General features: G+C 43.2%; 2 protein-coding genes across 2 annotated transcripts; one reads left to right on the top strand and one right to left on the bottom strand.

Moving 5' to 3' along the window:
- The first annotated feature begins 14,740 nt into the window (after nt 1-14,740).
- dph3 (diphthamide biosynthesis 3) lies at nt 14,741-17,894 on the top strand. Its single transcript, XM_079263731.1, has 3 exons — nt 14,741-14,868; nt 16,956-17,030; nt 17,312-17,894. Exons 1-3 carry the CDS (start codon nt 14,761-14,763, stop codon nt 17,384-17,386), a joined length of 258 nt encoding a protein of 85 aa, XP_079119857.1. The 5' UTR covers nt 14,741-14,760; the 3' UTR covers nt 17,387-17,894.
- Nucleotides 17,895-40,777: 22,883 nt separating this feature from the next.
- LOC306773801 (NLR family CARD domain-containing protein 3-like) lies at nt 40,778-59,409 on the bottom strand. Its single transcript, XM_079263714.1, has 11 exons — nt 59,347-59,409; nt 59,129-59,263; nt 58,900-59,019; nt 58,203-58,316; nt 52,832-52,910; nt 52,460-52,685; nt 50,549-52,337; nt 47,347-47,520; nt 45,623-45,784; nt 44,565-44,611; nt 40,778-41,920 (listed from the first exon to the last, which is right to left on the bottom strand). The coding sequence occupies exons 2-11, from the start codon at nt 59,185-59,187 to the stop codon at nt 41,376-41,378; spliced, it is 3,315 nt and encodes a 1,104-aa protein (XP_079119840.1). The 5' UTR covers nt 59,188-59,263; nt 59,347-59,409; the 3' UTR covers nt 40,778-41,375.
- Between the last annotated feature and the right edge of the window lie 12,680 nt (nt 59,410-72,089).

The raw sequence follows: 72,089 nt of genomic DNA, 5'->3' as shown, positions 1-72,089 counted from the left end.
TGTCAGGATGTAACTTCACCAGTATGTCAGGATGTAACTCCACCAGTATAATATGTCAGGATGTAACTCCACCAGTATAATATGTCAGGATGTAACTCCACCAGTATGTCAGGATGTAACTCCACCAGTATAATATGTCAGGATGTAACTCCACCAGTATGTCAGGATGTAACTCCACCAGTATAATATGTCAGGATGTAACTCCACCAGCATAATATGTCAGGATGTAACTACACCAGTATGTCAGGATGTAACTCCACCAGTATAATATGTCAGGATGTAACTCCACCAGTATAATATGTCAGGATGTAACTCCACCAGCATAATATGTCAGGATGTAACTCCACCAGTATAATATGTCAGGATGTAACTCCACCAGTATGTCAGGATGTAACTCCACCAGTATAATATGTCAGGATGTAACTCCACCAGTATAATATGTCAGGATGTAACTCCACCAGTATAATATGTCAGATGTAACTCCACCAGTATAATATGTCAGGATGTAACTCCACCAGAATAATATGTCAGGATGTAACTCCACCAGTATAATATGTCAGGATGTAACTCCACCAGTATAACATGTCAGGATGTAACTCCACCAGTATAATATGTCAGGATGTAACTCCACCAGTATAATATGTCAGGATGTAACTTCACCAGTATGTCAGGATGTAACTCCACCAGTATAATATGTCAGGATGTAACTCCACCAGTATAATATGTCAGGATGTAACTCCACCAGTATAATATGTCAGGATGTAACTCCACCAGTTTAATATGTCAGGATGTAACTCCACCAGTATAATATGTCAGGATGTAACTCCACCAGTATAATATGTCAGGATGTAAATCCACCAGGATAATATGTCAGGATGTAACTCCACCAGTATAAAATGTCAGGATGTAACTCCACCAGTATAATATGTCAGGATGTAACTCCACCAGTATAATGTGTAAGGATGTAACTCCACCAGTATAATATGTCAGGATGTAACTCCACCAGTATAATATGTCAGGATGTAACTCCACCCGTATAATATGTCAGGATGTAACTCCACCAGTATGTCAGGATGTAACTCCACCAGTATAATATGTCAGGATGTAACTCCACCAGTATAAGATGTCAGGATGTAACTCCACCAGTATAACATGTCAGGATGTAATTCCACCAGTTTAATATGTCAGGATGTAACTCCACCAGTATAATATGTCAGGATGTAACTCCACCAGTATAATATGTCAGGATGTAACTCCACCAGTATAATATGTCAGGATGTAACTCCACCAGTATGTCAGGATGTAACTCCACCAGTATAATATGTCAGGATGTAACTCCACCAGCATAATATGTCAGGATGTAACTACACCAGTATGTCAGGATGTAACTCCACCAGTATAATATGTCAGGATGTAACTCCACCAGTATAATATGTCAGGATGTAACTCCACCAGCATAATATGTCAGGATGTAACTCCACCAGTATAATATGTCAGGATGTAACTCCACCAGTATGTCAGGATGTAACTCCACCAGTATAATATGTCAGGATGTAACTCCACCAGTATAATATGTCAGGATGTAACTCCACCAGTATAATATGTCAGATGTAACTCCACCAGTATAATATGTCAGGATGTAACTCCACCAGAATAATATGTCAGGATGTAACTCCACCAGTATAATATGTCAGGATGTAACTCCACCAGTATAACATGTCAGGATGTAACTCCACCAGTATAATATGTCAGGATGTAACTCCACCAGTATAATATGTCAGGATGTAACTTCACCAGTATGTCAGGATGTAACTCCACCAGTATAATATGTCAGGATGTAACTCCACCAGTATAATATGTCAGGATGTAACTCCACCAGTATAATATGTCAGGATGTAACTCCACCAGTTTAATATGTCAGGATGTAACTCCACCAGTATAATATGTCAGGATGTAACTCCACCAGTATAATATGTCAGGATGTAAATCCACCAGGATAATATGTCAGGATGTAACTCCACCAGTATAAAATGTCAGGATGTAACTCCACCAGTATAATATGTCAGGATGTAACTCCACCAGTATAATGTGTAAGGATGTAACTCCACCAGTATAATATGTCAGGATGTAACTCCACCAGTATAATATGTCAGGATGTAACTCCACCCGTATAATATGTCAGGATGTAACTCCACCAGTATGTCAGGATGTAACTCCACCAGTATAATATGTCAGGATGTAACTCCACCAGTATAAGATGTCAGGATGTAACTCCACCAGTATAATATGTCAGGATGTAATTCCACCAGTTTAATATGTCAGGATGTAACTCCACCAGTATAATATGTCAGGATGTAACTCCACCAGTATAATATGTCAGGATGTAACTCCACCAGTATAATATGTCAGGATGTAACTCCACCAGTATAGTATGTCAGGATGTAACTCCACCAGTATAATGTGTCAGGATGTAACTCCACCAGTATAACATGTCAGGATGTAACTCCACCAGCATAATATGTCAGGATGTAACTCCACCAGTATATGTCAGGATGTAACTCCACCAGTATAATATGTCAGGATGTAACTCCACCAGTATAATATGTCAGGATGTAACTTCACCAGTATGTCAGGATGTAACTCCACCAGTATAATATGTCAGGATGTAACTCCACCAGTATAATATGTCAGGATGTAACTCCACCAGTATGTCAGGATGTAACTCCACCAGTATAATATGTCAGGATGTAACTCCACCAGTATAATATGTCAGGATGTAACTCCACCAGTATAATATGTCAGGATGTAACTTCACCAGTATGTCAGGATGTAACTCCACCAGTATAATATGTCAGGATGTAACTCCACCAGTATAATATGTCAGGATGTAACTCCACCAGTTTAATATGTCAGGATGTAACTCCACCAGTATAATATGTCAGGATGTAACTCCACCAGTATAATATGTCAGGATGTAAATCCACCAGGATAATATGTCAGGATGTAACTCCACCAGTATAAAATGTCAGGATGTAACTCCACCAGTATAATATGTCAGGATGTAACTCCACCAGTATAATGTGTCAGGATGTAACTCCACCAGTATAATATGTCAGGATGTAACTCCACCAGTATAATATGTCAGGATGTAACTCCACCAGTATAATATGTCAGGATGTAACTCCACCAGTATGTCAGGATGTAACTCCACCAGTATAATATGTCAGGATGTAACTCCACCAGTATAAGATGTCAGGATGTAACTCCACCAGTATAATATGTCAGGATGTAACTCCACCAGTTTAATATGTCAGGATGTAACTCCACCAGTATAATATGTCAGGATGTAACTCCACCAGTATAATATGTCAGGATGTAACTCCACCAGTATAATATGTCAGGATGTAACTCCACCAGTATAGTATGTCAGGATGTAACTCCACCAGTATAATGTGTCAGGATGTAACTCCACCAGTATAACATGTCAGGATGTAACTCCACCAGCATAATATGTCAGGATGTAACTCCACCAGTATATGTCAGGATGTAACTCCACCAGTATAATATGTCAGGATGTAACTCCACCAGTATGTCAGGATGTAACTCCACCAGTATAATATGTCAGGATGTAACTCCACCAGTATAATATGTCAAGATGTAAATCCACCAGTATGTCAGGATGTAACTCCACCAGTATAATATGTCAGGATGTAACTCCACCAGTATGTCAGGATGTGACTCCACCAGTATAATATGTCAGGATGTAACTTCACCAGTATGTCAGGATGTAACTCCACCAGTATAATATGTCAGGATGTAACTCCACCAGTATAATATGTCAGGATGTAACTCCACCAGTGTGTCAGGATGTAACTCCACCAGTATAATATGTCAGGATGTAACTCCACCAGTGTGTCAGGATGTAACTCCACCAGTATGTCAGGATGTAACTCCACCAGTATAATATGTCAGGATGTAACTCCACCAGTATAATATGTCAGGATGTAACTCCACCAGTATAATATGTCAGGATGTAACTCCACCAGTATAATATGTCAGGATGTAACTCCACCAGTATGTCAGGATGTAACTCCACCAGTATAATATGTCAGGATGTAACTCCACCAGTATAATATGTCAGGATGTAACTCCAGCAGTATGTCAGGATGTAACTCCACCAGTATAATGTGTCAGGATGTAACTCCACCAGTATAATATGTCAGGATGTAACTCCACCAGTATGATATGTCAGGATGTAACTCCACCAGTATGTCAGGATGTAACTCCACTAGTATAACATGTCAGGATGTAACTCCACCAGTATGTCAGGATGTAACTCCACCAGTATAATATGTCAGGATGTAACTCCACCAGAATAATATGTCAGGATGTAACTCGAACAGTATAATATGTCAGGTTGTAACTCCACCAGTATAATATGTCAGGATGTAACTCCACCAGTATAATATGTCAGGATGTAACTCCACCAGTATAATATGTCAGGATGTAACTCCACCAGTATAATATGTCAGGATGTAACTCCACCAGTATAATATGTCAGGATGTAACTTCACCAGTATGTCAGGATGTAACTCCACCAGTATAATATGTCAGGATGTAACTCCACCAGTATGTCAGGATGTAACTCCACCAGTATAATATGTCAGGATGTAACTCCACCAGTATGTCAGGATGTAACTCCACCAATATGTCAGGATGTAACTCCACCAGTATAATATGTCAGGATGTAACTCCACCAGTATAATATGTCAGGATGTAACTTCACCAGTATGTCAGGATGTAACTCCACCAGTATAATATGTCAGGATGTAACTCCACCAGTATAATATGTCAGGATGTAACTCCACCAGTATGTCAGGATGTAACTCCACCAGTATAATATGTCAGGATGTAACTCCACCAGTATAATATGTCAGGAAGTAACTCCACCACTATAATATGTCAGGATGTAACTCCACCACTATAATATGTCAGGATGTAACTCCACCAGTATAATATGTCAGAATGTAACTCCACCAGTATAAGATGTCAAGATGTAATTCCACCAGTATAATGTGTCAGGATGTAACTCCACCAGTATAATGTGTCAGGATGTAACTCCACCAGTATGTCAGGATGTAACTCCACCAGTATAATATGTCAGGATGTAACTCCACCAGTATAATATGTCAGGATGTAACTCCACCAGTATAATATGTCAGGATGTAACTCCACAAGTATAATATGTCAGGATGTAACTCCACCAGTATAATATGTCAGGATGTAACTCCACCAGTATGTCAGGATGTAACTCCACCAGTATAATATGTCAGGATGTAACTCCACCAGTATAATATGTCAGGATGTAACTCCACCAGTATAATATGTCAGGATGTAACTCCACCAGAATAATATGTCAGGATGTAACTCCACCAGTATAATATGTCAGGATGTAACTCCACCAGTATAACATGTCAGGATATAACTCCACCAGTATAATATGTCAGGATGTAACTCCACCAGTATAATATGTCAGGATGTAACTTCACCAGTATGTCAGGATGTAACTCCACCAGTATAATATGTCAGGATGTAACTCCACCAGTATGTCAGGATGTAACTCCACCAGTATGTCAGGATGTAACTCCACCAGTATAATATGTCAGGATGTAACTCCACCAGTATAATATGTCAGGATGTAACTCCACCAGTTTAATATGCCAGGATGTAACTCCACCAGTATAATATGTCAGGATGTAACTCCACCAGTATAATATGTCAGGATTTAAATCCACCAGGATAATATGTCAGGATGTAACTCCACCAGTATAAAATGTCAGGATGTAACTCCACCAGTATAATATGTCAGGATGTAACTCCACCAGTATAATGTGTCAGGATGTAACTCCACCAGTATAATATGTCAGGATGTAACTCCACCAGTATAATATGTCAGGATGTAACTCCACCAGTATAACATGTCAGGATGTAACTCCACCAGTATGTCAGGACGTAACTCCACCAGTATAATATGTCAGGATGTAACTCCACCAGTATAAGATGTCAGGATGTAACTCCACCAGTATAATGTGTCAGGATGTAACTCCACCAGTATAACATGTCAGGATGTAACTCCACCAGCATAATATGTCAGGATGTAACTCCACCAGTATATGTCAGGATGTAACTCCACCAGTATAATATGTCAGGATGTAACTCCACCAGTATAATATGTCAGGATGTAACTTCACCAGTATGTCAGGATGTAACTCCACCAGTATAATATGTCAGGATGTAACTCCACCAGTATAATATGTCAGGATGTAACTCCACCAGTATGTCAGGATGTAACTCCACCAGTATAATATGTCAGGATGTAACTCCACCAGTATAATATGTCAGGATGTAACTCCACCAGTATAATATGTCAGGATGTAACTTCACCAGTATGTCAGGATGTAACTCCACCAGTATAATATGTCAGGATGTAACTCCACCAGTATAATATGTCAGGATGTAACTCCACCAGTATAATGTGTCAGGATGTAACTCCACCAGTATAATATGTCAGGATGTAACTCCACCAGTATAATATGTCAGGAAGTAACTCCACCAGTATATGTCAGGATGTAACTCCACCAGTATGTCAGGATGTAACTCCACCAGTATAATATGTCAGGATGTAACTCCACCAGTATAAGATGTCAGGATGTAACTCCACCAGTATAATATGTCAGGATGTAACTCCACCAGTTTAATATGTCAGGATGTAACTCCACCAGTATAATATGTCAGGATGTAACTCCACCAGTATAATATGTCAGGATGTAACTCCACCAGTATAATATGTCAGGATGTAACTCCACCAGTATAGTATGTCAGGATGTAACTCCACCAGTATAATGTGTCAGGATGTAACTCCACCAGTATAACATGTCAGGATGTAACTCCACCAGCATAATATGTCAGGATGTAACTCCACCAGTATATGTCAGGATGTAACTCCACCAGTATAATATGTCAGGATGTAACTCCACCAGTATGTCAGGATGAAACTCCACCAGTATAATATGTCAGGATGTAACTCCACCAGTATAATATGTCAAGATGTAAATCCACCAGTATGTCAGGATGTAACTCCACCAGTATAATATGTCAGGATGTAACTCCACCAGTATGTCAGGATGTAACTCCACCAGTATAATATGTCAGGATGTAACTTCACCAGTATGTCAGGATGTAACTCCACCAGTATAATATGTCAGGATGTAACTCCACCAGTATAATATGTCAGGATGTAACTCCACCAGTGTGTCAAGATGTAACTCCACCAGTATAATATGTCAGGATGTAACTCCACCAGTGTGTCAGGATGTAACTCCACCAGTATGTCAGGATGTAACTCCACCAGTATAATATGTCAGGATGTAACTCCACCAGTATAATATGTCAGGATGTAACTCCACCAGTATGTCAGGATGTAACTCCACCAGTATAATATGTCAGGATGTAACTCCACCAGTATAATATGTCAGGATGTAACTCCACCAGTATGTCAGGATGTAACTCCACCAGTATAATATGTCAGGATGTAACTCCACCAGTATAATATGTCAGGATGTAACTCCAGCAGTATGTCAGGATGTAACTCCACCAGTATAATGTGTCAGGATGTAACTCCACCAGTATAATATGTCAGGATGTAACTCCACCAGAATAATATGTCAGGATGTAACTCCACCAGTAAGTCAGGATGTAACTCCACCAGTATAATATGTCAGGATGTAACTCCACCAGTATGATATGTCAGGATGTAACTCCACCAGTATGTCAGGATGTAACTCCACTAGTATAACATGTCAGGATGTAACTCCACCAGTATGTCAGGATGTAACTCCACCAGTATAATATGTCAGGATGTAACTCCACCAGAATAATATGTCAGGATGTAACTCCACCAGTATAATATGTCAGGATGTAACTCCACCAGTATAATATGTCAGGATGTAACTCCACCAGCATAATATGTCAGGATGTAACTCCACCAATATAATATGTCAGGATGTAACTCCACCAGTATAATATGTCAGGATGTAACTCCACCAGTATAATATGTCAGGATGTAACTTCACCAGTATGTCAGGATGTAACTCCACCAGTATAATATGTCAGGATGTAACTCCACCAGTATGTCAGGATGTAACTCCACCAGTATAATATGTCAGGATGTAACTCCACCAGTATAATATGTCAGGATGTAACTCCACCAGTATGTCAGGATGTAACTCCACCAATATGTCAGGATGTAACTCCACCAGTATAATATGTCAGGATGTAACTCCACCAGTATAATATGTCAGGATGTAACTTCACCAGTATGTCAGGATGTAACTCCACCAGTATAATATGTCAGGATGTAACTCCACCAGTATAATATGTCAGGATGTAACTCCACCAGTATGTCAGGATGTAACTCCACCAGTATAATATGTCAGGATGTAACTCCACCAGTATAATATGTCAGGAAGTAACTCCACCACTATAACATGTCAGGATGTAACTCCACCACTATAATATGTCAGGATGTAACTCCACCAGTATAATATGTCAGGATGTAACTCCACCAGTATAATATGTCAAGATGTAATTCCACCAGTATAATGTGTCAGGATGTAACTCCACCAGTATAATGTGTCAGGATGTAACTCCACCAGTATGTCAGGATGTAACTCCACCAGTATAATATGTCAGGATGTAACTCCACCAGTATAATATGTCAGGATGTAACTCCACCAGTATAATATGTCAGGATGTAACTCCACAAGTATAATATGTCAGGATGTAACTCCACCAGTATAATATGTCAGGATGTAACTCCACCAGTATAATATGTCAGGATGTAACTCCACCAGTATAATATGTCAGGATGTAACTCCACCAGTATAATATGTCAGGATGTAACTCCACCAGAATAATATGTCAGGATGTAACTCCACCAGTATAATATGTCAGGATGTAACTCCACCAGTATAACATGTCAGGATGTAACTCCACCAGTATAATATGTCAGGATGTAACTCCACCAGTATAATATGTCAGGATGTAACTTCACCAGTATGTCAGGATGTAACTCCACCAGTATAATATGTCAGGATGTAACTCCACCAGTATGTCAGGATGTAACTCCACCAGTATGTCAGGATGTAACTCCACCAGTATAATATGTCAGGATGTAACTCCACCAGTATAATATGTCAGGATGTAACTCCACCAGTTTAATATGTCAGGATGTAACTCCACCAGTATAATATGTCAGGATGTAACTCCACCAGTATAATATGTCAGGATTTAAATCCACCAGGATAATATGTCAGGATGTAACTCCACCAGTATAAAATGTCAGGATGTAACTCCACCAGTATAATATGTCAGGATGTAACTCCACCAGTATAATGTGTCAGGATGTAACTCCACCAGTATAATATGTCAGGATGTAACTCCACCAGTATAATATGTCAGGATGTAACTCCACCAGTATAACATGTCAGGATGTAACTCCACCAGTATGTCAGGATGTAACTCCACCAGTATAATATGTCAGGATGTAACTCCACCAGTATAAGATGTCAGGATGTAACTCCACCAGTATAATGTGTCAGGATGTAACTCCACCAGTATAACATGTCAGGATGTAACTCCACCAGCATAATATGTCAGGATGTAACTCCACCAGTATATGTCAGGATGTAACTCCACCAGTATAATATGTCAGGATGTAACTCCACCAGTATAATATGTCAGGATGTAACTTTACCAGTATGTCAGGATGTAACTCCACCAGTATAATATGTCAGGATGTAACTCCACCAGTATAATATGTCAGGATGTAACTCCACCAGTATGTCAGGATGTAACTCCACCAGTATAATATGTCAGGATGTAACTCCACCAGTATAGTATGTCAGGATGTAACTCCACCAGTATAATATGTCAGGATGTAACTTCACCAGTATGTCAGGATGTAACTCCACCAGTATAATATGTCAGGATGTAACTCCACCAGTATAATATGTCAGGATGTAACTCCACCAGTTTAATATGTCAGGATGTAACTCCACCAGTATAATATGTCAGGATGTAACTCCACCAGTATAATATGTCAGGATGTAAATCCACCAGGATAATATGTCAGGATGTAACTCCACCAGTATAAAATGTCAGGATGTAACTCCACCAGTATAATATGTCAGGATGTAACTCCACCAGTATAATATGTCAGGATGTAACTCCACCAGTATATTATGTCAGGATGTAACTCCACCAGTATAATGTGTCAGGATGTAACTCCACCAGCATAATATGTCAGGATGTAACTCCACCAGTATAATGTGTCAGGATGTAACTCCACCAGTATAATATGTCAGGATGTAACTCCACCAGTATAATATGTCAGGATGTAACTCCACCAGTATAATATGTCAGGATGTAACTCCACCAGTATGTCAGGATGTAACTCCACCAGTATAATATGTCAGGATGTAACTCCACCAGTATAAGATGTCAGGATGTAACTCCACCAGTATAATATGTCAGGATGTAACTCCACCAGTTTAATATGTCAGGATGTAACTCCACCAGTATAATATGTCAGGATGTAACTCCACCAGTATAATATGTCAGGATGTAACTCCACCAGTATAATATGTCAGGATGTAACTCCACCAGTATAGTATGTCAGGATGTAACTCCACCAGTATAATGTGTCAGGATGTAACTCCACCAGTATAACATGTCAGGATGTAACTCCACCAGCATAATATGTCAGGATGTAACTCCACCAGTATATGTCAGGATGTAACTCCACCAGTATAATATGTCAGGATGTAACTCCACCAGTATGTCAGGATGAAACTCCACCAGTATAATATGTCAGGATGTAACTCCACCAGTATAATATGTCAAGATGTAAATCCACCAGTATGTCAGGATGTAACTCCACCAGTATAATATGTCAGGATGTAACTCCACCAGTATGTCAGGATGTAACTCCACCAGTATAATATGTCAGGATGTAACTTCACCAGTATGTCAGGATGTAACTCCACCAGTATAATATGTCAGGATGTAACTCCACCAGTATAATATGTCAGGATGTAACTCCACCAGTGTGTCAGGATGTAACTCCACCAGTATAATATGTCAGGATGTAACTCCACCAGTGTGTCAGGATGTAACTCCACCAGTATGTCAGGATGTAACTCCACCAGTATAATATGTCAGGATGTAACTCCACCACTATAATATGTCAGGATGTAACTCCACCAGTATAATATGTCAGGATGTAACTCCACCAGTATAATATGTCAGGATGTAACTCCACCAGTATGTCAGGATGTAACTCCACCAGTATAATATGTCAGGATGTAACTCCACCAGTATAATATGTCAGGATGTAACTCCACCAGTATGTCAGGATGTAACTCCACCAGTATAATATGTCAGGATGTAACTCCACCAGTATAATATGTCAGGATGTAACTCCACCAGTTTAATATGTCAGGATGTAACTCCACCAGTATAATATGTCAGGATGTAACTCCACCAGTATAATATGTCAGGATTTAAATCCACCAGGATAATATGTCAGGATGTAACTCCACCAGTATAAAATGTCAGGATGTAACTCCACCAGTATAATATGTCAGGATGTAACTCCACCAGTATAATGTGTCAGGATGTAACTCCACCAGTATAATATGTCAGGATGTAACTCCACCAGTATAATATGTCAGGATGTAACTCCACCAGTATAACATGTCAGGATGTAACTCCACCAGTATGTCAGGATGTAACTCCACCAGTATAATATGTCAGGATGTAACTCCACCAGTATAAGATGTCAGGATGTAACTCCACCAGTATAATGTGTCAGGATGTAACTCCACCAGTATAACATGTCAGGATGTAACTCCACCAGCATAATATGTCAGGATGTAACTCCACCAGTATATGTCAGGATGTAACTCCACCAGTATAATATGTCAGGATGTAACTCCACCAGTATAATATGTCAGGATGTAACTTCACCAGTATGTCAGGATGTAACTCCACCAGTATAATATGTCAGGATGTAACTCCACCAGTATAATATGTCAGGATGTAACTCCACCAGTATGTCAGGATGTAACTCCACCAGTATAATATGTCAGGATGTAACTCCACCAGTATAATATGTCAGGATGTAACTCCACCAGTATAATGTGTCAGGATGTAACTCCACCAGTATAATATGTCAGGATGTAACTCCACCAGTATAACATGTCAGGATGTAACTCCACCAGTATGTCAGGATGTAACTCCACCAGTATAATATGTCAGGATGTAACTCCACCAGTATAATATGTCAGGATGTAACTCCACCAGTATAATATGTCAGGATGTAACTCCACCAGTATAATATGTCAGGATGTAATTCCACCAGTATAATATGTCAGGATGTAACTCCACCAGTATAATATGTCAGGATGTAACTCCACCAGTATGTCAGGATGTAACTCCACCAGTATAATATGTCAGGATGTAACTCCACCAGTATAATATGTCAGGATGTAACTCCACCAGTATAATATGTCAGGATGTAACTTCACCAGTATGTCAGGATGTAACTCCACCAGTATGTCAGGATGTAACTCCACCAGTATAATATGTCAGGATGTAACTCCACCAGTATAATATGTCAGGATGTAACTCCACCAGTATAATATGTCAGGATGTAACTTCACCAGTATGTCAGGATGTAACTCCACCAGTATGTCAGGATGTAACTCCACCAGTATAATATGTCAGGATGTAACTCCACCAGTATAATATGTCAGGATGTAACTCCACCAGTATAATATGTCAGGATGTAACTCCACCAGTATAACATGTCAGGATGTAACTCCACCAGTATGTCAGGATGTAACTCCACCAGTATAATATGTCAGGATGTAACTCCACCAGTATAATATGTCAGGATGTAACTCCACCAGTATAATATGTCAGGATGTAACTCCACCAGTATAATATGTCAGGATGTAATTCCACCAGTATAATATGTCAGGATGTAACTCCACCAGTATAATATGTCAGGATGTAACTCCACCAGTATGTCAGGATGTAACTCCACCAGTATAATATGTCAGGATGTAACTCCACCAGTATAATATGTCAGGATGTAACTTCACCAGTATGTCAGGATGTAACTCCACCAGTATGTCAGGATGTAACTCCACCAGTATAATATGTCAGGATGTAACTCCACCAGTATAATATGTCAGGATGTAACTCCACCAGTATAATATGTCAGGATGTAACTTCACCAGTATGTCAGGATGTAACTCCACCAGTATGTCAGGATGTAACTCCACCAGTATAATATGTCAGGATGTAACTCCACCAGTATAATATGTCAGGATGTAACTCCACCAGTATAATATGTCAGGATGTAACTCCACCAGTATAATATGTCAGGATGTAACTCCACCAGTATAATATGTCAGGATGTAACTCCACCAGTATAATATGTCAGGATGTAATTCCACCAGTATAATATGTCAGGATGTAACTTCACCAGTATGTCAGGATGTAACTCCACCAGTATAATATGTCAGGATGTAACTCCACCAGTTTAATATGTCAGGATGTAACTCCACCAGTATGTCAGGATGTAACTCCACCAGTATAATATGTCAGGATGTAACTCCACCAGTATATTATGTCAGGATGTAACTCCACCAGTATAATATGTCAGGATGTAACTCCACCAGTATAATATGTCAGGATGTAACTCCACCAGTATATTATGTCAGGATGTAACTCCACCAGTATAATATGTCAGGATGTAACTCCACCAGTATAATATGTCAGGATGTAACTCCACCAGTATGTCAGGATGTAACTCCACCAGTATAATATGTCAGGATGTAACTCCACCAGTATAATATGTCAAGATGTAACGCCACCAGTATAATATGTCAGGATGTAATTCCACCAGTATAATATGTCAGGATGTAACTCCACCAGTTTAATATGTCAGGATGTAACTCCACCAGTATGTCAGGATGTAACTCCACCAGTATAATATGTCAGGATGTAACTCCACCAGTATAATATGTCAGGATGTAACTCCACCAGTATAATATGTCAGGATGTAACTCCACCAGTATAATATGTCAGGATGTAACTCCACCAGTATAATATGTCAGTATGTAACTCCACCAGTATAGTATGTCAGGATGTAACTTCACCAGTATGTCAGGATGTAACTCCACCAGTATAATATGTCAGTATGCAACACAAAATGTGCATCAACCAGAGCGGTTAACAATAATGACAGCTTCCCAGTCTTCCTCTCCAGTAAAACCAGAGTGACTGACTGACAGTGCACTTTTTCCTCAGCCCCACACCGATCCACATCCAGCTGATCCCAGTCCATATCACCATGACAACAATCCACGTGGCCCCAGTCCACATCACCATGACAACCATGTAACACCAACCATCCACCCAGTGATATTCCCCACATAAACTACAGTCATGGTTCCTAGACCACTGGACCATTTCACAGTTTCCAGCTTGCATCCCAGTACCGTCCCAGTCTGCGGCCTGCTGTCCACCAGCGCGCCACTGGGGGGCGCTGTGGCGGGCCTGGGGTGTTGCGTCATCAGTCCGCGTCCCCGCCTCTGCTCTGACGTCCACGCCGCGCGTGTCTCCGGGAAGATGTCGGTGTTTCACGACGAGGTGGAGATAGAAGACTTTGAGTACGACGAGGACACGGAGACATATTACTTCCCGTGTCCCTGCGGAGACCGCTTCGCCATCACGAAGGTGAAGCTAACGGCTAATGGCTAGCCCCGCGAGACAGCCCCACGCGAGACGGTGAAGCTGAAGTTGGCTTCCGATTCGTAATATGTCTAAATTTGTCTGGATTTATGTAAAACTGGACCACATTACACCTGGTCCTGACAAGAAGTTATAGGACTTAGACTCTTCAAACCTGGACTGAAATATTTTACATAATATGCAGATTCAATAAAACATAGTTTCTGGTTTGTTTTCTGATTTGATTAGCAAGTTTTAGGGCCTGTAAGACTGCGCAGATTATAATAATACCCAGGATAGTAACAGTATCAGTTAAATTACAGCATGATTTCTATATTTTCCTTGCAGAGGGATTTCTAGACAAAGAGCAGAGGAATTTTAATGAGACTGGTTTTGCTTTGGAGTTTGTTTTTCTTCAGGCAATGGTGTGACAATATGGTCACTTTTTCCTTTGTGACACTGTTTATGTTGTTATTTTATATTATTTACAAACTAAACTTCTTTCAAAAAAATTATTAAAAGGTTTCATTTGACAAAAATCTTATAGTACAATCCTGATCAACAATTAAAGGCAAAATTGGAAACATAAAGCATTCACAAATAGATGAAAGGTTTTCTAATCGGAAACTGCATTTTCTTGATTCTGGATAGTATGTAGAATATTTCAGTCCAGGTTTGAAGAGTCTAAGTCTTGTAGTTTTTTTTTATTTTATTTTTTTTTTATCAAGATCTGGTCTAACGTGGTCCAGATGCCAAAAATGTTATAAAATGAGCCTAATTTGCGTTTTCACAAATAGATGAAAGGTTTCCAAAACCAGAAACTATGTTTTAATGAATCTGCATAGTATGTAGGATATTTCAGTCCAGGTTGGAAGGGTCTAAGTCTTGTAGTTTTTTGTCAGGACCAGGTCTCATGTGGTCTAGTTTTCCAAAAATTCAGTGGAATTGCTTTTTACACATATTGTGTATTGGAAGCTAACTTCCACCTCGTGACCAGAGGGTTGTCGCTTCCACGAGACTCTTAAGATCAAGTGTCTTTTAACTTGTTGGTTGCTTCTCTGATGTTTCTGAGCTGTTTGTAAAGTTTTAGATGAAAGTTTCTTAGTAAACCAGACGATATAATTTCACTGAGCCGCAGAAACCCAAACCTGGATCTCTAGAAACCCTGATCCAGATCTCTAGAAACCCGAACCTGGATCTCTAGAAACCCTGATCCAGATCTCTAGAAACCCTGACCCGGATCTCTAGAAACCCTGATCCAGATCTCTAGAAACCCTGACCCGGATCTCTAGAAACCCGAACCTGGATCTCTAGAAACCCGAACCCGGATCTCTAAAGACCTGAACCCGGATGTTTAGAAACCCTGACCCGGATCTCTAGAAACCCGAACTCGGATCTCTAGAAACCCTGATCCAGATCTCTAGAAACCCGAACCTGGATCTCTCGAAACCCTGATCCAGATCTCTAGAAACCCGAACTCGGATCTCTAGAAACCCTGACCCGGATCTCTAAAGACCTGAACCCGGATGTCTAGAAACCCTGAACGGGATGTCTAGAAACCCTGACCCGGATCTCTAGAAACCTGAACCAGGATCTCTAGAAACCCTGACCCGGAATCTCTAGAAACCCGAACCCGGATCTCTAAAGACCTGAACCCGGATCTCTAGAAACCCGAACCCGGATCTCTAGAAACCCCGAACCGGATCTCTAGAAACCCGAACCCGGATCTCTAGAAACCCGAACCCGGATCTCTAGAAACCCTGGCCCGGATCTCTAGAAACCCTGGCCCGGATCTCTAGAAACCCGGACCCGGATCTCTAGAAACCCGGACCCGGATCTCTAGAAACCCTGGCCCGGATCTCTAGAGACCCTGGCCCGGATCTCTAGAGACCCTGACCCGGATCTCTAGAGACCCTGACCCGGATCTCTAGAGACCCTGACCCGGATCTCTAGAAACCCTGACCCGGATCTCTAGAAACCCTGACCCGGATCTCTAGAAACCCTGACCCGGATCTCTAGAAACCCTGGCCCAGATCTCTAGAAACCTGAACCCGGATCTCTTCCTGACTTTAAAGCGGCTCTTGTGTCTCCAGGAGGACCTGGAGAACGGGGAGGAGGTGGCGACGTGTCCCAGCTGCTCGCTCATTGTTAAAGTCATCTACGATAAGGTAACTGGTCCTACTGGTTCTGCACTGGGGAAGTGCTTCAGGCCAGCTCTGTAGACCAAACCCAGTAACATTTTTCCAGTCTGAGTTCTGGTTGTAGGAACTGTCGGCGTGTTTACAGATTATTTACAGCTCTGGGTGTTTAATGGGAATTAAAAGAAACATTTGAAGGATTATTGTTCATCCATGTGACGTAAACCTGTAGACAGCAGCCACTCGGTTGCCATGGAAACCTGCTTCACACCGCAGGCGGACTGATGTGTGTGTGTGTGTGTGTGTTTCAGGAGCTGTTTGTGTCCGGAGAAATCATCGAAGCTCCGTCCATGTCGGAGCAGAAACTGCAGACGGCTCAGTCCTGACAAGCTTCAGACGTTCTTCATCTCTCCCCTGACGACGACGACGATGATGATGGTGATGGTGGGAACCTACGTGTTCCCTGCCCGCCTGCCGGTTCCATGCTGAGCGACAGGCTGACGTCCACGCGGCGCTCTGACAGGAATCCGTGTCGGAAGGAAAACGCGGTTTCTGTTCTGAGTCGCTGAGAGAAGAGAAATGTGTGAAGACGCTTCAGACCTGCAGCGGAACGGAAACGCCGTTCCCAGCTGCAGGTCGCTCTGTTCTCCGTCTGCGCCGTGAAACAGAGACGTTCCTGCTACTTCCTGTCTGACTTCAGTTAAAACAATAAAACTGGTCGCATGGCCCTCCAGGCTGTTCATGAAGATAAAAACGTTTTACGTGTGAAAACGGATCCAGAATCAGCAAATCAAAACAAGCCAACATGTCGACATAAGTTTAGTTTGGACTACATCGCAGCTTCAGACTCACAGATTTTACCATGTTTACATGTTCAAATTAAAAATGCTTCTTTTAGACTAAAATAAAAACATTTCTATTTGGTTTTATTGGATTAATGTGTTTCTTTTAGTAGGAAAGAACTTTTTAAACTCCTTTCTACAGTTTATTCATGTTGCAGAATGTAGAGTTTATCGTTCGCCACATCAGTAAAATCAGTCGCATCCGTCTGGTCTCCATGGCAACGGGCTGACAGCATCATCAGACCGTCTGCATCGTGATGCTGCGTCGTTACGGATGACCATGTTCAGAAACAGATAACACGACTCGTTCTGTGTACATGTACTGATGTCTCACACACACACACACACACACAGAGCAGCTGTGGAAGAGGTGATGTTGGTATAAATGTGATCACGTGGATGGATCCGCTGCTTGTGGTGACAATGTGTCATCATGTAGAAACATGAGAATCATCAGAGAAAATGAAATAAAAACTGCTTTATTTCTTTTGTTTTTAAACGTGCAACAATACAAAACGACTTAAATAAGCTTTATTTCTTCATTCTGTATGAAAAGAAACAGGTTTGATCGTCTGCAGGTATAGTGGGAGTGGAAGCTTCGGCCACCTGTGTTTGACACATGATGACATGTTGACGTGTTTGGACCAGAACAGAGTAACTCTAGTTACCGACTTCATGTCAGTAACTGGAAGCATTTAATGGAAAATAACTGGAAAACCACTGAGAGCTCAGAGCTCCAGCTGATGTTCTGGTCCTGCAGCCGTTTTATATGGATGCACTGCTGGAACCACCGAGCGTTAATCCAGTCTGTCTCGGCTTGGATGACGAAGATTCCCATTTTCCTGTTCTGGACGGGAACAGCAAGGAATCCCATCCTGATCCGGATCACTTCCAACTTTAATGGAATCCAAGTTAAAACAGGACCAGTTCTCAGAAACATCATGAAGGAGTTTTTTCTTATTTTGTAGTTTTTCATCCATCCATCAATCATCCATTCATCAATCCATCCATCCATCCATCATCCATCTATCATCCATCCATCAATCCACCAATCATCCATCCATCCATCTATCATCCATCCATCAATCCACCAATCATCCATTCATCAATCCATCCATCCATCATCCATCCATCCACCTATCATCCATCCATCCACCTATCATCCACCTATCATCCATCCATCCACCTATCATCCATCCATCATCCATCCATCCACCTATCATCCATTAATCCACCGTCTATCTGTCCATTCATGCAGCCTCCATCAATCCACCCATCGTCCATCCATCCATCTATCATTCATCCATCATTCATCCATCCATCCGTCCGTCCGTCCATCCATCTATCATTCATCCATCATTCATCCATCCATCCATCCATCCATCCATCCCTCCGTCCATCCACCCATCCATCCATCCGTCCATCCATTCATCCATCCGTCCGTCCATCCACCCATCCATTCATCCATCCGTCCATCCATCCACCCATCCATTCATCCATCCGTCCGTCCATCCACCCATCCATCCGTCCATCCATCCATCCGTCCGTCCGTCCATCCACCCATCCATCTATCCATCCATCCATCCGTCCATCCATTCATCCGTCCGTCCATCCATCCATCCATCCATCCGTCCATCTATCCACCCATCCATCTATCCATCCATCCATCCGTCCATCCATTCATCCGTCCGTCCATCCATCCATCCATCCATCCGTCCATCTATCCACCCATCCATCTATCCATCCATCCATCCGTCCATCCATTCATCCGTCCGTCCATCCATCCATCAATCCATCCGTCCATCTATCCATCCATCCATCCATCCATCCATTCATCCGTCCGTCCATCCATCCATCCGTCCGTCCGTCCATCCATCCATCCATCCATCCATCACTGCTTTGTTCTATAAAGGCTTGCAGGGAGGTGGAGCGGATTCCAGTCATCATAAAAGTTCACCACAGCGTTGACACAAAGTTTAACTAAAAATGCTTTAAACAAGTATTTGTTGTTGTTCTTCTTCATGTCTTGTTATTTTTACCGTCCAACGGGCTCTGATTGGAAGGGATCATTCACACCAGAGTCTGTTTGCTTGGAAAGTCCTCTTAGTTTGTGGTATTGTGAATGAGCAAATAAATTCTGATCAAAGAAGAAGACTTTGTTGACAAACGCAGGTCTCAGTCCATTTCAAGGGGATCCAGTACAGAAGTGGACTCCATAACAAAGTGCATTGTGGGTTCAGTGCATGGCATCATGGGTAAACACAACCAACATGATAGGCGGCTCTATAACAAAAAACACCTGGTCAGACGTTCTATAAAAGTTCTGGTAGAAAGGAGATCACCTGAAGGCTCCGAGGATCGGATGCTGTTCCACGTTTAACTGTTATCCACAAGAAACCAAAGTCATCCTGCATTAACCAATAGATTAACCAGTTTTCTTCTTTGTTGGTATTCTCATCTTCTTCAGTAAGTCCTGCTGCAACGCCTCCTCTGGTGGAGACTGGAGCTTTTTATTAAAAAGGTCCAATTGGTTTGAGGAGTACCCCCCAACTGAACCGAGTCTCCAAGCAGACTATCCAGGTCTGACTCCGCCCTAAAGCCACATCATGGGGTACGGTGAAGACCTCCCAGCAGTCACGTCCCCAACGCTGCTGCGTGATTCCTCTCTGACATGCAGTTTGTCACGTGTGCAGACGACTAACTGCAGCTGACATGAACCGGAACACAAACACTAACATTCAGTGTGAAGTTCTGACTGGAAACAGACAGAAAAACAACATCCTGGAAGAATTACGACTTCCACCTTCAGAGACCTGAACAGGAAGAGGCTTTCCAGCCTCTGATGGAGCCATGAGTCCAAATGCAGGACGCAGAGGGAAGAATGTGGTGTGGGAGGTGTGGAGGTGGATCAGTCATGGATACTCTGTTAGCATCGCTGGGTCCTGGTGGGATGAGGTGTCGGACGCAGAGCGGATTCCAGGACTGATCATTTCCTCCAAACAGGTTTGGATTCTAATCGATTCCTCTGTGGCTCGTTGATAACTCAGGATAAACGGCTCTTCTCCACGTCGCCTCCTAACGGCGGCCCGTCAGAACATTCCCGCAGAACGATCAGCATCGTGGTGTTCGAGCTGAGCGTGACGGGAATCTGATGATGACGACCCAGCTGCAGCTATCGATCTGTAGATACGATGATGCTGACTGATGAGGGAGTGATAATGTCTGAATGTGATAAAGAAGCATACTTACGTTTCCTCAGACTTGGGTCAACCAGCAGGTTCTACCCTGAAAGGAGGAGGAGTGTCAGAGTCTCTTTCAACATGCAGACATGGACATCACACGGCCGTCATGTACACTGTCAAAAACACGATCTAACAATGGTTCCAGTTGGTCCTTTGGCTGCTCTGCCACTGCTTTTCATGACAGCTTGAGTTCCTCCCTGAAGGAAAAGCAGTGCTGCTCCATCAGGCTTGATGCTTTACTGAGACTTTCAGTAAAAGGTCACGACTCCAGGCGTTTGGTTGTTGGGTGACGTTCTTTCTGGGATCTCAGGTTTCATTTGTTTTACGAAGTGAAACCAGTCAGTTCAGACGTCAGGCCTGGGGTCAGCAGGAGTCTGATCCCTGATCTTATTATTGATTAATCCCAGGTTTAAATCTGAGGGAAAAAAAAAGTTAATATACGTTACATTTTGGTAGGACATTTTTCTCGAAGTTCCCCTCGTTCGTGACGTTTCCAGCCGGGCGGTAGTGTCCAACCACGAAGGCCTTGGTTCCATCACAGGCCATGCCCACACCTAGCTCTTTGGTGTCTTTCCACACCACCTGGCTGAAACTTCCTGCAGGAAGACACAGCATGAGACCAAATCTAACCAACACAGTCTTGTTCTGTGGTTTGACCAAAGCAGAAGGTCACTTTGCTCTTCTTACTGAGACTTTCTACACATCACTAGACGCATTGAAAAAAATGAGGTCCTACCTTCACAACAGTTTGCTTTAAACGAGATAACCCTGTCAAGTGTGAATGAAGCTGGTTTTCACTTGTTTTCTCACAGTTTAATCCAAACTGGTTACTTCTCCCATTGAATAATACCAAATTTATGTTCAACTATGTGTGACTGGGAAGCCTGAATAATCACCTTCTTATGGAGCTACAACCTATAAGGACTGTTTTCTGTGGAGTGGGCAATGCAGCTAAATGTGTGGGTAGTGTCCCCCATTTATCTCCTGTAATACTCTGTATTCACTCTGAGATTCAGGTGCTGCCAGGTATTGATAGATGGAAACATCGGTATGACATTCTGGAGTCAGACAAGTGGTGATCCCATATCCTTACAGTCTGGGACCACCTCCACTCTCCCCCACACAGCCAATATCATCACAGAGCCGCTCCAGAGTGCAGAGTCCAGACCTCAACCCAGCTTGATGGTGGCTCACGTCTCAGGATGACCAACACAAGCACAAGCTGACCAATCAGACTTTCCAACTATGTGTAATAAAACCATGGATATTATTGAAGGGGAGAAACATGAGACCAAACACAGGTTATGTACATGTTTCAGATGCATCTTCATTCTGCAAGGCTTTGGGAAGTGTTGTGTTTTACCAGATTTGCTTTGGTATCCCGGCTCATTAAAGTTGTAATTTTGGATCTTGTTGTACCAGGAATCAACAGCATCTCTACCTGAAACATGAGAAAGGTCGACTTAAACTCTGCATCTGATCAAGTTGGACCTGCGTTGTCTCATTTCTGAAGTTAGAAACAAAAACAAACAGTTGTAGTTGCAGAACTTGTGAGCTAACTGTGCATTTCTTTCATCTTTCCTGATCTTTTATGATTCTGAAAGGTTAAAAGTAGTCACCTGATGGTAGAAAGGATTGTGAGCTGTACTGATAGAAGGTGTTCTCTCCGTCTTTGGTGCCACTTTGAGCCAACTTTTTCTTTTCCAGCAGTTCATCGGCCCATTTCTGCGCGGCGTTGTTGAGTTCGCTGCTGAGAGTCAAAGGTGGCGCACGATGCATCGCTCTATAACTGTTGTGGGCTTCCAGAAACTCCCTCCGAAAGCTTTCATCTGAAAAACAAACAGGTATGAAGAACTTTTAGCCACAGACAAGCCGAAAGTCTGCATGTGGAGAAAGAGGACACATTGCTGGCACGTACCTGCCCTCACTGGCGACGGTAAACATTCTGAAGAGAAAGAAAATAAAAATAAAGGTCAAAGAAGTAACAGTGATCCAGTAGATACTGGTAATCCGGCACACTGCTGGTGGAAGTTTCCAGAAAACCATCAGTGATTCAACACACATATTACTGATCCAGTCACATTGCACCATTTCACGCTACAGCGTGTGTGTGTGTGTGTGTGTGTGTGTGTGTTATGTTCCCAGAATGTCTCTGAACAAAGCAGGCAACACCCTGCAGGTCCTCTAAACTCTTCAGTCCTCCTGGTCTTTATGCTGTTCCTGGTGGTGTTACTGGTGTCATCTCCAGCCAACCATCATGTCATCCCACCAACCACCCCACAGTTGAAACCTTTCTGGCTAAGTGTGTCAGTAACACAAAGTCATTGCTAAACACTCCACCTCAGCGATGCAGCCAGAGGTGTGAAGGTGTGGAGCTGTGGAACGTGTGTGGTAATGGAAGTCATCCTCCAGCTGCTTCCTGCTACTGAGCGGTTTACATCATCGTTCTCTGGTCCTCAGTAGCTGCCTGCTGTCACACCTGATCAACAGCCTTTCCAACACAAACAGGGAGTCCAGCTCTGGTCCTGAACAGCCACGGTCCTGCAGGTTTTCCATGTTTCCCTGCTGTTTTAAATAAAATGGCTCTCCCCAACGAACACAATGACTCAGTTAGATGTAGGTGTGCTGCAGCATGAAACCTCCAGGACGGTGTCCATAAGGAGCAACTTGGACATGTCCTCTACAGGCTTTTTCCAGTTTTACTTCCATCCATGGCAGTGTTTGTAGCTACTCATCTGGTTGTAAAAGTGGCCCAGCAGGAGGATGTCAGTGTGGTCTGTGTTGGTCTCATGTGGCCTGCAGACTCAGGCTACAGGTACTACACAGGTTTGGACGTGGACATGAGCTAAAAGCTGGAATATCGGAAGTGGAACCCATTGAGCCAACCCATGAAACCGAAACACTGTCGGGTTTGATGATCCCCATAAACTGTGGAGCAGCAGACATGCTGAATGAGATCTAACTTCACAACCAACCAGGGAATCCAGCCACCGGCGTGGCTGACTCGGCCACTCAGATTGTCATGGAAACGCACGGACCGACGCAAATATTTACTTTTATTTGCAGAAACCTTCTGAAAGTATGACAAGAGCTGTGACGTTGACTTACCTTCAGAGAGGACATTTTTCTCAAAATACCCTTCATTTGTGACGTTGCCCGCTGGGCGATAGCGTCCAACCACGAAGGCCTTGGTACCATCATAGGCCACGCCCACACCCAGTAGTTTACTGTCCTTCCAAACCACCTGGGTGAAACTTCCTGCAGGAAGAAAACACAATGAGACAGTGTGAGTGTTTCTGACCAACAAGGAAGAAACACCTGAAGTACATCTCACCACAACGTGAAGTTTAGTCTCTGATTGCACCTGTAATAGTTGTGTATGATTCTGCTTGTTTTCACCGTTAATGTGTTTGGATTTCATATGAACTAGTGTGTAATGTTTTCCATCTGCTTTGTGCTGCTCCCAGGACATCCTTGTAAAAAAGATTTCCTATCACAATGGAGATTACTGAAACATCCAGGATAAATACCCTGACTTCAGTGGTTTTTTATCCTCGCCGTTCAGTTCTCTGATCAACGGGGTTTAGATGTCAGTCAATCATTTTTCCTTTTGTTTATCAAAAACGATCTTTTCTGTGAAAGGGAGGTTTCATACGGTGTACGTCACCTGTCTTTATTTTGAATCCAGGCTTGCTGAAGTCGTAATCCTCGACCTCTTTGTACCAAGAATCTACAGCTTCTGCTGCTGGAAGCCAGACAGAAAACCAGAGAGTGACTGACTTCTCCAGCTCCAGAGAATCAAAACCAAAGTAAAGATGGCAGTAAAGGTCCAGAGAGAAGCGACAGTATTTTTAATCTAATTTTACAAACATTTCATTTAAACTAATAATGAACACTACATAGATAGAATACAGTCCACCTGTTGGTATGAAGGAGTTTGGGCCGTAGATATGTAAGGTGTTTTCTCCATCTTTGACACCACTCTGGACGGCGGTCTTCCCTTCCAGCAGCTGATTGGCCCGCCTCTGCGCTGCAGTGTTGAGCTCGCTGCTCAGAGTCAGAGGTGGTGCATGATGCCTCGCTCTGTAGCGGTTGTGGGCCTCCAGAAACTGCTTCTGAAAACTCACATCTGTAAAACCAGCAGCTGATGAACTTTCAGCTGCGGGACAAACGCGTTAAAGCACGCCGCAGAAGTGGAAAACAAGAAATCCCATGTAGAACATCGGCTGCTCTTACCTGATCTTTCTGATGCAGCTTTCTGGTCTGGAATGAAAAATCAAAAATGAAATAAAGTCAACAACAATCCACAACATAATTTTGTTTAAATAAAAACCAAATTCCTGTCAAGTGTCATGGGATGAAGAAACTGCAGAGTTATGAGGTAAAGAAAAAGCTTCATTCTCTCTCAACACTGAATTTTCTCAAATGAGATCCAGTATAAGAAACCAAAGTCGGACAAGTGGAAGAGGAGACATCAAGAATGTCGAAAAGAAGCATAACAGAGAGCTAAGAGGATCTTTAAATCATTTTCCCTTAAATTCCCTGGAGTTACAAATGATTGGATGAAATCAGTCATTCTGGAATACCGAAGCGGACACAGCAGGCAAAACTAAATTCAGTTATGTAAGAAATGCTTTATTTTACAAAGAATAACAAGAATAAACTGCATTTGACCAATATATTTGATGACATGACATGATATGTTATATGATATGATATGACGTTTTATATGACATGACATGATATGATGTGATATTTAATATGACATGACGGGATATAAAATGATATGATATGAGGTGAGATGAGATGAGATCAGATGACATGATATAGTTTAATGTAATACATGACATGACTTGATATAATATGATTAGTCAATGACATTACTTTGATGGATTATCATTCAGTTCAGATTAATACAGAAGAGAAAGAAGTCTCTTTTTTACTGACTTTGACACTTAAATACCAAAAACATAAATGTCCCCTCAGCATGCATGATGCGAGTCGTCAGTAAACAGTTTCTCTATAAAAGCAGCAACTTGAAGCAAGACTTCCCTGCTGTGTCCAAGCACTTTTTGTTGTTTAGCCTTTTGAAATGAATCAAAAGAAAACGGCTTGTAAATTTCAGACAAGAACTCACAATAAAACTTGTGTCTCAAACCGTGTTACACAGGAAATGAACCCAGACAGGATGTATGTGACTCATGTTTGCATTTCAAATCTCATTTTTCCTGATAAAATGAAGATTTTTTTTATGTGTGTGTGTGTGTGTGTGTGTGTGTGTGTTTTACCAGTGTTGTCACCCTTGCTGTCACTTTCCCACAAATGTACATTTCCTTTCCCTGAAACATGAAACACAGTTAAAGACTTGGGTGTCACTGATTGTAAGATGGACTTCTCTCATCCCAGAACTTGCCTTCCGTTGTTGGTGAAGAGGCTGAAATAAGAACAAAACAGAGGTTAAAAAGAATGAGTAGATATCCAGAAACTACGGCTAACCTGACATAAATCATGCTCACATATTAGTTTTCCTTTCTGTCCAGCAACACATCCAGGATTCTTATTTAACTGGAATCTAAACTATCATCCAGAATTTTAACTTTACCAGCAACAATTAAATTTCCCCAAAAAGACAAAATGTTGGAAACATCAGCTTCCAGCTTTCCAGCTGATCCGGAGAGTCACTCCTTCCTCTCCCGTTAGCTTCTTTGGAAGTTTTATCTTTTTTTAAAAAAAAAGTCCAACAAGCACAATAAAAACTAAGAGAAATTCCTGGATTTACAGCTGAACCTCAAAGAGAAACACTGAAAGCTCTACTGAGGGAAGAAGCCATCATGGCCTCACCTTCCAGAGCAGACGGAGCCGAGGACAGACCCAGATGAGAGGACAGCATCGGGTCATTCCTCTGAAGATGCTTGATCATCTGCTTGCAGGCCTCTTCTCCTTTCTTTCTCACGTTGTCAATGAGCGCGCGGGCCTTATCTGCTCGGGTGTGGTTCTCCTCCAAAACCGCCTCCTTCTCCAGATAGTTAAAGACTTTGTCTGTCTCCAGGCCATCGAGGAGCTGCTTCAGGATCACTAATGACACCCTCCCAACAAACGCCTTCCGAATTCTGAAGAGTTCACTCTCTGTAGAAAGGCGGAGACATGACACCCTGTCTTCTTGCCAAACATTGCTGGATCATGTTGTTCAGGTGGATTTACAGATGACATTATCTCTTTGTTGTTATTTAGTTTTATTTCCAGTGACACAAACTGAAGCTGTCCAACTGCTCATCCAGCCAGACTGGGACCTGAAACGGGACAATGATCCCAAATGCAGCAAATCTACAACAGAATGAGTGGAAAAGAAAACAAGGAGCTGCAGGTTCCAGTCAAAGTCCGGACCAGTCCACCAACGGTCCGGTACGCACAGATCAGTTGACTTTTGCTCCAGATGTTTAGGAATGATTTTCACTGTGGAGCCTCACAGCTTCCCGCTACACGGTGTGTTTAGGATGAAACCAGACAGAAGAGCAGTGTGTGCTTCATGTGTGCTTCTGACACACTGAGGTTTCCTCACGCAAACCACTGAGTTCCTACCTGCTGAAGGCACTGGAGCAGCCGCCGCCGCAGGAGCAGCCGCCGCAGGAGCCGCCGCCGCAGGAGCCGCCGCCGCAGGAGCCGGAGCCGCCTGGTTTGCCAGGGACTCTGGTGCTGCTTGTGAGGGATTTCTTTCTGTTGTCAGCACCTGCTGTCTTACAGGCGTTTCTGCCTGTGTTCTAATATTTGTATAAAAAGACAATAAATCAGAGTGTTACACCATTATTACCTCCTAACCTGTTCAGGAGTTTCTCTTAGCTTATTACAGCTTTGTTAACATTGGTAGGCTATGTCAACTTACGTTCAACCTTCTGGTCCACCCATGGATCCAAATCACCTCATGTTTGATTTCATACATTTATAAAGGATTTAATAGTAAATTAATCAGGACTCACATCTACTTCGTGTTTGTCACATATATACTGTATTTATACCATGGTCTGGGTAAATACTGGATTCTGACTGGTTGCAGGGTGTCCGTTAAAAAGTGGTATAGGACACCAGTTAAAAAAACGTTCCAATAACGCTGAATAATTCTAAATCATTGCCCTGGCTCAAACGTCAGAAATGTCAGCGACAAACAGACAAAACAGAAAGCAGAAAGAATATCTGGAAGGACTATGTCAAGCAGCGGCCCATGCTTACTCATGAATGTATCTGATCTGCCAGTTTTTAAGTTATTTTATTTTTTCAGGTTAATTTAGACCATCGGTTGAACAATAACCAGAGTAGAAAAGGAAGAAAGGAAAAAAAGTCTCCCGATCCCTCCCCATCTCACTACTGTATTATGTTCATGTTCTACCGAGATTGTTAGTTGAAATCAGTCCCTGCAGATAAAATATCTGTCATATTGTTTCAACCGTATTAAATAATATTTAATCAGTTAGTTTGTGATGAAGCTCCAGATCTCTGAAAGAGGGACAGAGCGGCTCTGACGTCACCCTGTAGCGGTACAGCGGACAGTGTTTCTCTGCATTAATGCTCCAACGGTTACGCGAATTTCACAGCCATCTTCAAGAATTAAAAAGGTCCGTGCTGTTCGCATTTAGATTTTTCCACAGCCGAATTTTTCTTATGCTGTTATAGAAACCAACCATCGCACGTCCTCCCCGATTTCCAGCAACAAGGCGGAGGCATTAATTTTTGATAATGGACACCACATCGGGCATTATCCCTTACATAAATATCTTTACAGGCCATATAAATGTCATTGTCATTAGATTACTTGACAATGGACCATTTCCAAGTTCAACTAGTCCTATCTAACATCACTCCATCATAAAGCGATAATAAAGTTCAATGAGGCTCAGTTAGGTGCTAAACCTTCTAATCTCAAGAGAAAATAAAATATCAATGTGAAACTTTAAGTTCTGGAGCTTAAAAGGTTCTGATTTACAGCAGATATTTTTCACTTTGCTAATGATTATATCAGGTAATATTCCACTAAAATATTTATTAACCTCTGCATGACCTCCCCATGTCATCCTTACTTCCTTTCCACTACCTCTGCCAACACTTGAAAGGTCTGTTCAGATTACACCAGAAGGGTCCCATTCAACACTCTGGTACCAGTACTTATCAATACTTTTCTTACCTCTGATCAGCCGAGGTGTTACCAGGTCCAGGTACAGATGCAGCATTGGGTTTGTGGCTGTCAGGTTTCTGTGTGATGCTAGAAAAAAAGAAAACAGGGATGGTTAGTGCTGGTATTGGAGGGTTGATGGGGGGGGGTTTCACCTTCATTATAAAAACCCAGACCTTTCAGCAGGGCTGTGAGCTGAGCCAACTGTCTGCAGGCTGAAGAGAGTCCAGTATGACTCCAGTCGGACTGCAGAGATGGTGGAAGCAGCAAACAGCTGCAACATGCTGCTGAGCAGCAGCTTTTATCTTTCATTTCTTCTTTTCTCCAGCCAGCTGGAGAAAAGCGATCTTCTCAGAAGGGAGGTTGAATGAGCGTAACATCAATCCATCCATCTATTTTCATCCATCAATCCGGGGTCGGGTCGCGGGGGTAGAAGCCTAAGCAGGGGAGCCCAGACTCTCCTCTCCCCAGCCACATTGTGTTCCCAGGCCAGCCGAGAGATATAATCCCTCCAGCGTGTCCTGGGTCTTCCCCGGGGTCTCCTCCCAGAGGGACGTGCCTGGAACACCTCACCAGGGAGGTCCAGGAGGCATCCTGACCAGATGCCCGAGCCACCTCAACTGGTTCCTCTTGATGCAGAGGAGCAGCGGCTCTACTCTGATCTCCTCCCGGATGACCGAGCTCCTCACCCCATCTCTAAGGGAGAGCCCGGCCACCCTTAGAGACAGGGTCCGCATTACAGCAGACGCCGCACCGATCCGTCTGTCCATCTCGTGCTCCATCCTTCCCTCACTCGTGAACAAGACCCCGAGATATTTAAACTCCTCCACTTGAGGCAGGACCTGACTCCCGACCCGGAGAGGGCAATCCACCCTATTCCGGCTGAGGACCATGGTCTCAGATTTGGAGGTGGCTGCTCATAACAAAACTAGTATTTTCAAAGTATTTTTCATCACCATCTATGTTCTGCCAGTTTGGCATAGATCCTCAGAACAGCATACCGTCCGGTCACATTTATAGGCTTCCAAGTAAAGCCATGAGTCTAGCCCAAAGAAACTTTCCAGAAAAATGCAGCCTTACTGAACACTCATACATTTCATGAGCATTTTCAAGTGAAGAACAAAGTCGTACAAAGGTTTGACAGTCAGCTGGGTTGGTTGGTTCTGATGAGTAGCTGGAGATATGTTCAGTCAATGGATCAGTTTCTGTGCAGGCATAGTTTGCCACACACTCACCCAAACCATAATGTCACCAAGACCACCAGAATGACCAGAGCCAGTGTAGGTACCTGGGGCCTCGTCTATAAACCTGCGTAGCAACGATGACTCCAGGCGGCGTCCGTACGGAAAACAGGGAAACCGTCCTGGTTTCTAAAGCAGCACGTCCCACGCCTGTTTCCTTTATAAATCAGGATCAACAGTGAGTTTAACACGGAGAGGGAACATCTGGCCACGCCCACATGTTGGCTATAAAAGGTCAGGCGCCCTGATAAATATTAATGATCTCATTTCCATGACGGTTCAGCAGGAAAAAAGCAAAAAAAAAAAAAAAAAGGAATTTTCTGGGAAATGAGGAAGAAATTCTAATAGATGAGGTTGTAAAATGTAAAAGTATTTTATCTGGTGGAGACGGGATGGACATCAGCACCACCAGAAAGACAGAGGAGGTCAGCAGGGGACAGATGCTGTCAGCGTCTCATCAGACCACCGGACTTATCCAGAAAGGACAAATAAAGTGGTCAGACAATAAAATGTAGGGAGAAAGTGCATCTTGGTCCACAGGAGGAGGAAGGGGGGGCGCTGCCCACTCCCACAGATTAGAAGCTGGCGGGAAAATGAAGGAGTCCAGAGATACGCTGGAACAAAATGCTCCTTTGTTTCACTTTATACAATAAATGTACATAAATGAGACGTCTCTGACTCCAGTTTATTTACTGGGAACATACTGGTGTTCCTGTGTGTCCCAGCTGGGTTGCAGCGCTGCAGATGTAGTCGGAGAGGGGGGGGGGGGGGGGGGGGGGGGGGGCAGTGGTTCCACCTTGTCCCCCCAGCAGGCGTGTCCTGGCAGAGGAGGAGGTGCAGGAGACGGAGACATGAAGACAGAAATGAGACTAAACTTGTGAATAAATGAGAATTGTCCACCTCTGATGTGTTGCATCACTTCTAGACGTTTGGCAGCAGTTTGGTTCCAACATGATGGTTGGAGGTCGGGGACAACAGCGCTGGTCGCAGCTGAACGGGACACGTTACCATTTAGTAGCATGTTATGTAGCGTCTCCACTATCTGCACACATCTGCAGCTGTACAACAGGTTTCCTCCTGGGCATGGAGGCACCTCCACCTGCCTCCATCTGCCCGATGGCCGCTACACCACGTCTGGCTGTGGAGAACATCGTTCTGTTCCTCTGCTCTGGGTTGGGAAAAGGAGCGGACCCGACCTGTCAGTCCCTTCCCTTTGGAAGGTGCCGGACTGGAGTCCAGAGTCTCCATGTTCCATGTCCACCAGCAGGGACAGATAAGCCACGTTGGGGAGCATTTTATATCCAACCATCACTTCATGTTCCATGTGTTTTATTTATTTCATTACAGCATGTCCCCAAACGTGAAGACATCCACATGAATGAGGTCATCATCAGGAGTAGAAACGTGAGTGGCCAGTCGTTCCTGTGGCGGTTAAGCTAGCATGTAGCGTGTGTGCCAGGATCCCGTCTGCCATGAGCTGATGGTACTTCTCTGGTCTGCTGACGACTGCTTCTTCTGCTCGCTGCTGTGATTTTAAACACCACTTGTTCACATTGTCTCGTGTTTCATGGGAAAAATGAGCCGCGTCGATGCGTTCTTGTCTGATTAATGAGAACAACTAAAAATGTGTTTACCAATGAGTGCAACACCATCGCAGACATCTTGAGATGACACTGGAGGACTCTGTGGTGGACTCATCCCCGGCTGGCTGCTGTTCAGTTCTGCAATGCAACAAAACAAAGATCAGACTGTGAGTCCACATGTTTGGTGTTGTAGGTCCTGAAGTGGACAAGAGTCATGGACAGTCTCACCTCTGACTGGTTTCAGAGGGAGGGACTCGGTCCTCGCTGTCCTCACACTGATCCATGCTGCAGAACTCACATCAGCCTGGATGCACTTCCCATCTTCATCTGCAGGGAAAACACACATCATCCATCTGCACAACAACCCAAATCCTCCCTTCTATCATCTATCCCCTCTGACTTACTCCCACATCACTGCATGTACATGGCAGGCAGTAAAATCTAAATAAGACCGTGTTTGGATTGCCATTAGCTTGCCGCAGCTAGCTGCAGCTTCCTGTGGTCCTTTTCTTACATAAAGTTAAGATTTACATGCACATGTGCACACACCAGCACGTCATGATGATTGTGTTTATAGGATGGGACGGTCCATTCCCATTCCTGCTTACATTATGCAACGTAGTAATGACTCATGCTCACATTACTTCCTGTTACATAAACACATTTACTTGAAACAATTTAAGGTCTAATCACGTCCACATCTCTTAAAACATGATTCATTGATCACCTCATAGAAACAAACAAGCCAGTACAGAAGTCAAACACGAAGCATGGGCTGTTCGACTGGCCAAAGTCCCCTTTAGGAGCAACTGTGGAGCGTGAGTTGTAAAAGCGCTCATCTTTCGCTCTCCGTTAACCAAAGAATGTCGTACTGGCAGCCGGTGACAACGAAATGAAGTGATGTCGTGTGTAGAGCTTGCTTGGACCACATCCCATCAGAACTTTCACAGCATCTTGTGACGCATACTTCTGCTTTAAAGTTTATGCAGATTTACCTGAAAGCTGTTTTCTCCGTTGCTGTGACAACACCAGGAAGTCAGGTGGTCCTTACAGAGATCTGGACCACCCATAATGAAACTAACTCAAAGCTGTTGCCAAATGTTGCTGAGGTTCTGCTTCATCAGTTTGGACCTGGACTGGGCCTGTTTGAACAAAAGAACACAAAAATAGTCCAAGAATATTACTGGTAGCATCACTTTACACTGTCTGGAGTGTGAGAGGCTCAGCTACAGATACACCAACTCCACACTGGTTAGTTTTAGCATGTTTCCCCTCAAACATGACTTGTAAGGATATAAGCCCATTTCCCACCACTTGTAAAGTCAAAATAATGAGAAAGTATTTCATAACCAGGAGTCTTCGTCGTATTGATGGGATAAAACAAGATAAAACAAAGGAGATTCTTATGAGATAAGAAGCTGATGGAATGAGCAGCTTCTCACTTCTTCAACCAGCATGTGGAAAAACACATCCATGTTTGAGAAGAGTCAGACCATCAGAATCAAGCAGAGAAAACATCTCAGGAGATGCAGAAACTACTAAAACTGGGTTCAGAACTACCGAGGCATCATTAAAACTGGAAGGATGTTGGGGAACCATCGTCTTCCAGGAGGAAACGTGCTGCAAAATCATCCTGAAAGGTGTTTAAACGTCTGGTGCAGGGGTCGGCAACCCAAAATGTTGAAAGAGCCATATTGGACCAAAAAAACAAAAGACAAATATGTCTGGAGCCGCAAAAAAATAAAAGCCTAATATAAGCCTTATCATGAAGGCAACACATGCTTTATGTATCTATATTAGCTGACTATCAAAATGACTAAGTTGGCTACAAATACATAATGAGCCTTGATGATAAAATGTTTATTTTCCCCGCTGCGCATCCTGTAGAGAATGACGCACCACGTGACGACTCTGTTGTACGATGCCGCCTCATGTTTAACTTCATTACTATGTTAATGAGTTATGTTTCGTTGCATTGATCAAACTAAAACAATCCAATAAAGAAATCTGATTTTTTTATGTCATTTTTATTTTTAAGAATTCGAAAAAAACAACAAAATGGGACGTGCATAACGCGCCCCTTATCTGGGCAACAAACAGAGCGCAATAAAACGCAGCCTGCATTTATAAAAAATAAACCTGCAGCCTTTTAAAAAAAGGTAAAGTATATCAAATCAAATGAATACAGTTTGATTTCTGCCAAGCAAGTCAGTGCGAGGGTAAAACGCAGCAGCATCCTCTTTAGACACGCAACCGACGCAGCTATCCTCCGACCTGAGCACCATTACCACGTGTCATTCCACATATATACTGACAAACATCAGAAATCATCTTATAAAAACATCCACTTTGTTACTCAGTCTGTGTCTATGAAGGATGATGTTCTTCCCCGTTTAATGTGACTTCTGTTGTCGGACATCACTGGTCAGCTTCTCAACATGTAAGATGTAACTTGTGCTGAATTAATGTCCTTGATTTGCTGATCGGTGATGTTGCCGCCATTTTAATGGTCCTTTCCTTCACTGTCTTAGTGGAGAGGGGTATGTCTCTGATTTTCTGTATGATCTCGGTTTTGTTTCTGAAGTCTGGAAATACGTGTCCTGATATGCTGATGACTGACTCCTTCATGTAGTCACCATCTGTGAACGGTTTTCTACGCTTTATTATCTCCCGGGTTGCAACATAACTTGCAGCAGTGGAGTTTGGAGATGCAATCCACTTAAATCTATTCTTGCGCTTCTCTAATTTCTCCAGAAGTAATGCAATCGCACTTTTTGTGTCACTCCCAACTGGGTACTGGCTGCAAATGTAGCATCTTTCCCTGGAAATGTCTTTCCACATGACTCTTTTTGTTATTTGACAACTTCTCGCTACAGAGCAAACATTCAGGCAATCCTTCCGCATTGGCAATGACTGCAAATGATTCGGTCCAAGAAACGTTGAATCCTCTGTTCTCCTCGGTTATTTTTCTCTTTTTCCCTTTGGGATCCATGTCCCATCACACAGCCCCGGTTTGTTTACAACGCCACCTGCCGGGCATCCCGCCCTGCTGATAGGCTACGTGAGTCGCAGGCGATGACGCAAATCCTCCTTGACAGAAATGTTGAAATTTAATATTTATTCTACACATTTTTACAGCGCTGGAAAACGTTAAGAATGTTTGTGTCATGTTTGTCCTCCTACAGAACCAGATCAAAACAAAAATACATATCGCTCCCCCATCTTTTTCCATTTTTTAAACATTTTTGAAAAAGCTCCAGGGAGCCACTAGGGCGGCGCTAAAGAGCTGCATGCGGCTCCGGAGCCGCGGGTTGCCGACCCCTGGACTGGTGGAACCACATGGAAGAAAAACAGCAGTAGAACTCAGGACCATGTTTAACAGTGAGAACATTTCCTTATGAACAGTCGGCTGAAGAACCGAAACAAGACTGCCAGTCCAGATGGTTTCAGCTCCAGAGTTCTGAAAAACCTGCTCAGAACCACTATGGTGGATTTTTCAGAACCACTTCAAAGCCAGTCTGAGTCCGAAAATAGTTCCTGTGTTGTGGAAAACATCCTGCCTTGATCCAAGACCTAAACAATGCCAACCGTCTGGACCAGATGTCTACAGACCAGCTGTCCTAAAATCCTGAAAGTCCTGCAGAGTCTCTTCTGGTCTCTCTCCGGTTATCAGGTCAACATCCTTCAGGACCCGTTTCAGTCTGAACCATCATGCAGATCTTCTGTCAGTCTGTGATGGAAGGTTCAGTCTGCTCCGCAGAACCAGAACCAGAACCAGAATGAGAACCAGAACCAGAACAAGGACCAGAACCAGAATCAGGACCAGGACCAGAACCACAATCAGGACCAGAACCAGGACCAGAACCTGAACCAAGACCAGGACCAGAACCAGAACCAGAACCAGAACCAAGACCAGAGACTTAAAAGTACTCAATGAGTCATTAATGTGTCTCAGGTGTGTTGGAGCAGGGACACATGGAAAACCTGCAGCATTGTGGCTCTCGTGAACCGGAGCTGGGCACCCCTGTCAAAGAGGAACACATCAGGGACTGAAAGATACTTAACCAGTGTTTACTGGTGGTCACAAAGTTCCCTGCTGAGCCTGGTGTTTGTGGTCACCAGTAAGCACCAGTTAGCTTCCCTGATCCACCTGGAAGGTGTTCCCTAACGAGTCCAGTCTCCCTGTGGGATAAACAAAGTATCATTCACACCAGTTCATGTTATTGGCGTGAAGCTGATGTGGGTGTTTACATGCTGGAGTGTACTGGTCTGTCCACGTGTGTTTGTCCAGCCGCAGTGAGCTGAGCCAATCAGGAGCCTTTTATTATCAAGCTCCATGCTGATGACGGAGCTTTATCACCTGCCTGGGAATGACCTGCAACCTGTTTGATCGGTGAGGCTCCATATGGAGCAGAGGTGGCCAGCTTACTTAAAACTCTGCAGGTCAGAACTAACAAAAATCTAAATTCAAGTTTGAATTTTCACACGATGAGAAAAAGAACTTTTCATCCAGAAGATGTCGAAGTTTCTGAGTGTTACCAGCAGCAGCATCTGTGTTCATGGCCCAGCCCATAATACTGGTGTGTCAAACCGTAGGAAGCTCATGTGGATTACACACATACAGGAATATTTAAAGGCAAGTACTAACTTTCCCTCAGGTAAGAAGGTTAAAATGGTCATTTCCATCCGTTTATTGATACTTTGACAGCGACTGAACTGTGTTCGACCACTAGTTTTACATCGTATTCTGTTCCATGATGTCACAAGTAATGTACAGATGGGTCTGAACTACACACAGTCAGAAACACACTACCACACGTTCATTCTCATCATCAAACGACTGGAGCATGAAACTGGACTCCAGCAGCTCCTGAGGTCCTGGTCCAGATGGATCTCACACCAGTTACTGGTCCCAGAGTTTATTGAGGGCTTGTTCAGGCTGCTGTGATGAACAGTAAGAGAAAGGAAGTCTACGACTCTGAAATGAACACAGCGTACGTTTGGACTCGCTGAATCTTTATCCAAGATAAGACTCCAGACAGGAAACAAGTTTTCCTCGTCCTCCAGATCTCGACAAAACCAAAGAACCTGAGAAACCAGAACGAGTCAAAGTTTTACTCACGCAGTTTCTTCTGTGAACCTGGTCATCTGTAGCTCTCTCACCAGCCGGGACTTTTTCTCCGTCATCCTCTGTGTCTGCACGCTGCCGTCACTGTGGGACTGGAAATGGTCTGGTCTCTGACCAGAGGTCAGCTGCCACACCTTCATGACCATAACCATCAATAATTAACCTGTTCTCAGCAAACCTGCAGATTCACACTAGATCTGTCACACTGAAGAGGTTTATTTCTTTGGTTTGATTCTGAACTTAACCTGCGATCAATCATTCATTCATTTTCTAAACTGAATGACCTTGAATTTATTCAATTCAGGGTTGCAGGGAAGCTGGAGCCTATCCCAGCAGTCTTTGGGTGACCTTCTTGCTGTGAGGCCACAGTGCTAACCACTGTGCCACCCTGCAGTTTATTTCTTTGGTTTGTTTCTAAACTTAACCTGCGATGAATCAAGGCCAGTAAAATAAATGTTGTGGTTTAGTTTACTGAACTTTAACTGCGGCTGACACATGTACATGTCATAAATCCTTTAATACAGACGTATTTATAGTCTGTCAAGGTTAACATGTGAATTGTGCCACAATGTAAATTCTTTTTAATGATATCATTTCAACCACAAATAATGACTCTGGGATGTAGAAATGGTTTCAAAGCAGAATGAGCACAGAATGTGTCACATGGGATGGTTTATATGGATGAATGAGTCTGATCAGGTCTGATGGGGTTCTCATTATCACAGGAAATATGATCCACTGAATGTTTCAGTTCTATATCCATCAGCATGAAATGAGAACAGACAACCAGTCACGTTCTTGAACATAACCTTTCCAAACAATATCCTTAATCTAGATAAAAACGCACAGCTCCCAGAGAGCAAAGACCTCCAACCAAGCCTGAGAAAACCCCCAGAAGACCCACCTACCCCTGCCAACCTATCACAACCTTAGACACCACGATGGACCGCATGGCTGCAATCTGGGTCATCTACCACCATGTCATCTTGGGATTTAGTTTGGACAGTAATTGTGGGAATTATTTTTGAGTTAGAAGTTGTAATGGCAGAATTATCCCCATCTTCCCACTGGAAATAATCCAGTTCATTCCCTGGATCGCTTGTGCTTATTCTATTCCTCACATTTCCTGCAAATGTAATCAAATCTTTCCAGGACCTTTGCTTGCAGGCAGAGACAGTTCTAGCCAATATTTGGACCCAAATGGTGAAGTGAAAGAAAAGTTAAATAGTTGACGAGTGGAGGAGTGGCTTCCAGTCTTCTTATCCTTACGGAATACCTCTTCGTATTGTCCATGTGCTCGATAAAATCTTCTCGCTCCCGTCGGGTGAAAGAACGAACATTTGTCAGTGGTTGCCATGGAGATTCAACAAACAACTCACAGCAGCTGGTCTCGGAGAACATTAAACCAGTTTCTGACTGAACCCCCTTTAACAGGCCCCAGACCTCCTGCTTCCCAGGACACATCCTCCTTCTGAGAGCCAAACTTTGCATCCAGACTGACCTCAAAATCATCCAGGATTTATGTTTCAGCCTTAAATATGTTTCTATCAGATTTATGTTTCACGCAACACAATCACATCTTGCTGTGGACCTCTCTGATCCAACGTCTGCATCTTAATCTACCCGCCAACATATACAACTGTACAACTTTATTTTTAACCAACTTTAAAAACAACAATGTTGACCAAATTGCCACATTGTGGGGGGGTTAAAAAAAAAGAATAAATAACATAAATAAGGACAACCAAGGCTCGCTGGACCGGCATCCATGTTGGCGATGGGTGGTAGAAACCTTTCTGTGGTGTCAACACTCTGCTCGTGTTTCTTCTCAGCTTGGTTTTAGTGTTTTTCTGCACTTACTTTGTTTTGTTAGATTCTCAGTTTCTGGTCTCTTCATGCTCCTGCTGTTTTCTGAAGTTTCACATCATTTCTTTACTTTGGCATAAAAAAAAGCCTCTTTTCTAACATCATCACTGACTTTTTCTATCTGAGAAGCCTTGCATTATAAAACTGAACCCATTTCTAGTAAAGTTTCCATAATCCGATAATTGCTGATTCATCCTGCAGACTGGTCCACATCCAGACACACCAGACCCGATCCCATCACGATGCAGGTTACTGTGGGAAACCCAGTCCGCTACCAGACGATGGGAACACTGCGGTGCTGCACTCTCATCTGTCCTACAGAACAAACCTAAATGTATATTATCCTAAAGTTTACAGTAAAGGAGAGAAAAACTGTTAATAAGGACAAAGACGAGATTCTATCAGATTCACATTTATTCAGCTTCAGACAGTTTCCAGTCAGAAACATCAAACCAGAAACTCCTCGTGGTTTTAGACGTATTTACATGTTCACTAGAACATATCTGCCACACTGAATCTTGTGTTTTCACCGTAACTGTTGCTCCACCTCCTGTGACCCATCCCGTCTCGCTTGTCTGATTTTTGCATTTTCTAAGAGAAGAGATTATTTAATGCACCCCCAAAGGGCTTCAGTCGAATTAAAGCAAAGTCCAAACAAATATCACAGTTTGTCATATGAGCAGAAACCAAATGTTTTACTATTTGTTATCTTTACAAAATAAACTTCAGTCAAATGAGTCTTCGTAACAGAACATCCTTATTTACAGACTAAAGAAATCCATTATGGCAGATTTCAGCTCTTTGACTGAAATGTCAGCATGACCTCAAACGAAGCAACATGCATGCAGCGTGGAGCTTTGACTGCTAACCTGCCACTGGAAGAGGCTTTCCAGAAACCATCCAGAAGCCAGAAACTGAACTCATGAGTCTGGAACTGTGACAGACAGTTTCCCTAACACTGCCTCTACATGAGCGGCAGACAGAATACTCCATTTACATGTGTCACACCGGGCTGGGGCACTGCTTTGCTTGCTTCACCCCCAGGGGTTCTGTTTTAAACTTAGTTATATTTTCATTCATATATTCATATATTTCAGGCTGCAGGGTGGAACAGTGGTTAGCACTGAGGCCTCACAGCAAGAAGGTTGCTGGTTCAATCCCTGGCTGGGGAGGGTTTGGTCAGTGGCCTTTCTGTGTGGAGTTTACATGTTCTCCCTGTGTATGCATGGTTTCTCTCCAGGTACTCCAGCTTCCTCCCACCATCCAAAGACATGCATGTTAGGTTAACTGGTTACTCTAAATTGCCCCTAGGAGTGAGTGGTTGTTTGTCTCTCTGTGTGGCCCTGTGATGGCCTGGCGAGCTGTCCAGGGTGTACCCTGCCTGTTGCCCAAAGCCAGCTGGGAAAGGCTCCAGCTTCCCCACAACCCTGCATTGGATTAAGCAGTTCAGAAAATTAATGTATTTTCATTCATACATGTTCTGCTGTGGTTTTAGTTTTTATACTGGGGCAAGGCATCTGATTGGTTGTTGAAATCAGCTGGTATCTCCCTTCCCTGACATGAGATTGGCAGGGAGATAATGGGCTAACAGGGAACTGGTGTGGCACCAGTATATGAAAGAACACAGGCACAAGGACTGGGATGTGGAATGTGACCAGCAATGGGGTTGGAGCAGCTTGGCCCGTGCCAATCGGAAGGAAAGCCAGAAGAGGACGAGTGGCAGGGATGCAGCGGCAGATCAGAGCGGTGCGGCAGGGAGTGCCAACCGACGTAATGCTAATCCACAGCTAAGTGAAAGTGAAAGCTGTTGTGTGTGGGAGGGATGGCTCCCCTATGTAAAGATGGATATCTCATGCCTAGGCAGTGGAAAAATTGTCTGGGATCAGAAGTCGGTGTGACATATGTCACAGAGCACACTGGTATTAATGATGGATGCATGCATCACTCCTCTTCATGCCTGCCGTCTGCACCTGTCTGAAGCCAAAATCCCTCCATTTCACTCAAACCACAGCTTTACTTGGTTTCTGCGTTGCTACAAAAATGTCTTCATTTGCATTATATTTCATCTTCGTGCTTTTCAGAGATGGTTTTTCCAGATTATGTGCTGGTGTGTAAGATACCTGCATGTCTGCATAACATGGCTACGGTCCACGTAGGTTCATGCAAACACCTTTTACTCTGAAAACATTAAAGCAATCAGGTAATACTGCTCCCATGGGTTTAAAAGTAGGCGGCTTTAACTGGGTCGGGATAAGAATACTGCTACACATATAAGTTTTTCAGAAGACAGAAAACTCTTAATACTAAAGTCTTTAAAGGCTCACTGAGGAACCAAACGACCTGAATCCAAATCCAGCATAAAGAGGCTCAGTGAAGGCAGTGTTGAAGGTGTGGAGGTGGATCAGTGTGTCAGAGAAGACCTTGTAGAACGACAGAGTGCCTGCAGGATAGTCCACATATACCGCCACTCTGTGAGAGACCAGAGGAGGAGAGGAGGAGGAGGAGGAAGAAGGGATGGATGTCCCTCTCTTGTTGTGCCACACAGAGTAGCGACCGATATCAGCACAGTCCAGACTCCAGGACTGATCGTTCCTACCCAACACGTTATCATCAAGGTTTCCTTTCCTGTCGATTCCTCTGTAACTCACTGATACACGAAGCTCTCCACTCCAGTCCAGCTCCCAGTAACAGCGACCAGTCAGAGCATTTCCACACAGCAGCTGAGGACAGAAGTCGAATCTGTCTGGATGATCCGGATAAGGCTGAAGCTCCTTCACACGTCTCACCGTCTTACTGCTGTCAGACAGCTGGAGTTCTCTGTTCATTGTGTTTGTGTCGATCAGGAGTTCACAGGAATCTGATGCAGAAACACAGTCAAGCCACAGTTAATGGATACAGTCACACCACATTTTGTCTTGACTCTCCTCCAGGTTATTTAATACCTGCTGAAAGTGTCTTCAGCTGAGTCTTATCTGCACACAGTAGCAAAATACACTCAAAGTTAAAGTGATAAAAATCAGACTAGCTCTTTCTAATATTATATCTAAGAAATCATTTTACAGCTCTTCTTTTAGAAATTCCACAATAAACAGAAATGGTTTGTTTTTTCTTGTAAAACATAATTAGTAAGTTAACTATATGTTACTCCATTGCAGCTACCAAGTACCTGCTGCATCCAGAAACAAAGCGGAGCTGCTTTGCTTCAGACATGCGGTTAGTAAACTGTCTGTGTTGCTTGGTAGTAACAGACAGGAATACAAAGAAGCTTAGAAATGCAGTGCAGAAACAGCAGCAGTGGTCGAACACTACTGGACAATATGTCATAAGCACCTTTTAGTTTCATTTATCACCTGCCAGTCTCCAAATGATTAACTAGTGTTGATTGCTACAACTGTTTTTGCATTTTGACAATATGTGCGGTGAACAGGATAGCTAGCATGGTTTAGAAACCTTGTACTGATCTGCTAATGCAGCAACATCTTTAGAAGCCTACACTGAAAACTGCTTTCAGGACTTCAGGAAAATGTCATCGTAGCTCACTGACCTGGTTACTTATGAGTCCGATAAAACCCTGCCCAGAACTCGGATACATTATGTGAGAATAAGCTAGGTCTAGGTGTTTTATATTGCTTTCCCGCCGCCAGACCTTACTGTAATCTTTTAAAGAGGTTTGAAGCAATTGCTGTCTTAAAGGTTTTCGTTGAACGTTGGCTGCTTGTTCACTCAGTTCAGGTTAAAGTCACCCAGTTATTGGTACTGTAATGTATTTCTGTTTGTTGAGCTGTGTAACGCTGACTTATACATCATGCAAACGTAATAAACACTAAAGTGCTAGTCAGTGTTGTGTCTGCAGCATTGTTAGCTATAAACTTATTGAGCATGGTGTGCAGCATGCATTTAAAACACTCCATGGAAACAGACAAGGAGGACTAGTGTTAGGTCTAAAATCGCAGCAGATGTTCAGGATCTGAATTTAATGTCCTTCACACTGGCACTCTTTTCCAGGATTTTCCACCTCTAGGCCAGAAAAGTGCACTCTGCTCAGGTTGAAATCTTGTGGCCACTTGCAAGTGACCCCTGGTGTGGTTCTTAATGTGTGAATGCAAGCACACATCCAGTAAAACAAAGACAGAAAGACACAGCACATGTCAAAAAAATGACTGCCTCTCCTGCTCCTCATACTGGACAGATTCAGGTAAAAAACCACCAAACTGCCGAAACTTGTTGTTGGTCCAGGTTTAGTAATCAAGCTGTTTTCATTTCTGGCCACTCAATGAACAAGTGGTCTTTTTATGCAGTATCACCCTCTAGTGAGCAGTTGTTGTAACTGTGATGTTTTCCAGGTGCTTTGGTCTACTTGAGTAAAGTACAACATGAAAAGAAACATAACCAAAGGAAGGCAGGACATTTTTCAGAATTCTCAGTCCAATCAAACAATTTTGCAACAGTAACAAATCCGGCAAAGTCTTGACACATCAAACTATTAAATGCAGCTGGACATTCAGTTGATCTTCTGCATGTCTGTTTTCATCTAATCACGCTCTGGGAATCAGCCAGTTGTTACAAAGATCTGATCTGTCTGGAAAAATGTTATCTTTTGTATTTTTGAGATGCAATTGCGGAAAATTAAGGAAATGGGAACTAATAATGTGTCCTTGGCGAAGGTGGAAAAAGTACTGAAAAATTGTAATTAAGAGTATCTTTACTTTGCTTAAATTCTACTCAAGTTAAAGTACCCATCTAGAAATCTACTTGAGTCAAATTAAAAAATTACTAAATTTAAAACTTACTTTGAGTATAAGTTACTTACTTTCCATTACTTGATGCAAACAAAAGACTGGTCATAAATCCAACCCAACACTGTTTCTAAAAAACGTTTAAAACAGTTCATCAGTAAGAATTCCTCCTGCACAAACCCGTGCACATCCACGCATTTTCCTTTTAGTAGGCGTCAATCATGACCAAAGTCAGTTAGCAGCGGAGATGGACAATCTGTGATGTTTGCCATAATGTCTGTTCAGGAAGAGGTTTTGTCCCTGCATTTCATAGTTAATGAAATCTGAGTAAATGTAATTTGTTACTTTCCACCTCTGGTCTTTGTGACAGGCTGCAAGCAATGAAGAGCCTAAAGCTCACACTTAACTTTGTTGAAAAGTTGTATGTTATATGTTATATGCCTAAACATAAGAACAAGGTGCCATTTTTATGCTTGACAGTTTTATAGATCCGGGTAAGGCGGCTTAACGCACAAAAAAAAATTCTCTGAAAAAGATTTTGTGAAAGGTCTGGGATGAAAATCAGTGAAAAAGCAGGAAATATCCAAAGGAACACACCATTCAAAAATTACAAGGTTGGGTTGCTTGGAACAAAAGGCAAATGAAAAAGGGATCACACAGGACTTTGGCACAGTATTATTTGTTTATTTCTTCACAGTTTGATGATACTCATGAATAAGTGATATGATGGTTTAAAGATTACTGAATTAATAAAAGCACACTTACATTTCTTTATTCCTGGTGCTAACCAATGGATTCCAGCAGGCTCCATCCTGAAAGATGGAAATGGGTCAGAGCAACACAGCTGCATCCACACAGTTAATAAATCAGATGCATGGCCATAGTCAGCTCTGCTGCTGCACAACAGGAGAGGCTGTGACTTTGGCTAGTTAGACTGAGTGTCACAAAAGCTACTAATCACAACATAACGAACAAATTATCACACAATTCTGCTCTGATTATTAGCTGCTTGCATGGTGAAGAAACCATTGTGTCAGCTGTGTTTCCATTACAGTTTTTTCTCAAAATAAAAGCAATACTTGTAAGTTTCAACAGTTGCAATTTGCAGGTGTTTCCATTGAACAGTGTTTAGTGCACAAGTCTTAGTTCTCAATAAATCTCGCCTTGTTAATGATTTTATGAGAATTGGGTCAAAATAGCAAAATAGCCACGCAGCGTTATTTTGGGGTCTTCTAACTGCACAGGATGTGCTATGGCTTCTCTGAATTTTTTTCCTTGTTTTCTTTTTTAGAACTCTGAAATTTGCTGTTGTTTGTTCCACACCACGCCATCTTTACTGGAAATGAACTGGTCAAATGACCCCCCCCACGTCACGTCCGGGGACACGTAAATGCGGAAAGTGTTTCCATTATACTCATGCAATATATTTCTATATCAAAACATCTGAAAAACCACCTCATGAGAGCATAAAAACCTTTTAGCGACATTTCAGACTATTTTCAAAATGTAGTTGTTTACATTAGCCTTCTTTATTGAAATATTTATTTTTTATGCAATTCTAAGTGTGATGGAAAATGCACCTAGTATGTGTTTTGCCATCAAGTCTCATGAATTCTCTCATCTTTGCTTGAACCCCTTTGTACACATGTAAATACACACTTTCTGCCTGCTGTGAACTACGAATCCCTGGATTATTTTCATGGAGCTCTGCCACAAAAACCTGCAACATTCACTTCTCCTTAGTAGTGAAGAGGGACAAATAGCCTTTTTCCAGTCCTTATTTCTCTATGCGCGATTGTATGGCTGCAGCAGCCTCTCCATACCTGAGTTTGTGTGGATCCTTCAGAGCAGCCATCAACAGCTTCAGTCCTGATTCTCCTGGATGGTTGTATCTCAGGTCCAGTTCCTTCAGATGGGAGGGGTTGGAGGCCAAAGCTGAGGCCAAAGAAGCACAGCCTTCCTCCGTGATCAGACACCCTGACAAACTGCAGGCACACAAAAAATACAGAGATTTTAAATATATAAATTGTAAGGAAGATAATTATGATGAGGTATTGACCAATAATCATAAAGTGAGAGGACCACCTAAATCAATTCCATTAATCTCAAAGACAACAAAAAACTCTACATGTAATCAGTCTGTCCTAAAGTTGGTAAAAAAAAAATGTCCATCTAGTGGGACAACATTTCAAGACTCCGGCCCAGAATTCTAGCATCAAAGCGGCGTGTGATGTATTTTGCTATGCTCTGTGGGGAATAATAAAGAGATACATTTATTGTAGCATCATAGCGGTGTGTGATGTATTTTGCTATGCTCTGTGGGGAATAATAAAGAGATACATTTATTGTAGCATCATAGCGGCGTGTGATGTATTTTGCTATGCTCTGTGGGGAATAATAAAGAGATACATTTATTGTAGCATCATAGCGGTGTGTGATGTATTTTGCTATGCTCTGTGGGGAATAATAAAGAGATACATTTATTGTAGCATCATAGCGGTGTGTGATGTATTTTGCTATGCTCTGTGGGGAATAAAGAGATACATTTATTGTAGCATCATAGCGGCGTGTGATGTATTTTGCTATGCTCTGTGGGGAATAATAAAGAGATACATTTATTGTAGCATCATAGCAGTGTGTGTGTGTGTGTGTGTGTGTGTGTGTGTTTTCCACAAAACACCACATCATCTGCAAAAAGCACAGACTCAGTTCCTTCTACAAACCCACAACATCCTGAGTCGAGGTTAGCAGGTCTGTATATCTTTCATACACAGTGTTGATGGAGCACTGTTTCCCCCTCCTCCTGAGCCAGATCTCCCCAAAGCCACCCAGAAATTGTTTTCCAAGGCTGTGTTTTTGCTGCAGCAACCACTCAAGCCTGGTTCCTCTTGGCCTGTCAATACTCATAGGCAAAAAAGACCCAGCAGGACTGCTTTCTGGCTGTATCCCCTACAACTATCGCACTTCCCATAAGAATAAAGGAGCCCTCGTAAAGAGTGCTACACAACACTCCATCCAGGGACTCCAATAATGGTATGTTTAGTGCATAACCACAAACAACAGTAAGGAGTTGTACCCCCATCCGAAGGTGGAGGCTGGCTACCATCTTGATGGGGGGTAATAAGCATGGCCACACCTGCTCAGCGCCTCCCACTGGGAGCAACTCCAGAATGAAAGAGGGTCCCTCTAGAGGACACTGGTTCCAGAACCCAAGCTGTGCACTGAGATGAGTCCAAGTATATCTAGCTGGAACCACTCAATCTCACACATCAGGTTTCTTCCCTGCCAGAAAGGTGATGAACCACATCCCTATAGCTAGTTTCTGCAGCCAAGGATCGGTCCACCACGGTTCCCGCCTTCGGCCACCACCTATCTCATCCTGCACCCTTTGACCCCTATGGCAGGTTGTGAGCCCACAGGAGGGGTAAAAAAAAAAATTATATATAAAAAACATGAACAACCCTGGACAAGTCAGCTGTTTGTTAATCCATGTGAACTATCATTATTAACAGTTATCAGTTAACAGGGCGATACACCTGATCCTGACCTTAGAGTTTCAAGTTCACAGTACGAGTTCTTCAGTCCATCACACAGCTGCTTCACTCCTGAATCCTTCAGGTTGTTCGTGCTGAGATCAAGCTCTTGTAATCGAGAGGACGGACAGCTGAGGACTGAGGACAGAGCTTCACAGCTTCGTTCTGAGAGGTTACAGTCATTCAGGCTGAAATATACAAGAAAAAAGATGTTTAATACAAAACAAAATAAAAAACTAGAAAATTTCTAAAGATATATTGATAGGTGCCAATGCAGCTTCTCGCACCCCAGTGTGTGTGGCAAATGTCCTAATGAGTGTGAGAGAGGAGCTTTGAACAGACTGACAGGTACACAGATATGATGTTTAGTGTGTATGTGTGGGAGAGAGAGAGAGAGAGAGAGAGCGAGAGAGAGAGAGTGTATGAAAGAAGGGGTGTGTGACCCACACAGCTGTATTTAGTCACTACATGACAGCACTTTTTTAGTGATATCCATTATAAACCAACAAAACCTGTGGGATGCGCGCATCTGTAAATAGTCAGTGACAGTAGTTAATAAGGTTTATCCATTATAAACCAATAAAAACTGGATTGTTCATTTAATGTATCCTGTTCCTCTTAATCACTGTATATTACTGCATATGGGCAGATGTGTGCGTGATTCCCATGTTACACACAAACCCAGCTCATCCCTCATCATAGATTGTATCTAAAAAGATGGACAGAGCCTCCATGATGTCACCCATAGGTTTCTGAAGAGCTGAATTGAAGCTTGGTGAGTGGTTACTACCATAGCTGTCTTGGCAGTGACATGCGTGTCGTCTCATAGGGAAAATACAAATATGGTAAAAGAGGTGGAGCTGAGCTGGGAGCTGAGAGCATCATGGTGGATGATTGACATCGAGCGAACTCCGAGCTGCCTATAGCTAAGAGCTTACCGAGCTAACTTGGAGATAACAGGAGATAACCAGCTAACGGAAGTAAGTGGGTTAAAGCTAAATCGCAGTGTTAACCGCTAAAAACCGCGGTTGTTCTACATTCTTCTTACTTGAAGCGGGAGATTGGGCACCTGTCAATCAAAAGGACATTCCCCAAGATATGCTGAATTTTGAGATTAAATTACTTTTAAATGGGCGAGTTAGAAAAAAATTCACTCTCCCCACATTTGTCATGATGCTAAACCTGACCTATTAAACCGAAAATGGATTGTTATACCAGGCTGTAAACATGTTTATTTCTGCTGTAAACATGTTTATTTCTGCTGTGAAGTTGGTCTTTTTAACATGGAGTCTATGGGGATTTTATCTGTTTTGGAGCCCCTAGTGGATGAAGGGGGAACTGCAGTTTTATGCACTTCTGCATAGGCTTCACTTTTAACTGCCGGAGGTTGCCGCTTGTCCCTCATTAATGTTGCCCCGACAACTGGGACATTTTTTAACTGCCATCTCACTCAAACTGACCGACAAATAGTGGAGAGATGAATAGAGGATGAATGGACCTCTTGAACAGCCGAGTGCTGTTCACAAACAAAAAGTTGTATTGAAATAATTCTTGAAACGTGAGCGCCAGAAGGCTTTGAGGGACATACGAATGCACTTTGAGTTAAAAACATGAGGGGCAGATTTTAAGTACAGTCTTATTTGAATGGGGTTTGAATGGGAGGAAAAGTAGACATTCAAACCTTTGGAGCTCCGTAACTCAAAAACCATGAGTCGATCAATTTTGGTCCACTTTGTAGCAAACTTGATTCCCAACGTTTTGATATAAAGTTTGTCCATGTACGACACAAACTCTGGGCGTGAGAGCCATTTGTTTGAGGAATTCAGAAATTAACTTTTTGAGGCAGATTAAGTGGAACTAGAGTGAAGAGGGATTTTGGCTGATTTTCTGAACTTTCATAAAGTTCTCGCGATATTGTGAAAACCGTAAGAGATTTGAAAATATCCTCTGTGTGGTTAAAGTTTTAGTTGTCATGGCCCATTTAAACTTTGAATATTGTTTCTAGGTGACCGCTATGCTGTCCAAAGTAGGCTGGGTTTGGGGCTTTATTTGCTCCTTCTGACTAAAATCCTTTTGATTCCTATGGGACGAAAAGTTGCAGTTTTTCGCAACTTATGTAAAAACCGTAAGACTTTTTGTACAGCAAAAGTCATAGCTCACTATCCCTGACTGAGACATACATTTTGATATAACTTTTGTGGGGGTAGAATAAAAGCTGATAAAAGCTGCAAGAGGAGATACGTATCAAAAATCGGGATGGAAACAGGAGAACTATAAAAAGCAGAATATGCGCAGAGCAATAGTAATATGTGTGCCTCAATGCTTAAAGCTAGGCCCATAAAATAATATATATACAAAGAAATATGAAAATGTTAGAGTATTTTGTGTCAGTCATCAGGTATTTGTCAGATGTTGCTCGGCAACGGCAGCAGTGATCTCCTTCCATCTGGGGGGGAACTAAGGCCCTATGACGTTTCACGGGTAAATGCCTGTTGCAGCGTTTGTGTCTGGAGTTTATTAATACTGCATTGCCACCACTTGACGCTGCTTTTGTGCCTTTTGCTCATTGACTCTATTCTTTATCCTGTATTCTTTATCCTGATTCTTGCACAGGTGATAAAAGGAGTTAGTTGTGTCAGAGTTCGTTGTTGGGACTGTGAGCTAGTCTTTTGCTGGTTCCACATTTGTCTTTTTATCTCCAAACTGCATCCGTGTGGCAGAAATTTCCTTTCTTTTAGGAACAAGCTCATCAGTTTTGGTTGGCTAGTCATCTTTTAGTGAATTATCCTGCTCTGAAACCCGTCTGCTACCATCTTCCTCTGTGATTGTTTATATATTGCAGCTTAAATGCCACAAAGCGGATCTTGACATGAAATACTGCAGTAAAGACCCTTATTGTGGCGTAAACAATTAAGCCTTATATGAAACGATAGACATTTTCTATTGTCCAAGGGATATATATATATATATGGTCATTTGGCCAGCCCTACTTACACCATTGGGACCCATAATTATCAAGTCCATCCATAAGTAAAGGGCTGAGTTTCTCTTCTAAATATGTTAACAACAAATTCATTTTAACTGGGAAAAAGTTCTTTAAGAATGAACCTGTAATGTACTGAAAACTAAATTACACTTAATCTATAGTTCATGTTATTTTAACAAAGAAGCAATTCATTGAAGAAAACTAAACATACTTTCATTTGTTGTACTTACAGAGCTTTGTTGGAGGCTTTGACCACCGGCAGCAGCCTCAGAAGAGCCTCCTCTGAAGGAGAGTACTTCTTCAGGTCAAACACATCCAGATCTTGTTCTGATGACAGTAGGATGAAGGCCAGGGCTGACCACTGGGCAGGAGACAGTTTATCTGTAGAGAGACGTCCTGATCTGAGGTACTGCTGGATCTCCTCCACTAGAGAACGATCATTCAGTTCATTCAGACAGTGGAACAGATTGATGCTTCTCTCTGCAGACAGATCTTCACCGATCTTCTCTTTGATGTATTGAACTGTTTCATGATTGGTCTGTGAGCTATTTTCTATCTGTGACATCAGGCCTCGTAGGAGTCTCTGATTGGTCTCCAGTGAAAGACCCAGGAGGAAGCGGAGGAACAAGTCCAGGTGTCCATTTGGACTCTCTAAGGCCTTGTTTACAGCAGTCTTGTAAAAGAATTTGGATTGATTTTGTTGTATTTCAGACATCTGCGAGGCTGTTTGTTCCTCCATCAGATTGACTCCAGTACTGATGAAGGTCAGATGGACATGAAGAGCAGCCAGAAACTCCTGAACACTCAGATGGACGAAGCTGAACACCTTCTCCTGGTACAGTCCCCTCTCCTCTCTAAAGATCTGGGTGAACACTCCTGAGTAAACTGAAGCTGCTGTGATGTCGATGCCACACTCTGTCAGGTCTGATTCATAGAAGATCAGGTTTCCTTTCTGCAGCTGATCAAAAGCCAGTTTAGCTAAAGACACAATCATCCTTCTGCTCTCTGGACTCCAGACTGGATCTGTCTCAGCTCCTCCATCGTACTTGACCTTCTTGACTTTGGTCTGAACCACCAGGAAGTGGATGTACATCTCAGTCAGGGTCTTGGGCAGCTCTCCTCCCTCTCTGGTTTTCAGAACTTCCTCCAGAACTGTAGCAGTGATCCAGCAGAAGACCGGGATGTGGCACATGATGTGGAGGCTTCGTGAGGTCTTGATGTGGGAGATGATCCTGCTGGTCTGTTTTTTATCTCTGAACCTCTTCCTGAAGTACTCCTCCTTCTGTGGGTCAGTGAACCCTCTGACCTCTGTCACCATGCCAACACAGTCAGGAGGGATCTGATTGGCTGCTGCAGGTCGTGTGGTTATCCAGATACAAGCAGATGGAAGCAGGTTCCCCCTGATGAGGTTTATCAGCAGTACATCCACTGAAGTGGACTTTCTAGGGTCAGTTAGGATTTCAGTTTTATGGAAGTCCAGAGGAAGTCGACACTCATCCAGACCATCAAAGATGAAGACGACCTGGAATTCTTCAAAGCTGCAGATTTCTTTGGTTTCAGTAAAGAAGTGATGAACAAGTCCCACCAAGCTGAACTTTCTCTCTTCCAGCACATTCAGCTCTCTGAAAGTCAGTGGAAATGTGAACTGGATGTCCTGGTTGGCTTTGTCTTCAGCCCAGTCCAGAGTGAACTTCTGTGTTAAGACAGTTTTCCCGATGCCAGCCACTCCCTTTGTCATCACTGTTCTGATTGGTTCATCTCTTCCAGGTGGGAGTTTAAAGATGTCTTCTAGTCTGATGGTTGTTTCTGGTCTGTCTGGTTTCCTGGAAGCTGCTTCAATCTGTCTGACCTCATGTTCATCATTGACCCCTGCAGCCCCTCCCTCTGTGATGTAGAGCTCTGTGTAGATCTGATTCAGAAGGGTTGGGTTTCCTGCTTTAGCGATTCCCTCGAACACACACTGGAACTTCTTCTTTAGCTTAGACTTCAGCTGAAGTTGAAGTACTGAAGGAAGAAGTTCTGAATTAAAAAAACAAAAACAAAATTAGTCAGAAAACATCTTCAGAAAGGAAAAACGTATCTAAAGATATGCTGATAACTGAACAGTAAATGTGTCAGCAGCTTTAGAGAAATCCTCTTACTGCTCTGCAGACGATCAGCCAGCTCCTCCTGCTTCATTCTCCTCAGGAAGTCTACCGTGATCTTCACTAATGCATCTCTGCTCAGCCTCGACTGTTCTTCGTCCATGTCCTCCAACACCTTTTCACTCCTCTGACTCTCTAAGCATTCTGGGTTATGTGGAGTCAAAACCTTCTGGATCTTCTTGAGCTCATTTTTCACAAAAGTGATCATGTTATCCTCCAGCAGCTGGAAGAGAAAATTACGTAAAGGACACAATCAGACGGGAATCATGGAGCCAAACACCCTGTTAGACACAATGACAATCCACTGCAGAGGTCAGCATGGAGATGACTGAACAGAAATGGAAAAGTAGTTGTTGTACATGTACAGACCATAAATATGGAGTCCAGCTGTGTTTGATGCTGCTGGGCAGACTGATCACTGGGAGGCTCTGAGCTCTGCTGGTCCATGCTGTGAAGGAATCATGAAGAATCAGCTGATATTCTGTCTCACCACACAGAGACAACCATAAGGTCCCTCGGCATGTGTGCGATCAAACATAAAGATTTCCTTTCCCACTGATCCTAGAATTGTATTCATTGTATTCATAGGATTTGCAAATATTAACAAGATCAAACAAACAAATCTAGCTATTAACAAGCAGATGCAGCTATTGGGGCTGTGGGAGACAGACACTTGACTTTGTTCAAACTGTGAAAGAAAGCTGATGTCAGGAAATAAAGCTGAAGGACACTTGGATTGAAAAACAGGTGATCACATTCCACCATCAACCCCCACTAACATAAAATATTCAGGATGATGACAAACTTCATGATCTAAAACCTGTCTGTCTATCTATCTACACCTGCCACCTGACACCAAGTTCAGTCATAAAGTCATTTTAGCCAAAGCAGAAAGGTGAAACCTGCTGGACCAATTGGCCTCCTGCACACAGAGAAATGTTCATACAACATCTTGGTGTGTCTGTAGAAAACACACCAGTTATTTGGGTAGTCGTTATCTGTAGCTGGATTGGTCTTTTACGGGGGGGGGGGGATGCTAGCCTCATGCCCAACCTTCCCCAAAGATCCGGGTTTCTTATTCTGAGTTTTCTTTCTCCGAGATAGGACCACCTACCAAGGCTAACGAGCTACATCTGCCTGGATTTTGAAAAAAAAAAAAAAAAAAATTCTCTCTTAGGCTGTGTTTGTTCATGGCACCTTATTCCATATTATTCAGGTGCAACCCCCCAATAAAGGGGTCCCCCACCGACCACCCAGGGGATGTGCCTCTACACTGTATAGCCCAACACAAGGCCTATGTGGATTGAACAGGCTCGTGATTGGGGGCAGCATCTTCCCTCACGAGAAAATACACAAAGCCGCTTGGGTTCGGTTCGCTCGACCATAAGACACAAAATCAAACGGACTATATCTGTATCTCCAAGAGGTTTAGACAATCTCTCCAGGATGTGCGAGTAAGAAGGGGAGCAGATGCAGCGACAGACCATCACCTCCTGACAGCGAGGCTAAAGTTGAAGCTAAAGAGAATTGAAACACAGACAGCAGGCAGGGTGAAATACAACCTTAGCCTGCTGAATGACCTGCATTCCCACACAGCCTACACACGTACATTAAAGAACAGATTCCAGACACTACAGGAGCCGATTACAGAAGAAATAGATGCTCATGACCTTTGGCAAAACATGAGAGATGCCATTACAGAAACATGCAAAGAAATACTGGCAACAAATAAGCACCAACACAAAGACTGGATCTTAGCAGATCCTCTACAGAAGATTCAAGTAAGAAGGCTACAGAAGGAAATAGTCAACTCCTCCAGAACAAGGGTAAGCAAAGCTGCAGCCAGGCAGACTACACATAAACACAAAATGAAGTCAAAAAGAATGTTAAGAAAGATAAGCATGACTACATCGAGAGGCTTGCAAAGGAAGCGGAACAAGCAGCAAACACATGAAAAAGCTCTTTGAAATAACTAAAAAGCTTGTTGACAAGCACAGCAAACCAGAACAACCGGTGAACAAGCAAGGACAAATCATCACAGAAACTGAAAAACAGCTGGAAAGATGGGCAGACCACTTTGAGGAGCTTCTTAACAGACCACCACCAAAAGACCCTCCAAACATCGCAGAGGCAGAAAAATACATTGAGATATGCTGCAAAAAACCAACTAAGGAAGAAATAATAAACACTAATAAGAGGATGAAACACGGAGAGGCCTCCCGTGGGCTCACCATCTGTGGGAGGAGCCGTAGGGGTCGGGTGCGATGTGAGCTGGGCGGCAGCAAGAGGCAGGGACCCTGGCGGTCCGATCCCCGGCTGCAGAAGCTGGCTCTAGGGACGTGGAACGTCACCTCTCTGGTGGGGAAGGAGCCTGAGCTTGTGCGCGAGGTTGAGCGGTTCCGGCTAGATATAGTTGGACTCACCTCGACGCATGGCTTGGGCTCTGGAACCAGTACCCTCGAGAGGGGCTGGACCTTCTTCCACTCTGGAGTTTCACATGGTGAGAGGCGCCGAGCAGGTGTGGGCATTCTCATCAGCCCCCAGCTTGGTGCCTGCACGTTGGGGTTTACCCCGGTGGATGAAAGGGTAGTTTCCCTCCGCCTCCGGGTGGGGGGACGGGTCCTGACTGATGTCTGTGCTTATGCACCGAACAGCAGTTCAGAGTACCCACCCTTTCTGGAGTCCTTGGAGGGAGTGCTGGAGGGTGCTCCTTCTGGGGACTCCATTGTTCTGCTGGGGGACTTCAATGCTCACGTGGGCAATGACAGTGAGACCTGGAGGGGAGTGATTGGGAGGCATGGTGTCCCCCCCCTCTGAACCCAAATGGTGTTTTGATATTGGACTTCTGTGCTCGTCATGGATTGTCCAAAATGAACACCATGTTCCAACATAAGAGTGTCCATCTGTACACCTGGCATCAGGATTCCCTGGGCCGCAGTTCAATGACTGATTTTGTAGTCGTATCGTCGGACCTGCGGCCACATGCCTTGGACACTCGGGTGAAGAGGGGGGCGGAGCTTCAACTGATCACCACCTGGTGGTGAGTTGGCTCAGATGGTGGGGGAGGAAGCCGGTCAGATCTGGCAGGCCCAAGCGTGTTGTGAGGGTCTGCTGGGAACGTCTGGCTGAGTCCCCCTTCAGAGCGAGCTTCAACTCCCACCAGGGGGCATAGGAGTTTGCCCAACCAGTCTACATGTGCTTTGTGGACCTGGAGAAGGCATGCGACCGTTTCCCCCGGGGGCTCCTGTGGGGGGTACTCCGGGAGTATGGGGTACCGGACCCCCTTGTACGAGCTGTCCGGTCCCTGTACGACAGGTGTCAGATCTTGGTCCACATTACCGGTAGTAAGTCGGATTCGTTTCCGGTGAGGGTTGGACTCCGCCAAGGCTGCCCTTTATCACCGATTCTGTTCATAACTTATACGGACAGAATTTCTAGGTGCAGCCGAGGTGTTGAGGGGATCCGACTTGGTGGCCTCAGGATTGGGTCCCTGCTTTTTGCAGATGACGTGGTCCTGTTGGCTTCATCTGGTCGTGATCTCCAGCTCTCACTTGAGCAATTCGCGGCCGAGAGTGAAGCGGCTGGGATGAGAATCAGCACCTCCAAATCTGAGACCATGGTCTTCAGCCAGAATAGGGTGGATTGCCCTCTCCGGGTCGGGAGTGAGGTCCTGCCTCAAGTGGAGGAGTTGAAATATCTCGGGGTCTTGTTCACGAGTGAGGGAAGGATGGAGCGTGAGATGGACAGACGGATCGGTGCGGCGTCTGCAGTAATGCGGACTCTGCGCCGGTCTGTCGTGGTGAAGAAGGAGCTGAGCCAGAAGCCAAAGCTCTCGATTTACCAGTCGATCTACGTTCCTACCCTCACCTATGGTCGTGAGCTGTGGGTCGTGACCGAAAGAACAAGATCTCGTATACAGGCGGCTGAAATGAGTTTCCTCCGCAGGGTGGCCGGGCTCACCCTTAGAGATAGGGTGAGGAGCTCAGTCATCCGGGAGAAGATCAGAGTAGAGCCGCTGCTCCTCCGCATCGAGAGGAACCAGTTGAGGTGGCTCGGGCATCTGGTCAGGATGCCTCCTGGACCTCCCTGGTGAGGTGTTCCAGGCACGTCCCTCTGGGAGGAGACCCCGGGGAAGACCCAGGACACGCTGGAGGGATTATATCTCTCAGCTGGCCTGGGAACACCTCGGGATCCCCCCGCAGAGTTGGTAAATGTGGCTGGGGAGAGGGAAGTCTGGGCTTCCCTGCTTAGGCTGCTGCCCCCGCGACCCGACCCCGGATAAGCGGCAGAAGGTGAAGATGAAGATGAACACGGAGAGGCAGCAGGCCCTCATGAAAGTCCATCAGAAGCCCTCAAGGCAGACATAGAGACTACTGCCGTCATGTTGCTACCACTCTTTGAGAAGATTTGGGACCAGGAAGAAGTGCCAGCCGACAGGAAAGAAGGACACATCATCAAACTACCAAAGAAAGGAGACCTTAGCAACTGCGAGAACTATAGAGGCATCATGCTTTCGTCAGTACCAGGGAAGATCTTCAACAAGATCCTGCAAGAGAGAATGAGGGATGCAGTGGACGTCAGTTTCCATGATCACCAGGCTGGCTTTAGACAGAGCAAATCATGCACTGATCAAACTTCCATGCGCCGCATCATCATCGAGCCATCCCTGGAGTGGAACTTCTCTCTGTACATGAACTTTGTGGATTTCTTTAAGACCTTTGACCGCCTCCATTGTGACATGTTGTGGAAACTCCTCTGGCACTATGGAATGCGAGCAAAATCTCTTCAAACCCAGTTGCGAGATTTTACAAAAATTACGACTTATGCAAGGTTGCCACATCGCATTATTCTAGGCTTTTCTACTTGCTGCGGAGTACTTGCTACGACCTTTTGAACCTTTTCTCCCTCTTTCATTTCTGAAACTCTGAAATTTGATGGTGTTTGTTTCATACTGCGCCATCTTTGCCAGATATGAACTGGCCACGACCCCCCAAGTCACGCACGGGAACACGTAAATGCAGAAAAAGTGTTTCCATTACACTTTAGTTATATATTTCTGTATCAAAATGTCTGAAAAACCATCTCACGAGAGTGTAAAAAATTTTTTGTGATATTTGAGACTTTTGCCATATTTAGTTTTTGTGCAGTTCTAGGTGTGATGGAAAAAAGCAAATGCAGACCAAGATTCTACTGTTCAGCTTGAACATAAAGCCAGTCCCACTGTATGAAACTGAAACATGGAGAACAATAACAACCACCATCAAGAGGTTACAGACGCTCATCAATTCCTGTCTGAGAAGAATCCTGAAGATCCACTGGCCAGAAACCATCAGTAACACAGAGCTCTGGCAAAAAGCAAAACAGGAACAAGTGTAAGAAGAGATCGCGAGGGGTTTGGATTGGTCACACTTTAAGAAAACCAACATCCAACATCACTTGTCAAGCCCTGACATGGAACCCCCAGGGGAAGAGAAAGCGAGGAAGACCAAGGAACACGTGGAGAAGGGACCTAGAGATGGACACCAAGAAGACCGGTCACACCTGGAAAGAGCTAGAAAGGATCGTCCAGGACAGAAAGCGGGAAGATGTTGATGGCCTATGCCTAACAAGGGATACAAGGCTTTATACCTCTTCACATCAGAACACAGAAACAAACATATGAATACCTGTTGGAACTAAATCATACTGATTAAAACTAATCATACTGACTCTGATACGTTTACATTTCCATGTGGCTCACCTACTGGCAGGAAAGGGCTGGTCCATTTTAAAAGCAAAACCAAGATCTTTTGAATGGTCGCTCTTCCAGGAAACCAAGCTGGGTTCAGGTCCATTTTCACATCCTTCTAGGGTCCTGTGAATCCAGATGCTTATTAATGTGAATTGTAAGCATTGACATGGAGAAGAATCACAAACATTAAGGCTTGTTACATACTCCACGAGAAGCAAGTCAGGTCCATTCATACTCTGTGAGAAGCTTCATCTGCAGTGGGGAGGGAACACCTCAATGTCTGTTTTTATGTGCAATGAACCCGGTAGTTTCATCTTTAAAGAGCAACTTAATCCGTGGCAGGGTGGTTTGTGCACACGGCCGTGTGTTTTAATGCCACATGTTGTAAAAATGTTCGTACTTTTTCACCACCTCTATCGGCTGTTTTATCCAAACAATCCGTTTTACTTGCAAAATGAAAAATGCGGAAGCAGCAACTGTCTGCCTCATGCTTTTCCATGTGAACTACTCCCACCTCAAATGTCCGACCAATCACACAATACTTCTCGGAGCCCCACAAGAAAAAACTTCTGTCAATCTGATGTGTCCAGAACCGTCTTCAAAGACGTCCGCAAGAATAAAATGACGTAATTTTCTTCTCAAGATCAAGAAAAGAGTTCTCGATTCTTGTGGAGGATATAACAAGATTTAGAGATAGTCTCCTTACCTCTGAGTTCTTACAGAGGAAGTTTGGTCAGTTTTAAAAGCAATACCAAGATCTTTTGAATGGTCACTCTTCCAGGAAACCAAGCTGGGTTCAGGTACAGGTTCAAGTCTCTGACGGATCCTGTTGGAAAAAGCATGTATCTAAGCTCCTATAATCAATAAAAAACTCATTACATCACAGTATATTTAATCTAATCATTTACCAAACCATTTTAATAATATTTTCTTACTTTATGTCAGTCAAGCATGGTTTTTTTGTACGACAAATAATTCCATGTGGTTGGTCCATTTTCGTGGACACACGGCTGTGCCCAGGTCCAGGTCCAGGTCCGGGTCTAGGTCCAGGTCCAGGTCTAGCTTGGCTCCTGTGAAGCCAGATGTTTGGCGATATGAGTGCTGAGCTCTGACATGCAGAAAAGTCATGTAGCCTTAGAGATGGCCATCTCACCTCTGAGCTTTGTTCTGGTACTCATGTTCCCCAAAGAGACTGGTTTTATTGGGATGAACTCCATCCTCTCTGTCCTCACACTGATCCATGAGGCTGAATTCACACCAGCTCACACACACGTTCTTCATTCATCTGCAGTCATCTGCAGAGGAAATATGAATCATTCATCTGAAGCAACTATGCTGTAAAAATATCAGCTGTTCCTTCTCTTGGGAGAAGGAAGGGAGAAGGGAGTTTTTTCCTTCCCACTGTCGCCAGTGTGCTTGCTCAGGATGGGAGATTGAGTTGGACCTCCAACTCAATCTGTTGGTTTCCTTATATAGGCTGTTATGAATTGGCTTTCATTGTTTTTTTTTTTTCCTGTCTGTAAAGCGCTTGAGATGGCATTGCTGTGATTTGACGCTATGTAAATGAAGTTGAATTGAACTGAATTGAATTGTCCACTCAGACTTTCTGGTTCATATCAACATTATCAGGAGGAGGATGAAGAAGGATACGGTCATGTGACCTGCAGGCAAGATGGAAGTGTACTTTTGCTCACATGCCTTCCCTCCATTTCAATTAATAACTACTTTTTAAGAAACTCAAAGCAAAGAAACTTAAGTATTTTGTGGCTCTTAAACATCCACCTTGTGAAATGCAGAAAACCCAAAAGTCCAGACCAGACCTCCAGACCCTGACTACAAGTCATCAGAGGATGACGAGGGGGAGCAGGGAAACAAGCTTCGGCAGACATAGGTTAAAATGCTGCATCTTATTTTGACAGCAACATAGCCATTATCAGTTTTATTTGTATTTATAATATAGGCCTACATATGTGGACTCAACTGCCTTATGCAGACTAACCTGACCTTATGTTTGATTCATGATGACCTAACAGTTGAATAGTTGGAGCCAGTCAGACATGGAGCTTTTACAGGTTTACTCTGTAGAAACAGCATTGATACTGCATTTATCCAGAAGTCCCATTTGAAAACAACTGATGCAGCGACTTGTTAACAGAAACTATTATGTGGCAACATCGAGTCCTGTCAAGTCTAAATCCCAGGGCTCGCATATTTTGAAGTGATACCGGTCTTTATGTTATAAACTGGGGAAGATTGTTGCATTTCTTACTATAAATTATAATGACTGGCCGTAAACTGGCATTTACATCAGTGTACGTACCCAACCAATTCCATCCTGTATTTCATCTCATTATCTTAAATTTTGATGGAAATGTTTGACTATGCTATAATCGTGGGTGCGGATATGAATAGGCTTATAAACCAGGCCTTCTACAGCTGAAACCCAATGGGACAAAGTTCTGACTCTAAAAACTCGGCAGCAACATCTCTATTTGTCACGATGAGATGGAGGTGTAGACCCATAAGCAGAGAAGGAGAGGCAGGTATCCCAGGGAATGCTGAAATACATTTTAATCACAACTAAACTCTGACGAGAAGACGAACAAACACAATGGACCAGTAACCAGAACTAAAACCAAGGGCTATAAAGGCTGGCTGTACCTCAGGAGGAAGAGCAGTCGTCCTTCAACTGGAAAGTTGGCAGGTCGATTCCAGGCTTCCTCTGACTAAAATGCTGAAATGTCCCAGGGCAAGACACTGAACCCCAAGCAGCCCTCCGATGTGCCTATTGGAGTATGAGTATGTTGTATGAGTGTGCATGTGACAAGTAAGGTAAAGCGCTTTGAGTAGTCTGCATGACTAGAAAAGCACTATATAAGAACAAGTCCATTTACCAACTACAGACAGAAACAGAACAAGACACAGGTGTAATGAATGGGCAAATAGAGTCCAGGTGAACTTAATTAAACGCAAAACAAGGCTAGACAGGAAAACACAACTTCAAAATAAAACAGGAAACCAGGAACTTAAGAGACAACACAAAACATCACATCATGACACAAATAAACTTTAGCCTATTTGGTGCTATCAACACTCAGCTAGCCAATATAGATTTTATTCTAATAACACAAGACCTCTGCGATGGACTGGCGAGCCATCTGGGTTGTACCCTGCCTTTCACCCAAAGACTGCTGGGATAGGCTGCAGATTCCCTGCAGTGACCCTTCATCGGATTGAGCAGTTAGGATGAAGAATGAGTGAATGAACCAAGACCTACTCTGACATTGACCACATACTAACTTCTGGCTCAATCTCTGAAACTCATAATGCCACACTTTCTCTCACTCCAGGCATTGTTTTAGTCAAACTCGCTTCAACGAACACACTGGAGCCGCTCACTTGCGATTTAACACAACCTTACTTCAGAGTGAGGAATATTGTGTCAAGAGAGAGCTGAGTAATTATGGGTATTACAATGCTGGTACTATCAATGACCCTCTAATATTCTGGAACACTTTGAGAGGATTTATCAGGAGCACCATGATATCTTCATAGCTGGAAACAAATTACTAATGAGACACAAATTAAGCTTTTAAGCAAATTTTTGTCACATTTCTTAACTGTCCTGCGGTACATGACAATTAAGAAATGTCCTCTGACCTGTGCTTCTTGTTTAATATGGTGACACAGTCACACTGACATGTACACAGAAGTTAACCCTCCTGCCCAGTAAAGGAAAACCATGCATTTGAGGTGCACTTGTTGAGGTAAATGTTTCCCAGCTATGAAAATTGGGAAGGAAGTTTGTATTTCAGTGAACTCTGAAATGTGTGGGTTCTGTCCATATCCACTTTTTGATATTTTGGATATTCTCCACTTTTTGGGAGTTCCGATCCGATACCGATCTGAAATTTGATTATCTGCCGATATCGATATTTGCTGATACCAGATGTGTTTATGTGAACATTATAGTGACTATGGTTATTATTGCTGTTATAACTGTGTCAGATTTCATCAGGTTGTAATAAATGACCCATCCTTTCTGAAGTTACCTCACCAACACAAATATAATAACATTACAGATCTAACAATTTCAACAAGTTTTATTCTGATTTGGCACATTTTACCTAAATACAACTATAAATGTGTGGTTTGGGAAACAAAGATCTGCTTTTAGTGCCGTGTTCCTCATCACATGCGGCTCTTGCCTTGCGGCTCGTGAAGCACCGCAGTTCTCTCCACTAACAAGAGCTGCAGGCTGCTTGCAGAAACTCTGCTGTCCTAACGGCCCTAACTGACCCTGTCAGAGTTGCCAGTTCTGGCTGATTTCAGCTGCAGTGAACTCCACCAAAGAGCTGCTTTTCATTATATATACGGTAGCTCCGTATATATAATGAAAAAGAAACGCCCACATTCTGGAGGCATTATTGTATTTTCACCATATACTGTTGCATCAGAATGCCATTACTCCGTGCATTATTTAGGATAACCATTCCTTGCTAAAAAGCTCCAAATGAAAGCATTCTTGTAGCTTAGAATGAGTTATTTATACATACAAGTGGCGACGACCCAACAGAAGGCTGCCATGCTGTATCATTATCTTTGAATACAGTGGCGGAAAAGGGACAAACATGTTAGCCTCATGTTTTAGCATGTAAGGCTAACATGTTGTGGGAAGAGGAGGGAAAACAAGCCAAGATGACCGTGGATCATTCAACTTGCTGAAAATAGAGGAGCATCCAAACTCTTTACTCCACGAGACGGAGGAAATGATATCCATACAATAAAATAAATCTGTACATGAATGTCCCACTACAAATCAGTTTTCCAGTAAAATGCACCAGCTGGACCCCCCCCCCCCCACCAAAGGAAGCTGTTACACCACTACACTGAACATCCTGACAAGCCGGAACAGAACATGAAAAGTACCTGGCAGGATAAAAAATCCATCAGTACAATAAGAGATTTTTTAAACAGACATCAGCCGCAGGTCTTGTTCTTTAAATGTCTAAGACATGCCATACAGTAAGCTAGCTGCATGGCGTCACACCAGGCTTCATAAAACATGCTACATAAAACCTCAGCTCTGAAAAAGCACATTATCTCAGCACAACTCAGCTGCCAGACCAGCTTGTTTTAATGCTGGACAAGGTAAAAAGAAAATACCTCAAACTTTCATCCATCTGTTGTTGGACCCGTCAGTGAAATAAGTCGCTCCATAACTAACACCTCCCTGAAACAAAAAGTACCCCCATGATTAATTCCTCTATTTACAAACTTATGTGGCAGTAAAACCCATTCTGATCCTGAAGAACTAAAACACCATCAGGTAGCACATTACCAGCAGCAGTTAGAATATGTTTCTGTACCTGAATAAGTAATCTGGCTCATTCCAGACGATTTACAAGATACTGAGCCTGATTAAAACCACCTCATGCATTAGCATTCTTATCTGACATGTCCATTTTCTACGGAGGAGTATAAGGGCCACTGAATACAAGAAATAATTCTGTGAAAAAAGTCAGAATTCTGACTTTAATCTCCGAATTCTGACTTTAATCCCAGAATTCTGACTTTAGTCTCAGAATTCTGACTTTAATCCCAGAATTCTGACTTTAGTCTCAGAATTCTGACTTTAGTCTCAGAATTCTGACTTTAATCCCAGAATTCTGACTTTAGTCTCAGAATTCTGACTTTAATCCCAGAATTCTGACTTTAGTCTCAGAATTCTGACTTTAATCCCAGAATTCTGACTTTAATCCCAGAATTCTGACTTTAGTCTCAGAATTCTGACTTTAGTCTCAGAATTCTGACTTTAATACCAGAATTCTGACTTTAGTCTCATAATTCTGACTTTAATCCCAGAATTCTGACTTTAGTCTCAGAATTCTGACTTTAATACCAGAATTCTGACTTTAGTCTCAGAATTCTGACTTTAATCCCAGAATTCTGACTTTAGTCTCAGAATTCTGACTTTAATCCCAGAATTCTGACTTTAGTCTCAGAATTCTGACTTTAATCCCAGAATTCTGACTTTAGTCTCAGAATTCTGACTTTAGTCTCAGAATTCTGACTTTAATCCCAGAATTCTGACTTTAATCCCAGAATTCTGACTTTAGTCCCAGAATTCTGACTTTAATCCCAGAATTCTGACTTTAGTCTCAGAATTCTGACTTTAATCCCAGAATTCTGACTTTAGTCTCATAATTCTGACTTTAATCCCAGAATTCTGACTTTAATCCCAGAATTCTGACTTTAGTCTCAGAATTCTGACTTTAATCCCAGAATTCTGACTTTAATCCCAGAATTCTGACTTTAGTCTCAGAATTCTGACTTTAGTCTCAGAATTCTGACTTTAATACCAGAATTCTGACTTTAGTCTCATAATTCTGACTTTAATCCCAGAATTCTGACTTTAGTCTCAGAATTCTGACTTTAATACCAGAATTCTGACTTTAGTCTCAGAATTCTGACTTTAATCCCAGAATTCTGACTTTAGTCTCAGAATTCTGACTTTAATCCCAGAATTCTGACTTTAGTCTCAGAATTCTGACTTTAATCCCAGAATTCTGACTTTAGTCTCAGAATTCTGACTTTAATCCCAGAATTCTGACTTTAGTCTCAGAATTCTGACTTTAATCCCAGAATTCTGACTTTAATCCCAGAATTCTGACTTTAGTCTCAGAATTCTGACTTTAGTCTCAGAATTCTGACTTTAATACCAGAATTCTGACTTTAGTCTCAGAATTCTGACTTTAATCCCAGAATTCTGACTTTAGTCTCAGAATTCTGACTTTAATACCAGAATTCTGACTTTAGTCTCAGAATTCTGACTTTAGTCCCAGAATTCTGACTTTAGTCTCAGAATTCTGACTTTAGTCTCAGAATTCTGACTTTAATCCCAGAATTCTGACTTTAGTCTCAGAATTCTGACTTTAATACCAGAATTCTGACTTTAGTCTCAGAATTCTGACTTTAATCCCAGAATTCTGACTTTAATCTCCGAATTCTGAGAAAAAATGTATTTATTTATTTTTTATTCCATAGCCCCAATACTCTTCTGTAATTTTCCGCTGGGATGGAACACAAAGTAAACTTGTCCATAGTTGTGCCCAACACTGCGCCTCTAAGGACTACTTCTCTGCACGTGCACATGCACCTCACCAACTACTTACTGTTATGTTAGTTGCTGACTGATAAAAACCTGGTAGCTTCTCCCAGACCTTACATCTCTGGTCCTGCCCCCAAAACAAGATGAAGTCCAAGTTAGAAAAGAAAACAGAAAAACATTTAACCCTCGTCAAAGCAACTAATCGAGCCGATAATAAAGTTTTTATGTTTAAATGAACAAAAACCTACAAAGATCGCAGTCTGACGGATGTTTTCCGATGCAGGAGGCCCAACAGACCCGCCACGACCCTTCACCCACCTCCAAAACCTCCTCCAGCTGTGTCCGCGAGACCCAGCAGATGTAAACCCCGTCTGGGCTGCAGTCCGGCTGAAACCCAGCTGTTACTAGTCCAGGTTAACTAGCTTAACTAACTATCTTATTAAACTGACTGCAGAGCCGTCAGATGGAGGGTTATCCAGATATTCAGCGGCATGTTGCTAGAAAGCGAAAGTAACTGAGAGAGGACGCAGACAACCAGTGTGTGTGTGTGTGTGTGTGTGTGAGAGAGAGAGAGAGAGAGAGAGAGAGAGAGACGGGGGGGGGGGGGGGGGGCTTCCGGTACTAGTTCAGTTACAGTTCAACTCGTTCATATATTCAGTTTTACACTGTGTATTTATTTTCTTTTATGTGTAAACTGACATGTAGCTACTAGCTACTCTGTTTCTTCTCTGATAGTAGAACTAGGCCGACCTTTACTTTGCCTGCTCAAAATGAACCATCAATCACAGAAAAATGTTTATTAAATAAAATCCATTATTATTATTGTTATTATTATTATTATTAGTAGTAGTAGTAGTAGTAGTAGTGTGTCTCAGTCGAATGTCAGAGTTCTGCGCGAAATACTTCAGTTCAACTATTTAAAAATGTATTTTTCTGTCGTTTCTGTGCTGCGCATGCGCATTACCTAAACGCCAGACAGATTCACCTGTTAAAACATCTTTAATGTCTCCTAAACTAAAGCAGCACGAACGATTGTAACCATTTTCACACATTTCTTATTGACAATGTATGTGTTTGGGTTTGATTGTTGTTGCTTGTCTATATAGCTTTTCACGTCTTCTGTAAATGTTCACGTTACCAAAATAAAATAACAAGTCTGGTTTATTGGTTTATCATCTGTCTGAGCACCAGTAAAGCTTCTCCTCGTGACCTCAGCCACCACACCTAACCTAAACCTAAACTGGTTCTCTTCTCCTCCAGCATCTAACCAGTAACCAGCAGAAACCGCTTCTGCTGGTCTACTGGCGCCATCATGTGGACTTGTTTGGACCTGGACCTGCAACAGAGAGTCCGGGAACCAGCAGGAACCTACTGGCGCCATCATGTGGACTTGTTTGGACCTGGACCTGCAACAGAGAGTCCGGGAACCAGCAGGAACCTACTGGCGCCATCATGTGGACTTGTTTGGACCTGGACCTGCAACAGAGAGTCCGGGAACCAGCAGGAACCTACTGGCGCCATCATGTGGACTTGTTTGGACCTGGACCTGCAACAGAGAGTCCGGGAACCAGCAGGAACCTACTGGCGCCATCATGTGGACTTGTTTGGACCTGGACCTGCAACAGAGAGTCCGGGAACCAGCAGGAACCTACTGGCGCCATCATGTGGACTTGTTTGGACCTGGACCTGCAACAGAGAGTCCGGGAACCAGCAGGAACCTACTGGCGCCATCATGTGGACTTGTTTGGACCTGGACCTGCAACAGAGAGTCCGGGAACCAGCAGGAACCTACTGGCGCCATCATGTGGACTTGTTTGGACCTGGACCTGCAACAGAGAGTCCGGGAACCAGCAGGAACCTACTGGCGCCATCATGTGGACTTGTTTGGACCTGGACCTGCAGCAGACCTGGAATCTGCAGCAGTGAAAGATCATGTTTGGACCGAGCAACAGGTCGAAGAAACCGCTCCTGTGGTGAAATATTTTGGCGATCTTCGTTTATAAACCCAAAGAGAAGACATTGTGGTGGATCAGTTCTCTGTTTATTGAAAGGAAATTTCACAAAGCTGCGGGTGGACTTTTAGGTTTCGTTTTTGCCTGTTTCCCCTCGTGGTCGCTCTCAGCAGATCTTCCAGTCCGTATGGTGTGTCTGAACCAGCATGGCAGGTCTGGTTGGTAAAAATGTGATGAATTCTGCTGCAGCTCAGGTAAGAGTTCATGTTGGCATTTATTGGCTTTTATTAATCTTTCCAGTTAGGATTGTTTCATTTCACTTTGTCCCTGAAAGCTGAAGCTGTTGTTGCGCCAGCAGCTCAGATGAAGTCATATGTAAACAGGAAGTGTTTCACTCACACGCCTTTGACGACACAAGTTATTTGCTCCATTTTAATAACTAAAACTTCAACTCAGGCATTAATTCTACAAACGGTAATAAATATTAATGCACCTTTAATGAGGCTGCAGTTTTATCACAAATCAAGAACCATTAAAAGTTATGTAACTGTACTTTTATACATTTCCTACCAATATGCTTATTTTAAGTCAATTCCATGAAAAATCCTTTATTTAATATTATCTTGGATAATTCACATGGAGATCCATTTTATTCACAATTAAAAGAAAATAAATACAAAAATTAGAAATAAATATAATTTTATTTAATAACACAAATATAACAATGAAAAGTAAAATAATGCGACATTGTGAAAAACAAATTAAAATTCTTACATGTCTATTATTTTCAGGATAATTTTCTCTATCAAACTTTTAAAATAATGTCTTTGAATTTAATTAGTCAAGATTTTATTAAAAATGTTTTCACAATATCCTTTTTTATATTGGTTTATTTATTTCATAATGTGGTTTTTCAGCAGAATGACTCGGTCTGCCACTGATGGCCGATGAGGCGGAAACACAATGTATGCTAAAAGGAGACACACAAGCTCAGAGAAATAAAACAAACTACTGCACATCTGGATCAGATAAAGAGTAAAAGTGCATAAATTACACCATTTCAGCACCTGCTGTTGTAAGTTGTTCGGCTTTAATTCAGTTTCTCGTCAGAATGTAAGCGTGTTAGGTGTAGCTCACATGTTTGCAGCCAAACAGCAGCTGAAGCGAAGAAAACCAACCAGCCTTCTTCCCTTGTTCTGCTCCTTTTAAGCCATAATGATGCAGTAATATGTTAATCAACCTGCAGTCAAGGTTAGCGAGACGAGACTTAACTCTGATCTAAAACCTGCCTGTTTCAACACAGCCTCTGGTTTGTCATCCAACAGAGCCCGTTAGTGCCAACGGAGCCCATTCGCGCCAACGCGTGTTTTTGGCTAACAAACTTTACCAGACACCGTGTCGCTCTCCTCCATTTATAATCACCGGTCAGTGGGCATATTGGTCAGTAATGATGTGTCTGACTCATTTTCTGGTCAGATAAACAGTTTAGACGGAGTTTACGGTGAGATATCCAGCTAGCTCTTCTCATCATCACAGGTTCATGCAAGATGAGCAGCCCACTTTCCTTGAATGGGAACCAGTTGCTCCTCCCAGTAAAAGGTGGCAGACAGCTGTTTGAGGAAGCGGTGAAAGTCCTGCAGCGAAGCCCTGACAGGGCTGAAGTGTGTCTGCAGTGGGACACCAGAGATCCCATCTGTCCCAGTCTGAGCGACTGCCTGCTGCGGTGTTTGGAGAACATCCACTCCATCAGGTACGGAGCTTCACCTGGAGCTGCTGACTCTGTTGTGGTGGCACATGTGATGAAGATCTGTGGATCCATGTGAAGATGTTTCACTCCAGACTGTGAAGCATGTTGTGTGTCGTCCTGCAGCTTCCGTACGATGGACAGAGACGGCAGTCCAGAAGAGCGGAGACATGGAAGGATGCTGGAGAGCCAAGAAAAGGAACTGTTACTGGACATGATGCTGAAAGCGGCACGGAACAAAGGAGAAGATGTTTCCCGTGTCCTGGAGGAGATCCTCACCCAGTTTTCTGTTTACGACCAGAAACACGACGTCCTTCTGGAGTTTTGTCAGCGCGTCAGGACTCAGGAAGCTTGGGAAGTTCTTGAAACGCTGACGCCTCTTTTCCAGTCGGATCCTGAAGCTTGGTCCATCAACCTTTCAGAGGGAAAGGCCTCCATCCTCCTGGAGGCGCTGAAGCTGCAGCCATACAGGAAGGAGGTGAAGCTGACGGGGTGCTCCCATGAGGAGAGGGAAGTCCTGACTTTCCTGCAGTGTCTGCCTTACATCTCCCAGCTCAGGTAAGGCAGACTAGTTCACCAGGCTGCTTATTAAACATTCAGGGTCCAGGTGGAGAAGTCTTGCATTAGTGAATAAGTGTCGACCTGTTTACCAGAAAACAGGTGAAAAGTGAAGAAAGGGAGATATTTTAACAGATGTCTCGACTCTGAGCTCATCATCGCACCGTGTTTGCTTCTTGTCCTTCCAGCTTCTGCCGTCGGACCTGGAATATCTCCGATCAGACCAGGTTCTTGGTATTCTGCACGGTGGGAGAGAAAGAGATGCCGAACGAAGACGCCATCGAGCTGTTGTCCTCAGTCTGCAGCTATGAGACGTTCCCCGTTAAAGACCACAGCAATGTGGAGGACTATGAAGAGGACATGAAATACCAGTGTGACTTCCTGCTGGACCTGTTCTCCCAGATGAAGGACTGGGAGACAAAAACTGGTCTGAGTCTCCTTCCATCATTACAGCCAGTTTTCCAGTCAGCTCCTGCAGTCTGGTGCATAAAGCTGTCAGAGAGGAAGACCTCCATCCTCCTGGAGATGCTGAAACTCCAGTCAGAGAAGAAACCAGTGAAGCTGACAGACTGGTTCCATGAAGAGGGGGAAGTGAGGATGTTCCTGCAGTGTCTGCCTTATATCTCCCAGCTCAGGTAAAAGTATGTTAGTTCATGTAAATGTGGTTCTGAACTGAGGTCCACCATCATCCCGGGCGACACAGTGGATCTCAGATGGTTTATGTTACCGTCCTGCAGCATGAAGAGCAGGAAGAGGCTTCAGTGCAGCTGGAAGCTTCTCTATGCCGGAACACTTCTGCTACTCTAAACAGTACTACTCAGCTACTTCATGAAATGTGAAAAACGTGGTCTACTGGTTTTCTTCCATTGGTTCCACCAAACATCTAAACGTCAGTCGGACTGGTTTTCTTCCATTGGTTCCACCCAACATCAGACTGGTTTTCTTCCATTGGTTCCACCAAACATCTAAACGTCAGTCGGACTGGTTTTCTTCCATTGGTTCCACCCAACATCAGACTGGTTTTCTTCCATTGGTTCCACCAAACATCTAAACGTCAGTCAGACTGGTTCTCTTCCATTGGTTCCACCCAACATCAGACTGGTTTTCTTCCATTGGTTCCACCAAACATCTAAACGTCAGTCAGACTGGTTCTCTTCCATTGGTTCCACCAAACATCTAAACGTCAGTCAGACTGGTTCTCTTCCACTGGTTCCACCCAACATCTAAACGTCAGTCAGACTGGTTTTCTTCCACTGGTTCCACCAAACATCTAAACGTCAGTCAGACTGGTTTTCTTCCACTGGTTCCAGCAAACATTTAAACGTCAGTCAGACTGGTTTTCTTCCACTGGTTCCACCCAACATCTAAACGTCAGTCAGACTGGTTTTCTTCCACTGGTTCCACCAAACATCTAAACGTCAGTCAGACTGGTTTTCTTCCACTGGTTCCAGCAAACATTTAAACGTCAGTCAGACTGGTTTTCTTCCACTGGTTCCACCAAACATCTAAACGTCAGTCAGACTGGTTTTCTTCCACTGGTTCCAGCAAACATTTAAACGTCAGTCAGACTGGTTTTCTTCCACTGGTTCCACCCAACATCTAAACGTCAGTCAGACTGGTTTTCTTCCATTGGTTCCAGCAAACATCTAAACGTCAGTCAGACTGGTTTTCTTCCACTGGTTCCACCAAACATCTAAACGTCAGTCAGACTGGTTCTCTTCCATTGGTTCCACCCAACATCAGACTGGTTTTCTTCCATTGGTTCCACCAAACATCTAAACGTCAGTCAGACTGGTTCTCTTCCATTGGTTCCACCCAACATCAGACTGGTTTTCTTCCATTGGTTCCACCAAACATCTAAACGTCAGTCAGACTGGTTCTCTTCCATTGGTTCCACCAAACATCTAAACGTCAGTCAGACTGGTTCTCTTCCACTGGTTCCACCCAACATCTAAACGTCAGTCAGACTGGTTTTCTTCCACTGGTTCCACCAAACATCTAAACGTCAGTCAGACTGGTTTTCTTCCACTGGTTCCATCAAACATCTAAACGTCAGTCAGACTGGTTTTCTTCCACTGGTTCCACCAAACGTCTAAACGTCAGTCAGACTGGTTTTCTTCCATTGGTTCCAGCAAACATCTAAACGTCAGTCAGGCTGGTTTTCTTCCACTGGTTCCACCCAACATCTAAACGTCAGTCAGACTGGTTTACTTCCACTGGTTCCAGCAAACACCTAAGCCTCAGTCAGACTGGTTTTCTTCCATTGGTTCCAGCAAACATCTAAACGTCAGTCAGACTGGTTTTCTTCCACTGGTTGCACCAAACATCTAAACGTCAGTCAGACTGGTTTTCTTCTACTGGTTCCACCAAACATCTAAACGTCAGTCAGACTGGTTTTCTTCCACTGGTTCCAGCAAACATCTAAACGTCAATCAGACTGGTTTTCTTCCACTGGTTCCAGCAAACATCTAAACGTCAGTCAGACTGGTTTTCTTCCATTGGTTCCAGCAAACATCTAAACGTCAGTCAGA

This window comes from Telmatherina bonti, assembly GCF_933228915.1.
Source record: "Telmatherina bonti genome assembly, chromosome: 24".
In the NCBI taxonomy this organism is placed as follows: domain Eukaryota; kingdom Metazoa; phylum Chordata; class Actinopteri; order Atheriniformes; family Telmatherinidae; genus Telmatherina; species Telmatherina bonti.
Note: the sequence above shows the minus strand (reverse complement) of the source record. Positions and strands in the feature narration are given on the sequence as shown.

Coding starts and splice junctions, on each gene's coding strand:
- dph3 (XM_079263731.1), top strand. CDS start 14,761: ATGTCGGTGTTTCACGACGAGGTGGAGATAGAAGACTTTGAGTACGAC. Junction 14,869..16,955: donor ACCGCTTCGCCATCACGAAG/GTGAAGCTAACG, acceptor TTGTGTCTCCAG/GAGGACCTGGAGAACGGGGA. Junction 17,031..17,311: donor TTAAAGTCATCTACGATAAG/GTAACTGGTCCT, acceptor TGTGTGTTTCAG/GAGCTGTTTGTGTCCGGAGA.
- LOC306773801 (XM_079263714.1), bottom strand. CDS start 59,187: ATGGACCAACCACATGGAATTATTTGTCGTACAAAAAAACCATGCTTG. Junction 52,686..52,831: donor AGCTGGACTCCATATTTATG/GTCTGTACATGT, acceptor TTTCTCTTCCAG/CTGCTGGAGGATAACATGAT. Junction 52,338..52,459: donor GGCTGATCGTCTGCAGAGCA/GTAAGAGGATTT, acceptor TTTTTAATTCAG/AACTTCTTCCTTCAGTACTT.